At 45.2% G+C, this 71,647-nt stretch overlaps 4 protein-coding genes across 9 annotated transcripts; 2 read left to right on the top strand and 2 right to left on the bottom strand.

Moving 5' to 3' along the window:
- Positions 1 to 2,748: 2,748 nt before the first annotated feature.
- KCNE2 (potassium voltage-gated channel subfamily E regulatory subunit 2) lies at positions 2,749 to 3,126 on the top strand (the record flags this gene model as incomplete). Its single annotated transcript, XM_082839455.1, has 1 exon — positions 2,749 to 3,126. The coding sequence occupies exon 1, from the start codon at positions 2,755 to 2,757 to the stop codon at positions 3,124 to 3,126; it is 372 nt and encodes a 123-aa protein (XP_082695581.1). The 5' UTR covers positions 2,749 to 2,754.
- A 4,611-nt stretch (positions 3,127 to 7,737) lies between these two features.
- On the top strand, positions 7,738 to 18,272 carry SMIM11 (small integral membrane protein 11). Of its 6 annotated transcripts, XM_082839642.1 has the most exons (6): positions 7,738 to 7,793; positions 10,332 to 10,434; positions 10,612 to 10,694; positions 11,324 to 11,426; positions 15,627 to 15,804; positions 18,114 to 18,272. In XM_082839642.1, exons 4-5 carry the CDS (start codon positions 11,415 to 11,417, stop codon positions 15,789 to 15,791), a joined length of 177 nt encoding a protein of 58 aa, XP_082695768.1. In that variant the 5' UTR covers positions 7,738 to 7,793; positions 10,332 to 10,434; positions 10,612 to 10,694; positions 11,324 to 11,414; the 3' UTR covers positions 15,792 to 15,804; positions 18,114 to 18,272. The 6 variants fall into 6 exon arrangements, with proteins under 6 accessions (XP_082695768.1, XP_082695771.1, XP_082695770.1 ...); XM_082839645.1 differs by lacking the exon at positions 10,612 to 10,694; XM_082839644.1 differs by lacking the exon at positions 10,332 to 10,434 and having other exon boundaries at positions 7,746 to 7,793.
- Positions 18,273 to 28,037: 9,765 nt separating this feature from the next.
- Positions 28,038 to 28,808, bottom strand: LOC309962431 (uncharacterized protein C21orf140 homolog; the record flags this gene model as incomplete). Its single annotated transcript, XM_082840285.1, has 1 exon — positions 28,038 to 28,808. The coding sequence occupies one exon, from the start codon at positions 28,806 to 28,808 to the stop codon at positions 28,038 to 28,040; it is 771 nt and encodes a 256-aa protein (XP_082696411.1).
- Positions 28,809 to 42,809: 14,001 nt separating this feature from the next.
- SMIM34 (small integral membrane protein 34) lies at positions 42,810 to 70,161 on the bottom strand (the record flags this gene model as incomplete). Its single annotated transcript, XM_082840370.1, has 2 exons — positions 42,810 to 43,279; positions 70,119 to 70,161. The coding sequence occupies 2 exons, from the start codon at positions 70,159 to 70,161 to the stop codon at positions 42,810 to 42,812; spliced, it is 513 nt and encodes a 170-aa protein (XP_082696496.1).
- Positions 70,162 to 71,647: the final 1,486 nt, after the last annotated feature.

The raw sequence follows: 71,647 nt of genomic DNA, 5'->3' as shown, positions 1-71,647 counted from the left end.
GGGCGCCCCTGGAATTCCAAGCACAGTGGCACAGCCACGAAGGAGATGCATGCGAGGCGGGCAGGCAGAGGAGCTCAGAGCACAGAGGAGCTCGCGATGCGCCCTCCTCTCTGGGGAAACCCAGATCCAAGGTGGCCTTGTGTAGCCCAGTACATGCTGGCCTTGCTTCAGAGAACCGCTGTCCAATGAGCAGAAATAAGTAGACCATTTCCCATCTGGGCAGGAAGAACACGAAGGGGACCCAATTCTCTGCCCTGAGGAGGCCCCCTTCTTCCCCTTCTCAGTTGCGTCGTACTCCACAGTCCCTTGGGGCCTTCCACCAGACCGAACTTCCCTCGTCACCCACCAGTCTTTGCTTCTGTACACTTAGCTCCTCTGGGATTCTTGTTTTCATTCTTTGTTTGGTTTTTTAGTTGTCTCTATGTTCTACCCATTCTTCAATTTGGCTTCACAGAAGGAAACTGAATTCTCTCCAGAGGGTGCAGCAGGGGGATATATAAGCTGGGAAAATCACAGTTTTCTTTATTGGATGAAGCTGTGGGAAAGGGTTGGCAGAAACAGAGGGTGAGAGCACTGGTAGGTGAAGTGATCCGGCCCCGTCACGTTTGTAAGGTGAGCCCTACAGACCACGGGAAGCGGGGGGGGCGGGGGTGGGATGGAATTTTTTGGATGGATGAAACAGGTGTGAGCTCCCCCCAGATGAGTAGACCTGGGCTCTTCAGGGGTTAAGGAGCCAGTGGTGAAGTCTTGACTCGGATTAAAGCCGGTTTAGCTATACTCTTTCACAGTGAACTGTGTTATTTTAAGGGGGAGAAAGCGTGCCTCTGTCACATTACCTGGAAAATATGCTTGGTGAGTACTTTGGGGCAATCTTACCTATTTGTTAAGTTACTTTTCAACCCGCTCTGTTCACACCTGTGACAACTCTCTGCACCTTGCATGGTCGTTTGTTTGCATCTCTCCCACTACACCTCAGGCAGAATTCTCGTACTGGTCATCGCTGCATTTCCGATGCCAGCGTGTTCCCAGCACATTCATTTACTCATCAGACATCCATTGTGTGCCTACTGTGTGCCAGTTTAGTTGGTTTAGTGCCAACATTCACTAAACCAAGGTAGACAGAGGCGATGTGAGCCCTGCCCTCACAGACATCATGGTCGAGTGGGAAAGGTGAGACCGTAAGCCAATCATCACACACACACAGCGACATATACACAGAAGCACCACATGTTGGGAAGAGTGCTTTGAAGAAAAGTAATAAGATGTTATTGGAGAAAAGTGATGATGGGGGTGGGGTTTGAGAGCAGGGCCGGGGGACTTTTCTCAGAAGTGACAGTTAAGCTGGGCCCCAAAGGGTGAGGAGGTAGCAGAGGGAAGAGAAGGGGAAAAGTATTCCAGGTTGAGGGAACAGAATGTGCAAATGTCCTGAAGCAGGAGAAGGTTTACTGATGTGGAGGAACGCAGGCCAGGAAGACCAGTTGCCACGAGCGGAGAGTAAACTGGGGAGGTGGTCAGGGGCCAGCCAGTCCAGGCCAGGTAAACCCGTTAAAGAATGAGGATTTTATTTTGTGAACAGGAAGGTATTGCATCATTTTAAAAACAGGGGAATGATGTGCTCCCATTTCCCTCTTAAAAAGAGCACACCGACTGCTGTACAGGGCAGAGAGGGGCAGATGTGACCCTGGGGAAGTAGTTTTGGGGAGGATTGTATTGCATTGCATTGTATCAGCCAGGTGAGAGATGCTGGTGGCTGGGCAGTGAAAGTGAGGATGGAGAAGAGAGTGGGAGTTGAGAAATACCAATGATCTCTCAGGTTGTTCCTTTGTATCACTTGCCTAAAGTACTTCTTTCAAATATGGATGCACAGACTCACCTCTTTGGTATAACTGGAAAAAGCACTGCCTAGACATAGGAGGTGGAGCAGACTGCAAAGTCTCTCAATGCCCCTTGCAAGCTTCTGACCCATAAGTCTCTGAAAACACAGAACATACATCAGTCATTGCTTCATTCGGCTGATGTCTGTTGAGTATCTGTTATGAACAAGGCATTGTGCTAGCCATTGTGAGGTGACCGACCTATTTAGAAACAAAGTAATGAATGCAAGATTACTGATGAAAATTTTGAACAGAAGAAAAATATAAAGAAAAAAAAATCTGTGAGTATACCATCCACTATTTTTTTTTTTTTTTTTTTTTTTTGCGGTACGTGGGCCTCTCACTGTTGTGCCCTCTCCCGTTGCGGAGCACAGGCTCCGGACGCGCAGGCTCAGCGGCCATGGCTCATGGGCCCAGCCGCTCCGCGGCATGTGTGATCTTCCCGGACTGGGGCACGAACCCGTGTCCCCTGCTTCCCTACCATCCACTATTAACACTTTGAATTATTTATTTATCCAGTCTGTTTTCCATTTTCATCTGCATGTATATTTATTCACATATTTAAACTGGGATCATAATACATATAGTTTTATGTACTCCATTAAACTTTTACCGTAAGAGATCATGAATGCAAACAATGCATCAAGTTAAGCTGGGCCCCAAAGGGTGAGGAGGTAGCAGAGGGAAAAATTTAAAGAAAATTTAAAGAATAACAAAGTATGCACTCACTCAGTCACCAGCCAGGTAAAGAAGAAATAATATTACTTCCCCCCCTTGCATGCCCCTCGCACCATCCCTTAAGGTAGCCAAATGCAGAAAGAATTCATTTTCTTAAGCTTGTTCATATATTTTATTCTTTAAATTGCAGCAGGAGGGAAATATGCCTACTCCATCCAACCTGACACAGACACTGGAATATGTCTTCAAAAGGATTTTTGTGACTTATATGGACAACTGGCGCAGGAACACAACAGCTGCCCAACAGGCCCTGCAAGCCAAGGTCGATGCTGAGAACTTCTACTATGTCATCTTGTACCTTATGGTTATGATCGGAATGTTCTCTTTCATCATTGTAGCCATCCTGGTGAGCACCGTGAAATCCAAGAGACGAGAACACTCCAATGACCCGTACCACCAGTACATTGTGGAGGACTGGCAAGACAAGTACAAAAGTCAAATTGTGAACCTGGGAGAATCAAGGGCCACCATCCACGAGAACACTGGTGCAGCGGGGCTCAGAATGTCTCCCTGATTAGCGAGAGAGGCATACAGCCAACGTCTGATATGCAAATATGAAGAGACGCCAGTGTCATGGAGCCAATCCAAGTTGCCATGCTTAGAAGACACTAAGTTCCTCGCTCTCCGTTGAGAATTTCCATGGAGATCAGGTGGCTGGTCAACTAAGACAGGGGACACTGCAATCTCAGTGATTTATGCTTACTCATTGGAGAAGTAATTTATGCTGAAGACCTCTCTTCCTTTCCGTGCAATGTCAATGTCATTTTAATCAATGTCAATAGTGAAAATAAAGCCAAATTGGAAGTAACATGCTTGGGCAGTGGCAGTGGGGCTAGAAAAGAGAGATTAACAAATCATTGAATCTTCTTCCTCATGAAACATTTTGTTTGTGACTAAATCAATTTATAAATAACCCAGGTGTATTACCCAGAAGCTGAGGTTCAAAAATCTGTCACTTGCTCACTGGATTGATGTAGGAGCATTTATTTATTAACTCATGAATGTAGAGTCTGAAGTGATGAATGAATAGAACCACGGGGTTCCTTTATGTGTCTTGTTTCCCTAGCATTGAGCTTATTTGGAAGTCTGAAGACAGAACAAACATTTCACAAGGGCAAAGAGTCCACACCAGAGAAATAGAATCTTTAAGAACTACCTGGTGCAACAGAAACATACCTTTTAATTAACATTTAAAATTTCACGGAAAACTTTTAAAGGTCCTTGTTATTATAGAAAAAGTAATAAAACATTGTAACACGGCTTTATAAACAACTCTTTTCACTCAGTTTACTTTCCCTATTTACAGTTACTTATTTCCACTTAGTTTCAAGAAACTTGTTGTCACTTACATACTGAAAGTGGCTGAATTGTTGCTGTCTGTTGAAGAGCTAGACTGTTAACTGCTTAGTATTTTGAAGCTTGGGGTTCACAATATCACAGAATGTCAGGGCTGGAAGACACCTTGGAGATCATAGTATTCTTTTTTTTTTTTTCTTTCCAGATGTCTAGAGAGTCTGGGTGCTTTAATACCAGAAAATTAGGCACAGGAAAAAACAAGCAAGCAAACAAATAAATAAATAAGCCTAGTCAAGAGCTGGCCAAAGACTGTCAAAACATACTCCTTAAGAAAATAGCCTCTGTACTTCCTGTTTTGGAAGTTATTTGCTAATGGAAACAGTTGTGTCAACATTAGTCTTGAAGCAACCATGGCTGTAAGGGGTAATTTACAAGAAAGTGTATGTTCAAAGAGCAGGCACACCAAGGGTTCATGGGTTATCTCAGGATGGTTATGAGCAGGTCTGGAACCCAAGGTCGGCACCATGCTGGTTCATAATCCTGTATTAGATTCTTACTGCTGCTGTAACAAATTACCACCAATGTACCAGCTTAAAACAAAGAGATATATTCTCCTACACTTCTGGAGGTCAGAGGTCTGAACTGGGACTCACTGGGCTGTGTTCTTCTAGAGCTTCTAGGGGAGAATCCATTCATTTGTAGACAGGAATCTCCAGTCCACAGATTAGGCGACTTCACTCATCAATTCAATCAAGCGTCATTTAATATCTATCTACTTGGGTCACTGGCCTAGACCCCAGGAGTATAGAGATGAACGGGACTCCCAGAGCTGCAGGAACTCACTCAGTCGAGGCGGAGTCAGACACGTGAACATCAAAACGATATAATGTGACAACGTTATAATGGAGAGCAACACAAAGGGGGCAGAGCTAGAGCCGGGACAGAGGCCCCGCCCACGTCAGGTTAAGGTCTAGAGAGTAGATGAGAGGAGAAAGCCAATGGCAAGACGGACTTACGGGCTGTAACTTCAGGAAGCTTCACACCCCCTTACACTCTTCTCTTCCTCCAGCTTCCCCAGCCAAGCAGAGCAATTGTGAGCAGAGTCTCAAGTCTCAGGGCGCTAAGACAAAATTCAAACCGGAGTCCTTCTTCAACGTCTTATATAGATTACAAGCTTTGTGTCTTTAGAGCGAGATATATACAAGGTCTGTTTCCTAATAACAAAGATGCAATTATGCTAACAGAAGTGTTAAATACAGTTTTGGAGAAAGCCATTCACGTTCCAAGAGCAGATACGGCAAGAGTGGTTTCCCTCCTTAGATCAGAAACCCAGAAATGCTGTACCACACGGAACATTCTCACCAGTGTGCCCAGAGCAGCAACCCAGGCTACAAAATCTCAGCCTTGGGTCTGGATCCAGACAGGAATCCAGGGTCTCTACCATCTGACAATGACTATGTCTTTGACCAAACTCTGGTCAGGCTTCTCTGAGCCTTCTTCTTGACTAGACCTCTTGCCCTATAAACACTGCACATTCTTGGCAAAAAAGATATCATCCACCTCCCCACATCTGAACTAACACTACCATAGTTTCTAACAGCTCTAGGTTGCGTCCCTAAGGGGACCCCAGCCCCCTTTAAAGTGCTTGCCTAAGAAAACTCAATTTACTTTTTGTGCCAGCCAAACCCTGATGGTAGGCAAATCAGCCCCCTGAATCCCTCCTAGGGCAGCTATTTTAGAAATCTTACAATTATAAATCCTTTGTCTCCCCCTTTGAGGTGTAAATCCTTACCACTCAGAACCGTCTTGTCTCTTTAAGGTGCCAACATTCATGGAATAACTCTCCCCAACCTGTGGGCACGTTGCTCTAACATGCACCACTGCGGACAGTCATAAAGATCGAACTTTGTTTCTCCTCCAGATAAGCGTCTGTTAACAAACCCAGGTCAGGTTGACCAATCCCCTCTGCTTTTTGTAAATTTCCACTTCCCTGACTCTGCTCAAGTGCCTGCAGCCCCAATCCCTCCTTCCCCTTTTAAAAGGCCCAGTTACCTCCGGCAAGACAAAGCTGAGTTCAGTTCATGCTGGACTCTCTCCCCTATTGCAATAGTTGCTTAATAAAGTCTATCCTTAACACTTGAACTGGTGTCCAGCTTTGCTTATCTTTGACACAAGGAAACAAATTAAGGGGGGAAAACCTAGGTTTTCCTAATTATGTTTTATTATCATCACTAAAGTATATGGGGCCAACGTAGATGGTTATCAGTATCTACTTTTGGGGAATGGGAGAAATGCCCAATGTTTACGAGCATTCTGGGTATACAGTTGCTGCCACTTGCCCCCGTTTGTCACTCCAGCATCAATTTCCACCAAACCCAGGCTTGCCACTTTCAACCTGGCAACTGAAAATTCCAGTTCAAACAACTTGCTAGTTTTCTTTTCCACCCCGTTTGCTTTTAGAGTTCCTTCTGCTTGGTCTACTGGCTCCAAATGACCTGAGCCCCATTTACTTCTTACAGCATAGATCAGAAGCGATTTGAAAAGGAGCCTATGGACTATAGTGGCTGCCCTGAGAGAGTCTAGCTCCAGATTACCCAGAGTCAGACCCCAGCTCTGGCGCTTGCTGGTTTTAAAACCCTGGACAATTTTTTTTTTTTTTTCGGTACGCGGGCCTCTCACTGTTGTGGCCTCTCCCGCTGCGGAGCCCAGGCTCCGGACGCGCAGGATCAGCGGCCATGGCTCACGGGCCCAGCCGCTCCGCGGCATGTGGGATCTTCCCAGACCGGGGCACGAACCCGTATCCCCTGCATCGGCAGGCGGACTCTCAACCACTGCGCCACCAGGGAAGCCCGATCCCTGGCCAATTTAATCAGTTTGTGTCTCCATTTCCTCATCTGTGAAGTGGTTACAGTCATATTATGTCCTTTATAGGCCTGTTAGGAGACTTCAATTAGAAAATTGCCGCAAAGTGCTTAGAACAAAGCTACTTTAGTTACTTTCTCCAGGAAAACTTCACTTGTTGACAGAACTAACCCCCCTCTCCCCAATCCTCCAGTTTGTCCTTTCCTCTGCACTCCCTAACATTTCGTTCTTCACCACCACCAAGATGTCCCAATGGGATTCGGAGTTAGCCTGCCTGTGTTCAAATCTAGACTTTGCCACTCCAATTCACACGTTGTCTTGCGCCGGCCACATCATCTTCCCTTGCCTCAGTTTCCTCAACCAAAAAATGGCGAGCCAAGCACGTAGTAAGAAGTCTGTGAACCTCCCTCTCGTTATCCTTGAACGGGGGCGGGGAGGATGGCCAGTCTGCGCCCTCCCGTGCCGCAGGGACTGAGTGGACTCAAACTCCGCTCCGGTCTTCTAAACGCTTGTTGAATGAAGGAATCTGGGAACCTAGTACCGGGCACCCTACTGCTCCCAAGGGAAAACACACGCATTTTGGACAGAGAACATGAACGCTAAATTTGGAAACTTCTGGGGAGCCACGTGCCCTCAGTCGCACACAGCGAGGAGCGTCCAGGGATGTGAGACGGCTGAGCGGCAGGAGGCCCCGCGACGCCCGCCCTCCGACCGCCGTCCTCCAGCTCAGGTAAGTTCAGAACGAGAACCTGCCCGGGGCCAGGCCGATTCCGCCAGGTGACCCACGTCACGGCGCCACGAAGGCCGTCCGGCCCAAAACGCATGCGCGACGGGCGGTGCACCCACCCAGGCGGCCCGGGCCCACTGCGCCGGCGCGAGCAGCGGCGCACACTCCGAGGTGGCCGGAGCCCACTGCGCCGGCGCGCGGGGCGGTGCATTTTGGGACATGTAGTTTTCCCGCGGCATTGTGGGAGTCGTGGTTCGTGTGCCGGCGGCGAGCTGGATCTTCCGTGGCCTGGAGTTGTAAGTGGTTGGCGTCCGTGTCTGCCGAATCCTGACCCGAGACCCGGCAGCTCTTTGGGGACGCTGTGGAGTTCGGCGGCCCGCCCCGCTTTTGCACTTTCTCTGCAGGACGCTCTCCAGCGGGCCCCCGGGGACCGCGGGGTTGACAGCGGTCACGTTCCCCCCCTTCCCCCCGCAGAGCGTCCTGCCTGGCTAGGTTGTCCAGGCGCCGCGAGATCGGCGGATCCGGCGCCGGGGGCGGCGTGTTGAGGCTGGCACGCAGGCCGAGGGGGGGACCCAGAGGTGGTTCCCGCCAGAGAGATTTGGGGGCGAGCGAATGCCCTGGAATGTTCTGTAGAATGGAGGGGGGGCGGGGAAGCAGTGGTCGCCCTTGGTCCTCATCCTCGGTTCTGAGCGGGGCAGGCGTTGCTCCCAGGTATCGCGGCTGTAGCGGACCCTGGCCCGGCCCTCCGGCTACGGAGGAGCCGAGGCTCAGCCCGTCGCCCTGGGAACCCCGGCTGACCCGGGCGTGGGGCTCAGAGGTCGACCAAGTGATACCCAAGGTTCAACTGGAACCCTCTCCTCCCCGCACCTACCTCTACTTCAGATGACTGGGTGAAGGATTGGGGTGAAAACGGTAGAGACGGGGAATGAGAACAGCTTCGGACAATTCAAACTAAGGACACAGCCTAATGAGTGGCTGGAATGAGACACCCAGAGACAGACCGACCCTTGGGTGTGTTAGGTGTGCCAAGAAGAAAACTGTGGACTACACATTGTCCATATTGCTGTAATTGGCCTAATCAAAATAAGCCACTGGCTCTTCTGTTTTTTAGGAGAAATCTGGCAAAGGAGAAATCAGGATATTTTTGCAGTGAAGGAAAGAGAACTATTTCTTCCTAAGCCATTGTTATTTTTGGGTTTTAAGCTAAGATGGTGGATAGTTCCAGGGGAAGCTTAAAACTTCCTGGACTTCACAGATTTTATGCCTCTCAAAATTGTCCCGGTCTTGTTGGCTTTTGCAGTTCAGCCCTCAGATGCCAGCTGCCTCCTGGTTCTAATATTGCACCAGGTGTACATATGGCAGCAGAGCAAATAGCCTGATGATATTTATAGCTTTCTCAGTTGTTCTCATTTGCTGAAGTCCTGCAGGGTGCTACAAAAATGGCTGAGTTGGAGCCTGTAATTTAAGGGAGATGGAGAAAAGTTATCATTTGGAGGCAGTGGGTGGGGATGAGTTTGATTGATTTGCCCTCTCATCTCCCACCCTCAATGCACCCCTTCCACTGCTTTGCAGATGGACTTTAAATATGTTTCTTTCCTAAAGAGATTGAATTTTATCACTCTAGATATGATGTTGAGGCAGCTGCCAGTATATTTTTAGTCAGATTCTGTGATATCAAAGAGAGTGGTGACTTAGGCATTTCAGTGTTGCAGCGTTGTTCTTCGGGTTCTGGTTTTTAAAATGATAACACTTTGGTTTAGAGAGGCTAATGGCTTGCCCCAGGTCACATGCCTTGGCACTGGTGCCACCAAGAATAGAGTCCATTTCTCCTGCTTGCCTAGTGGTGGTGCTTTATACCCTGCTGTCACACGTTGCCCTGGATGCCACTTGCTTGTGTCCTGCAGCTTGACATGTCCATTAGTGGAAAGAGGTATTTATCAGAACAGTTATGGTTGATAATTTGTTCAGTGCTTTTCATGTGCGGAACATGGTGCTTAGTGTTCATGATCCAGTCTTTGAAGGAGAATTTACAGACAAGGGAGCTGAGGCTTAGAGGCCCAGTGACTCATCCAAGGTCACACCGCGAGTAAACATAGTACATGTTTACCAGAGGGCCAGACCCCTGGGCGTTCTTTTTATTTCCCCCATAACCTTTTTGGACCTACTCGTGGTCCTTGACCTTGGGAATTAATATCTTACCTACTTCAATTCACTGAGTATGTAATTTGGGCTCAGAAAATGTGTGGGGAACAGCCAAACGTGTCTACTTATATCTGCAGACAACTCAATAAAAGCAGGCGTTGTAAAGATAAAATTTGCACAACCTTAAACATTTTAATTTACAACATGGCTGATTCCTGAGATTATTAGACATTATTCAAAGTGAAAATTCCAGCAACAGGTTATAACCTGGTAGGAAATATTTCTCCAGTGCAGGGCAGAATCTGCTGCTACTTAAAGACAAACAGGCCATTTATAAGTGAAGGTAATGCACACCTTCAGTCATGGTCATCGCATGTAAACAGATTTATGGTGTAAATTCCTGTTGTTAGCTTATCTGACTTTGAAAAAGTCACAGGGAAAACTTGGCTATCTTGTGCCAACTGCTAGCTTGTTTTCAACATACTATGACCTTGAGTAAATGAGGTCTGAACTTTTTCTATTTAGATGTTTTTGTAAGTGAAAGTTTTAAAAACCATCTTCCCTGAAGTTTATCTCATCAGCCCCATTCTAAAGGCCTGTGAAATTTTCTGCTTTCTTGATTCTAATTGTAAGTACATTTAAAGAGAAGCATCCGCATGATTTTTTACCGCAAAGCTCTCTGTCTGCATTAGGATAAGACTCCGGAGCCGCACTGGATGTGTTCGAATCTCAGTCCCCACCGTGACTCTGGACGTGTCACAGAAACTTTGTTTCCTCATCTCCAAGGTGTAGACGGTAAACTGCACCTCATGGGGCTGGTGTGAAGACTAGCTGAGTTAACGCATGTAGTGCACTTCAGCACAGCCGGGCCCAGTAAAGCGAAGCTGTGATATTATGCTGAAAGTCGCCAAACTGCAAGAAAAGTAGGGGCCCCAGAGCCCATCTAGTTGACACCCCCATCTTCACTTGCAGATGGGACGGAGGCCCCCAGAGGGAAGTCACTTACCAGAGTGTGTAGGCTCTTCATCCAGAGCTCAAGTCTTCTGACTCTTGGGGTATGTGTCGTATTCTAAAAATAGTGACGCAGGAGGCCTCAGAGCAAATCCTGTGCTCCAGCCGTGTCCCTGCCTTGTCACCTCCTGCCTCACCTTCCCCTAGGTCTCCCTCACGTCTTAGAGGGAATTCTCGATTTGAATGGCTTTCTTAGGATATTGTATTCCCCATCACTGATTCCCTTCCCTCCAGATATTTTAAAAAGCCAAGATTACCTGAATTAACACTCAGAGGACCTGAGAAATAAAATGACACTCATCCACAGACCAGCTCTCGTTCAAGGCAGGGCGTGGGAGGAGGAACAGCTCCTGGACCTGGGCTCCTCCGTCTACAGATGAATGGAATGGGAGCCTGCGTCCCCTCAGGAGCAGCGTCGCCACCTCCGCTTGGCTGTGCTCCCTTCCCCAGTGAAGAGCTACCAAGGGCATCCTCCCGCTCAGCAAGAGCTCGACCCTCACCCAGGCCTTCTGCTTCCCAGCAGGCTCTGGTCCCCTTGCTGGGGACGCTTACCCTCCTCTCTGCAGAGCTTGCCGTCTTTGTTCATGGGCCTTCTCTCCGTGCAAGAGAAGTCTGCCTAAGGTGGTCTGCTCTAGAAAGCCCACGCTGACCTGCTTCTTCTCTGCCCCACCAGGACAGTGAGACCTGCCGCTCCGGCCCCCTCTCCAACTTGCCTGAGTGGAGTGGCCCGCACTGGCCAGGAGGGGGCTCCCAGTTGGCCCAGCATGAACTGGAGGGTAAGAATGCCATTAAACATTGGTGGCTTGGGGTTTTTCCTTCTGCTCGTAAAAATTCAGAATAGTAGTTCTGTAGGGATGGGTTGATTAGGAAGCAAGAAAAGAAGGAAGGAAAGTAGGTTAAAGCAGGAATCATAATAGTACATAATATTTTAAATGAAGACAGATAAACGTACATTTATGTGCCAGACTTCTGGAGGAAGGCTAGGCTTTTCTTTGAGAAAACATCAACTGCCCTCAGGTCTGCCTCACTTTTCTTGCAAAAAACATGCCTTTGAAGTTTCACCTATAATTTCACACTTTGGTTTCTTTAAAGTGGATGACTAAGATCTGATGAAGCAATCTGCATACACGATCTTTCCTGATTTTTATGCTCTGCTTCTCTAATCTTTTACATTTGTGTTGCCAACAGTGGCATTTTTTTCCAGTTCAAATTGAGTCTTTCAAAGCATGCAACTTAGTTTTCATGGAAACAGCCTTTCCTTTACACAGTCATAGTTCATGAGTCTCGTGTTTAAATAAATTATCTATTATAACATCAAGTGCTACTTAAGTAAACTGGCTGCAGAATAAACACAACTGACCCCTGTAAAACCTTAGATGCAGTTGGTGGGAGCAGAAGCTCAAGGGCAACCAGAGAGTTTCCTGTTAGCCGCAAGCATTCAGAGGGCTGTGGGCACAGTCAGCACGTCTTGGAGAGGGAAGGGGAGTATCACGTTACCTCCCGGAAGGAGATGGAATGGGGTAGGTTGGAGGTTGGCTAAGAGAGCAGTCACGAAAATAGATGCTTCGAAAAGGATCAAATCAAATCAAAATCATGTATTGTCTCACTATCCAGAGATGGCTCCTATGAACAATTTTGGTGTATTTTCTTCCCGTGCTTTTTCCACATATATGTGTAATGTGTGTATTTTCAAACTCATTGTATGTATTTTTTCAATTATCATAAGCATTTCCTTGTTCAGAACAGCCGCTGGCTTTCATCGCAAGAAGTGGAAAGGTCTGGAAGCAGGATCAGGGAGGCGGGAGAGTACAGACCCCCCTCCTTCCCCAGCTCCATGGGGCTTGGGGGGCCCTGCGGGAGGGCTCTGGGGACTGAGCCTGGTTGAGATTCAGCAGTCGGAGTGAGCATTCTGGGCAGGGCTTGGAGATGCGGGAGCGTTTGTTTCGCCTGTGTTGGGGTTCCAGCGCTGCCAGTAGAAAGGCTGGGAAGGAAAGACAAGGCAGTAAGAGGGTGTGGGGTAGGGGAAGCAGAGGCCAGTGTGGGGTGGGATGTAGGGAAGGCTTTTTAGCCTCTGCAGAGCCTGACGACAGGCGGTAGCTGGTACCAGAGGCCACGTCAGCCAGCGAGGGTCAGACCGTGTGCTCGGTGCTGCGAGGCCGCAGCGTGTAGCACGACCACCATGAGGACTGGTTAAAATACGGATGTGGCCCCATGCCCAGAGTTTCTGATTGCATAGGCCTGGGGTTAGTGAGTTCCCAGGGGATTCTGATGTGTGCCGGTGAGGCGCTACGCAGAGAAAGTTTTCTTTTTAATTGTGGAGTGACATCGACCCACTTGATCACCCAGGCCAATCCTGCTTGTCACAAAAGGAGTCCTTTCCTGTGTCAGGAACAAAATCTGCCCGTACCTTCCCAGCTTCGGGCAGACACACAGCTCCAGGGCTACCGGGAGCAGCTTCGTGTTTAAAGGGGGGCGCCCTTCCATGTAGTGTCAGAAAGGAATGGCCTCTCCTGCCCTGATTGCCGTGACCCCCCAGGAGGTTGAAGGATTATGGAGGCCCCGGTGAATCCTGTGCTTCCCTTTCTAGCTCGGTCGGCCTGTGGCCATCAGCGACAGTCAGCCCTACTTGTGTATTAGTACCTTAGCAACAGAGTGTGTTTAAAAAGTCAGTCATTCTCATGACACAGGTATTGGGATTTTGTTTAGAAAATTGTTACAGATCTAATCCACCCAGCTATATTTTACTCATTTACTTCCTTGAAGATTTGCAGGTTTGGGGAGTTAACGTGAGGGGTTTGTTAGAAGGAAATCAGAGGAGGAGATTTAACACGACTGAAGGTTTAGCAAAACTGTCCAAGAGTGTTGCAGGAGCAGGGGCCCTGAAACCTTTCGCTTTAGCCCTTGTGATATCCTTGACCTCCACTGCCACTGCCCTGCCCCTTCTCAGTCCCGAAACTTCTGCCTCTTGTCACCTTCTCTCCACAGCCTTTAAAAAGAAAGTAAATACTGAAACCACTTACCTGGGTCCATTTGTTGTTGTGTTTCCATTTCAGTGGGTTTCTAACTTCTGGTTGCAATGATGTACATTCCTGTAACTGCCACAGCTAAGTTTTGGGTTTAGGTCACGGGAACCATGGGCTGTGATGGGGGCTTGGTTATAACAGGACTCCAGAGGCTCTCCCATAGAGATTGAGAGAATTGGAAGAGGGTAGCTTTTGCCAGAGCAAGCCAGGGTTCGGTTAGCCCGGGAAGTCCTAGTGGACGTAAAAAGAAGTTTATCTCTCCAAACTGGTGGTCTTTGCCTCCAGGGAGGTACAATCTAGCAACCTTTCCTTTCTCAGCTGGCTTATAAACATGGAGCCAATCCTCGTCCTAAAATGTGAACCTTCAAGAAAGTAGATGAGTTAGAGGGTTGCTGGGGGGAGGTCGGGGAGATTAGCCATAGGTCTGAGGCAGGAAGGACCTGGACACCACATCGGTATTCTAAGCTGCTTCTGTTCGTCAGGATAAGAGCTCTCACTGTTGTAACATTTTTAGTCTTTTACACTGTGGCCAGAGCGAGCGTTCTGAAGTGCATATGCTTGTTGAAGTGCATATGCTTGTAAAGTGCGTGTTCTTTACCTTAAAATGATTTTGTGGTTGAAAACCATTATCTAGTTACTCAGGGTGTTCTTGGGACATAACTTGTTGATTTCATTAATTCCACCACATTAAAATCAAGAATCAGTGGAAGGACAACTGGCGTAGGGGTTGGAACGTTCTGTTCCAACTCTGGCCTCCTCGTGAATTAGCCGTGTAACGTGGACGGGCCTCTCAACTGCCCTGAGCTTTACTCTCCTCGTGTGTAGAACAAGGTGTAGACCAAGTCGTCTTTAAAATCCTTTCTAGCCCTCCACGTCTGCGAGCATACTGTTCTCAGCTAAAGGTTTCACTAACTAGTTTCAGATGAGCTTCAGTTAAACCATTGGAGGGAGGGACTAATGCACTGTCCGTCGCAGAGTCTCATTATACTGGTGCGGTATATAGGAAGTGACGTTTGGCATTTAACCTAATGGTTTCATTGGACTAAATCCTACCTCGTCCTCTAGAATAATGATCTCTCGACGAAGGCATACCTTTTCACTTTATTTGGGAAGGAATTTTTAATCACACAGAAAGCCCATAGTTATCACTCAGGTCATACTAATCATGTTTACAAAACTACTGTAGTATTTGCCTTGAGATACTTGTGATACACAGAATTTCATAATAAAGCCTGCTGGTGCAAAAAGTGAGTAATTCCAATCCCTAGTTATTCCCCAGACTTCATTCTAGCCAATGGGTTAAAACTTCCCTCCGACAGGAAATTATAGGAACCATAAACAAGTAGCTAAGTTTTAATGTTTTAAGTTTTATTGTATTTTATTTTTATATTTATTTTATCTTCAAATACCAGTGCTAATGAGTAGCTGGAACCAAGAGAAAATCACAGCATCCTATAAGGCTGGAGAATTCAGAAGGAAGGTTTGGTCCAGCCTCCCTTTGCAGGTGAAGAGGCAGAAGCTCAGGAAAGTCAAGTGACGGACCCAGGTCGCACGGTCTGTCAGTGGGTCAGTCAGTGGCAGAGCTGGGCTGGGACCCATCCCCTGGCTCCGGCTTCTCGCACTGGACCGAGCTGCTGCCTCAGACGCAGGGGGCCAGGTGATCGGCAGAGTGCAAGGTCAGGTTGTGAGGGAGCAGAGTTATGACGTCTGCAGGCCACTGGTGGTCCTCTCTGTGAAGCCAGCAACAAGGGATTGATGAAGGGCACCTAAAACTAGACTGTCAGTGACACGGGGACAGGGACCTCGTCTGTCCTGCATCAGTGAAGCTCTAGCATCTAATGTAGTGCCTGGTGCATGATAGGTGCACAGGAAATGTGTGTTGAATGAAGGAACATGAGAGAAACCTTCCTTATCAATTATAGATCATCTAGGATAGTTTCTTTCCTCTTTAAGGTTCTTGAACACGTGCCCCTGCTGCTGTATATCTTGGCAGCGAAAACATTAATTCTCTGCCTGGCGTTTGCTGGAGCCAAAGTATACCAAAGGAAAAAATTGGAAGCAAAACGGCAAAAACTGGAAGCTGAAAAGAAGAAGCAGTCAGAGAAGAAGGATAACTAAAGGGAAATCAAAGGTACTGGGACTTTGCAAATGCAGACTGCACAGTGGGTCAGGGCGGGCCTGTCCTTGCATGTGATAGTTCAGAGAATTCCGGATCCCTCGGTCTGAAGGCTGTGGGCGAGCGCGGAGCCCCACCTGTCACAGGAGGTAGAACAGCTGTGTATAAGGTGCGGGCTGCAGGTCCTGACCCTCGAGCCCCGTCTGCTGGTGAGCCGCAGGGCACACCTCTGCTCTCAGCCTGCGCAGGTTCCCCCTCGTTGGGAGCAATGGTGCTTAACAGGATTTGGGTCACAGGACTCTTGAGAATTTCATGACAGTTGTGGACCTTCTCCCTGCAGAAGCTCACATACTAGAAACACCTAAATTGTACATAAAATTGCAGACAGGGGTGGGGAGGAAGTGGGGTCACAGGTCATTTAAGACCCCTGTGTGTACCTAAGATTAAGAAGCCCTGCTAACCTCAGGGTAATGACTCCTAGGTATGGCATATAAATCCCTTCCTGGTGTATCCTCACCCCGGTCACGTTTGCCCCCTTTGCTGCCCCTCTCTACGCTCCTGCAGGCCATTCCTTGACCACGATAGACGTTCGTGCCCATTGGCCTTTGCTGGTCGGTCCCCTGGCCAGAGGGCCTTCCCGATGACCGCCTCACTGGGCACAAAGTCTTCCTCATTGTTGTAGCCCAGTGCCTGTCCCAGAGCGCAGGGGGTGCCCAGTATGTGTTTGTTGAGTTAAGGCACCAGGAAGTTATTAAACACCCACTTACAGATCGAACTTAGGACAATTAGCAGTTTCCTAAATCCTGTTGTGCTCACCCAGTTTCATCACTTCTCAGGTTGAGTTCTATGCTTTTCTCTAAAAATTAGAGGATTCAAATATGGTAGCAGGGAGTTCTAGATCAGTGGTTTCCAAACCTGGCTAATGATCAGGATTTGCCTGGGGTGCTTGTTAAAATGCAGATTCCCAAGGTCCAGCCTCAGAGAGATTCCGTTCTGCCTCTGGTTGGGTCTGGCATCTGTTCTTTTGAAAACTTTTTAGGTGATTCTTGTGATGTCTTCTCAGCAACAGGTCACTGTAGGAACCACTGGGTTGGTGACCTCTAAAACCTCTGTCCACTCTGAGACAGACTTCTGTAGACGTGAATTCCCTTACAATACTTGTAGACTTGTTGACGCTAAAAAGCATACTTATGAGTAATAATTGTCATAACGTATTGAGTGATTGTTCTGGGCTAGCATTTTGCTGAGCGTTTCACCTACAGCGATGTTACTGACCATTCCTGACGGCCCTGTGTGGTCCATTCAGATTGAAAAGTGGCCCCCGCTGTACATGGTGAAGAGCAGAACCAGAACTGAACCCAGGTCGAACGTTCAACCCCAGTGTGTCCCTCCCGGTCGCACCGTGTCCTGGTCCTGAATGCCGAGTTCAGGGAGGGAGTTGCGGGAAGCGCTCAGCTCCTGTTTCTCACCCCAGGGGAGGAGACCGTCCTCTCACTGGTCCTTAGTGAGCTGGATGCCCTGCCAGGCCAAAGAAGTTATTGTTATGAAATCTTGCCCTTTTTTAAAAAAAAAAATATGTTTTGGGGGCTCCCCTGGTGGCGCAGTGGTTGAGAGTCCACCTGCCGATGCAGGGGACGCAGGTTCGTGCCCCGGTCCGGGAAGATCCCACATGCTGCGGAGCGGCTGGGCCCCTGAGCCATGGCCGCTGAGCCTGCGCGTCCGGAGCCTGTGCTCCGCAACGGGAGAGGCCACAGCAGTGAGAGGCCCGCGTACCGCAAAAAAAAAAAAAAAAAAAAAAAAAAAGATGTTTTATTGACTGAAATTCATGAGTCGGCACTAGAGGGGGAAGAGGGAGCGCTTCAGAATTGAAGAAGGTGAGGGAAGGCAGTTTCCCTTGAAACGCTGATTGGATTTCTAATCCACAGAGTCATCATTTTGTGTGTTAACCGCAAAGAGAAAGAAAAGACGAGGTGCGAGGCCCTAAACGCTTCTTCCTTCCCGCAGATGTCAGTAGAGGCCTATCAGTGAAGTAGGGAGGGATGGCTTGTCCAGCTGAACCTAGAACTGACCAGGGCAGCCCGTTTCCCCGTCCTAGGCTGGCAGCTTATCAAAGCTTGGCCTGGAGCCTTGTTTTAAACAAAAGGGATTTTTTTTTTAGATGAAAGGAAATTGTGATGCTAAAACTTCATTCCTTAATAGATACGCTTCAGTGGTTTCTGCTTAAGTGTAAATGGCTGAACATAAAGGTTGATGCTGAGCGAGTAAAACAGTCCCTCTTACTCTGTGAGACATTTCATACTTCTCCCTTTGGTCTTCCTTTCTAGATTTTGTAATTTAAATGTCAGCTTGAGTGGACTCCGGCTGAGATGAAAGATTTAATTATTGAATGGTATGTCAGAAGATAAACTCCCAGCCTATAGTCTAACTTAAAACGATGTGAATGTTTCTGTGCTTTTAAAAGAACCAGGATTTTGTTTACTAAAATAAAATACCTTTGTAAAAAGGGTGTCTCTGGTCTTTGGAATAAGCCAAAGTAGGTGTATGTCTCTCTCTCCTTCTCCCTCCCTCCCTCTCCCTCTCCCTCTCCCTCTCCCTCTCCCTCTCGCTCTCTCTCTCTATCTCTCTCTCTCTCTCTCTCTCTCTCACACACACACACACACACACACACACACACACCTCTGTGTAGTGAGAGGAGGGAATTTTGCATTTCTAGCATCTCCTAGCCGTGGGTACCAGATCACAGGTGCACCTCCACAGACGACGGGGCCATAGCTGTCGCATCAGCCTGCTGTCCCTCACCCACCCCTCCAGCCCTCTAACCTGCTGCCCTAGTGCCTACGCTCCTTTCCTCCTCTTTCTCTCCTCCGAGCACTTTGGCTCTTTCTTGTGTTTTCATTGTTGGGGGGAGGGGCTGTTCGCTGCTCCAGGAGCATCGTGCCTCTGCTGACCCGTGAGGTCCTTGCAGGGAGGGGTGCGGGATGAGACCCTCCTGTCCCGGAGGAATTGCCTGTTTGTGAGGAGGAAAGAGGATCCCAGGTGTGCTTTGTCCTCTCCCCACCAGTCTGCTTGTTCCGATTTGCTGATATGAGATGAAGGGCGGGACATGCTCAGCAGACTGTAATATTTGAGAGGAGTGGGGTCCATAAGTCTTTTGACTCAGCCCCGAACCGACTGAGGTCTCTATTAAAAGGTTCCTGTTTTTTCACTTCTCTCCAGATACCACAGAGGATGGGGAATGAGGCAACAGTAACCAAAGCCACAAATATGGTGGAATGTTTGGTCTTGTTGCAGGCAGCCACGTGGAAAATCTGCGCGAGGGCATGTTAGTAGATACTCCCCCTACCTCCCCCCTGCCCCACGCCATCCTGGCCCAGGTTGGCAGAACTTGGAATTTTAAGCATGAGGAATAAAGGGAATTATATTTTTCTTAAGTTTTACTGTGATTGCTGGCTGCTCCTAATCACAATTTAGAAAACAGAATTTACACATAATCAAAGTTTTAAATATAGGAGACACTGACTCTACAAGCTACAAATCCCAGAATAGAAGGGGACTTGCCCTCATGCTCGCACCTCAGCCTCCCTGCAGGATGCTGCTCTGGCCTTTGCCTGGGAGCCTCGCGGTGGCCTGGGTCCCATGCGGCAGGAGCAGATGACCAGAGCAGAGGTGAGATGCAGCCTGGCACCCTCGCTTCCCTGACCTGCTCAGGTAGGTCCAGAACTGACCCTGGGCCATGGCCTAGCCTCCTGCCTTTGTCAGGGCGGACTCTGCCGCCTGGCGGGTAACCCCCCCACCCTGCTCTAGGCTCCTGCGCTAGGGCCTCGGCCTCTGCTTCCTCACCTCTCTGCAGGATGAGGGCATCATGGGCTCCCAGCATGCCTGGTATCACACCCACTACCTCTGGGCACCCTTTCCTCATATGTACTTACACCTATATGCCTCGTAAATCCCAGGGCAGGGGATGAAGAGTGGCCTTGGCTTTTCACGGACACCCTATGCCCATCTAGTAGAGGTTCAGGTTTATTTTAAACACAGGTGTGTTTCTAGGCTTTGGGATTTAGAACTCAGTTTTGGAATTGGTGGAACATCTGGCCGTCTTCTTGGAAAATTCGGTAGCAGATCATCTAAGGATAGGAATAAACCATTGACCACACCCACAGGTTTTCTGTAAACGGTGTTTTGGGGTTTAAGTTAACCTTTCTGATACTCTCTTCTTCCACTAGGGGGAGATAATCACTATAGTAAGTCCCCTACATACGATCGAGTTCTGTTCTGAGAGTGCGTTCGGAAGTTCAATTTTGTGTGTACGTCCAACAAAGTTAGCCTAGGTACCCAACTAACACAATCGGCTCTATAGTACTGTACTATAATAGGTTTATAATACTTTTCGTGCAAATAATACATAAAAAACAAACACGAAAACATTTTTAATCTTACAGTACAGTACCTTGAAGAGTACAGCAGTACAGTACAACAGCTGGCATATAGGGGCTGGCATCGAGTGAACAGGCAAGAAGAGTTACGACTGGAGGAGGGAGAGGAGGTGGGAGGTGGTAGAGCTGAAGGGTCGTCAGCAACAGGAGACGGAGGGCAAGCTGCAATTTCACTCACGCCTGACGCTGATGGCTCAGGTTCCTTGCTGGAACCAGATGCACGTTTGCATCTTTGAAAGTTTGAAACTTGAAGGTTTGTATGTAGGGGACTTACTGTATTTGGAGTTATTGATACTTTTCCAACCCTGTGTACATGAAGTCAGTAGATTTGTAGCTTGACTTTAAATAAGTGGTTGGATGCATGAACACGTGGGTGGATGGAGTGATTGGTAAAGCCCACACCCAGGACCCCGTCTGACTGCACCTACCCAGCCTCTCTCGGGACCATAACTGAGAACGATTCCATAAGACCACCATCCCTGGGCAGCTGAAAGATGTTTCAAAGAACGTAAACTGGAATCTACGTCCTCCATGCACAAGAGAGCCCCAGGATCCCTCACACAGATCATATGTCATCTTGTTAGATGGGCTCCTAACACGTTTTTGGTTTTTGAGCTTACAACATACTGAATCAGATATGAAGAAAGGCTGTTGGCGGCAGAAATACCTCAGAGCAAGAGAGACGGTCTTTGAGCAGCAGACCAGGCCTGAGAACTCGTCTGTACGATCGCCAAGCCCACACCAGGAACGACACCCATCATGACATTAAGGAAAGGTGAAACTGTCTATATACTTTGCTTAATGAGGCAGAGACGTACATAATATATTTCAGGAACTGAATATTTCGAACAAAAAATCTGGGGCGTTTGAAAAAAGGTCATCTCCTGCCCGTCTGTCACCACATTCTCATCTCAGGGAAGCACACCTGCCTGGATGCGACCTTCCCAGCCTCCTGCAGGGGCCGGGCCTGCGCATGCACGGTACTGCCGACTTGAGATCCCCGGCTGTGCTGAGATGCCACAGGTCTCGTCCTTGTTGGAGGGAAGCCAGGGGTGATGGAGAGTCTGGAGGGAAAAGAGGATTGAGGCTGGGTTCTTAAACGTGAGCACACACGAGAGGCTGTTTAAAGTGCAGATTCCTGGGCTGGGCCCCAGACCCACGGCATCAGAAGCCATGCAGGAGAGACCAGGAATCTGTGAACAAATTTGAAAACCCCAAGGGGATGCCGCTGAGGTGGTCCTTGAATCTCCTTTGGAGGCTTCAACGATGGGCAGAGGGAGATGAGCCAGAAGCCGGGCTGGGAAGGAACATCTGGAGCCAGTAGGCTGGGGAGCAGGGGAGAGAACGTAGCTGCGAATCCTTGTTTAGCCCTTAACTATTCCTCCTGCTTTACATCTATTACCCCGAACATGTGTCACCGTCCCCGTCTCACAATAAGGAAGCCGAGGCACAGAGAGGTTAACCTCTCTGTCTAAGGTTCCCCAGCTGGCAAGAGGCAGAGACAGGATGTGGACCTCGCAGTTCAGCTCTGGACCTGTACTTTTCACTCCTGTGCAAGGACAGGGCAGGTGGGCAGGCGTTCTTGTTCTTCCAAGTCGTGGGTCATCAAGTCTTCAAGACGACACGATGAGGACAGAGGCCAGGCTGTGGGAAGTGGGGAGGGTATGAGGAAATAGAAACGGTGCCGTTTGCATCCTAATTTCAAGTGTGTGTGTGTGTGTGTGTGTGTGTGGTCTGCAAAGTCAGGAAACAAATTTTTGTCTGAGCAATATGTTAATTACAAATAACTGGTTAGTTTTCAAATAATTGGCTCAGTATCTCCCTTGAGTTTCCAGATGTTTTGGCCACTCTCTAATGTACTGATTGTACTTCTCAAAGATTCACAATTGGCCCCATTGAATTAAATTTGGAGGGACTTCACGGCGAGCTGATTATTTAAAAATTGTAAAAGAAGTTCTCCCAACTTTGCTGCCTGCTGTGCACCTCAAAGGTGGGGACAGAGACATTGGTAGCCTTAGGGGAAGGCAGGGTTGAGGGAAAGGTTTTTCTAGAAGGAGTAAGCTTGAGCATGATCACAGGCTGAAGGAGATGCGACAGGAAAAGGGAAGGGAACCTGGCTGGGCTGGAGGTGGATGGCATCTGGGGGCTGGGCACTGAAGGCCCCGGTACATGCAGGGCGAGGGGATACCCAGGGAAGTTGTGCTGGGTAAAGGCCTCGGTTTCCCCTTTAGCTTGAGGCAAGTCCTTCTACTCTGAGCGTGGGAGGGATGCTGGGTGCAGTGGGCAGAGCCCAAGGACCCGGGGCCTGCAGTCCCCTCTCCCCTCTCCCTCCAGGTCAGGGGCCTGAGCCGTGGACTACAGCTCCCTTCAGAGACGGCAGGGCCCTGGCTGTCACCAAGTCTGCTGTGGGGAGGGTGGCTTTTGCCCCCATGAGCCCTGCTGGGTGACACCTTTGTAACTGCCTGCGGTCAGACCTGGAAAACCTCACATGGGTTTTGAACCAGGAGCTGGACTCCTTGGTGGGAAAACTTATGCTTCCCCACCCTAACCCATCGTCCTGCACCACACCCTTCAGGGTCTTTCCTTTCCTTCTAGAATAGCCCAAACTCCTCATACAACACGTTGTTTTCTTTTTCCATCCTGTCCCTTCCACACTTGCATTCTTCCTTTCATTCCACTCACACTGCTCCCTGCCCACCACGCGCACACTTGCACGCACACGTGCGTGCGCACACTCACATACCCCGTGCCCTGGGAAGTGGGTAAGCTGGGCACACTTGACCTCTTCTTCTACCCACTGTGATGAAGTCCCTGCTCTTCCTCTGGCCTCGGCTCCAGTTTCACCTCTTCCTGCCGCTCTGCCCCTGACTCCCCAGCCAGGCCCTGGACTCTGAGCCCTCACTCCCCACACCTCCAAAATCTCACTGACCGAGAGGTACTCCACACCACCAACCTGACTGCCTCCAGGGCCTGAGCTTACTTTCTTTGGGCCCCTGTCTGGGCCACACGTTACAGGCACATAGAAGGTGCTCGAATAGTTGGTGAGTGGTTGAGTGTTAACACCCAAAGGAAGGGGAGCAGGGATTTTCAGCTGGCCACATCACCACCCAGAATAAAGACTACTCTTCCCAGCTTCCCTTGCAACTAAGTCTGGCCAATGAGATTTAAGTGGAAGGTTTAAGTGTGAGACTTCCTGGAAAGCCCCTTAAAAGAAAAGAGATGAGCCCTTCTTCCTCCTTTTCTCCTTCTCTGCTACCTGGAATGCTAATGCAGTGGCTTTTTCAGCAGCCATTTTGGACTATGAGGTGACATTGAGGATGGAACCAAGTCTAGGACAGTAGAGGAAAAAGATAAGACCCTGAGTTCTTTATGATCGTGGATCCATCATATTAGCCCTGAACTGCCACCTTAGCATTTTTTGTTTTGGTGGGGGATGGGAGGGTACCTTCTATTTTGTTTAAATCTCTGTGGTTAGGTCTCCACTACTGATAGCCTGACCTAATCCTAACTGACCCATAGAACCAGCTAGAGAGGGCTGTGAGGACTTCCTGATAGGAAGACGTGGATTCTAGTCCTGACCCTCCTGCCACTACAGGTGGGCATCCCTCCAGGTGAGTCAGTTACCACTTTGTCTTCATTTGTAAAACAAGCTTAACGATCACTGCCCTGCCTATGTACAGGGTGGTTGTCTAAACTGAATGAGGTCGAGTATATAAAAATGTTCTGTACATGTAAAACAATCACAAATGGAAGGAGTGTGTACCACCTGCGGGGCAACTCGGTCCCCTGATTGGCCAGGTGCAGCTTGATCAACTCAGTTGAGCCTGGACCTTCCTTGAGTGGTCAAGGCCTGAGCCAGTGGGCATTCAGCTCCATTAACCTATTTCCCTCTGGGCTTTTTCCAGGGCAGCACATTTTCCAACGCGCCACCTCCTCAGGGGGAGTCTGGCCCACAGGAAGGGAGTGGGCGTGTGGTTGTTGGTCCTGATGAGGACCAAAGTGGATGAGATGTGCCCTCAGCCAACCTCTCCGAAGGAGTCAGCGCCACCAACATCACAAAGGGTCTTCCAGAAGATGTGTCCACACCTGCAGGGCTGCTGGGCCTTATCACCCACTGGTTTTTTTTTTTTTTTTTCTTTTTTGCGGTACGCGGGCCTCTCACCGTTGTGGCCTCTCCCGCTGCGGAGCACAGGCTCCGGATGCGCAGGCTCAGCGGCCACGGCTCACGGGCCCAGCCGCTCCGCAGCACGTGGGATCCTCCCGGACCGGGGCACGAACCCGCGTCCCCTGCATCGGCAGGTGGACTCTCAACCACTGCGCCACGAGGGAAGCCCTCACCTACTGTTTATTTCATACAAGTGCTGCTCCCAAAAGGTTCCAGGCTGTACTCTCCATCCTCGCTGTCCACACCACCAGAAGAGACCTCTTATCCTTAATTCCCTAACCTATCGCAGACGGTCTTAAAAGAAATGCCAGAGAAAAGAATTTCCTTTGATCAAAAGACACATCTTAAGATGTGTCTACTCTGATTACAACCCAGTGATAAAAAGCAAGAATTTGCCACAAAGAGTGAAAAGGAAATGAGAAGCAGCTCTAACTGTGCATGCGCTTGCTGGAAGCCCAGCCTGCACTGCAGTAACAGGAGCTCCAGTTTATTGAGCACTGAGTTGGGGCTGGTCATGATGTAGTGGCTTGGTGTGTGCTAAGTGTTTAAGCCCTCAACTCTAGTTTACGAATGAGTTCGTTGAGCCTCAGGGAAGTAACTTGTCCAAAGTCTCATAGTTAACAGGCTGGAAACTTGCGATTCTAACGAGATCCATCCGATTCCTAGAAGCCCGTGTACTTTCCACTGTGTTCTCCTGGAAGTTTCCATGCTTGGCATAAAGCAGAATTTCTTAATTATGAGTACAATATTATGTAACTCAATTGCACATTACCCGTGGCCCTTTGATCTCTGGTTATACCGATGTTCTCTTTTTCCCTACTTGCTTTCTAATGATTGAACAAGGCCTCGAAGGAATACAATCCTAAACTCATTTTATTAGATCGTCTCGGTTTTCCCAGAAAAATAGCTCCTGTTGGTCTATCTTGTTCATCTGGTAACCCAAAAACCTCCCATTTTTTTTTCTCACTGCAAAATAGTGTGTCTTTAAAAAGTACCTGCCTCTAGCTCAATATTGTGCTGAAGTATGTTTTGTTGTGTCCAGTTGGAGGCAGCCACTTTGCCAGCTGATTGTCTGATGTCAGAGGCAAGCCTTACACCGTGTTTCAGTAACCAAGCCAAGCATGGCGGCTGGGCACACGGGCTTAGGCTCTGACTGGCCTGAGTGTCGCAGTCTCCTCATCTGTAAAATGGGAAAGTGATAGGACCTACCTGAGAGGTTGTTTTGAGGGTGAACTGAGCTGCTCGTTAGTAGAGAGGCTGTGTGAATAACAGTTCTACCTGGGAACTCTGGATTTGAACCTCAGCTCTTCCGCACTGGAGCAAGTTACATATCTCTCTGTGCCTCAGTTTACCCTTCTGAGAAATGGAGACAATGGTAGTTCCTACATCGCAGACTGTTGTGAGGATTAAGTGAGTTAAGCGTGTATAGCTGTTAGTGGTTGTCACTACAGAACTCTGGACAGGTGTGAGATAAATGCGACATAGGGGCAAAACGCACTCACATCCCAAACGCAGGCCACCGACCCTGAAGTCACCAAGGAGGTCTGAGTCCTGTTACTTACCCTTAAGGAACATAAATTCTGAAACATACATGAAACAGGTAGCGAAAAAAACCACACAAAAGTACCATGCAGTGGACTTCCCTGGCGGTCCAGTGGTTAAGACTCCCCGCTTTCATGGCAGGGGGTGCAGGTTCGATCCCTGGTTGGGGAACTAAGGTCCCTCATGCCGCGAAGCATGGCCAAAAAATAAAAAAAATATTTTAATAAAATAAATAAAAGGTTTAAAAATAAAAGTACCACACAGGGAGAGCCGTTTCACCAGGGGTAACTGTGTTACCCCCGGGAAATGCGCTGGGAAGTGAAGTATTTCAGTGGGAAATGCAGTATTTCAGCTGGCAGAAGAAAACCTTCTTTAGAACCTGTGCTCAGCTGAATAATGGTCCCTAAATGTATCCAGGTCTGAATCTCTGTAACCTGTGAATGTTACCCTATATGGAAAAAGAATCTTTGCATGTGTGATTAAATTAAGGATTTTGAGATGGTGAGACGATTCTGGATTATCTGGATGGGACCTAAATGCAGTCACACGTGTCCTTATAAGAGGGAGGCAGAGGGAGATTGGACACAGAAGAGGAGAAAGTAATGTGGCCACAGAAGCAGAAATTGGAGTGATGTGGCCACAAGCCAAGGAAGGCGGGCAGCCACCCAGAAGCCACAAGAGGCCAGGAATGGATTCTCCCTTAGCGCCTGTGGAGGGAGCGTGGCCCTGCTGACACCTTGATTTTGGCTCCGCGGAACTGATTTCAGACTTCAGGCCTCCAGGACTGGGAGAGGATAAGTTTTTGTTGGTTTAGTGCACCACGTGTGTGGTAGTTGTCACAGCAGCCGCAAGAAACTCATACTGCACGGTCGGCTGTAAAGTGGGAGGTGCAGCTGAGAGTGTCTGGTTCCCAGTGGTTGGAGGTGGTAAGTGTGATTCATCTGCAGATAAAATGCATAAAAACAGGATGCTGCAGAAGTCCACCGCTTAGTTGCTGAAAAGCACTGAACATCTGTTTTCTGACAAAGTGTTTCTAAATAATCCAGGGAGTTTCAGGAAGGAATTAGGGCAGAAGACAAGCAAAGAATCTGATTTTTCTGTGCTTGGCTAGCGGGAACCTGGCCTCACCATCTGATATATAGGCAGGTCTGTTGGGAGTTGGTAGCAATTTTCAGACATTGTTTTTGACATACCCCAGAATAATTACTTCTGCTATAAAATTACTGCCTGAACATACATAAACAAGAGTGAATTTTGTGATATGTTTAATAGGAGGCAGGGATTTTTTTTTTTATAAAAGTGAAAAATACCACCACAAATCCTTACAGCCACCATTAGCAGCAGCCCCAGACTTTAGGGTGCTGTTAGCCACAGGTGGCTCAGCAAGCAGGGCCCCGAGGTGCAACTGCATGACAGGCTAGTGACCTCCCATTGGGATTCTTGGAGTTGGAATGGGAGACGGATTGGATAAGTGGGTTCTGTAGACCCTCCTGTTTACGTCACCTGTTCACTCACCAAGTCCCACTTGAACCAATCACTGTCATAGCTTTCCAGGTTCCTTATGGGGACCACCAACTTGCCTGGAGGATCTGGTTGGGGTTTAACTTCCTTGGATGTCTCTTGCTCACCCTCTGCCTCCTTGCTTTCAAGCAATGCAAGGGAAAGAGCCTGTTCAGCCACCATCTGGACCACATCTGTTGATGGCAAGCCGGCTCCCTGTGGATTATTTTGGTGGACTGAAACCGGTAGGCACACTAGTTAATTTCAATTTTTTGTGAGCACACTCTTGGTTCTCTTTTTGTCCTCACACAACCTTTAGCTCTGTTCATCTCTCTCACTTCCCAGCTCCTTTGGGCTCGTTAACTCTCATCCTCTCACTGACATAATAGCCTTCAGAGTGGCCTTAACCAGATGAAAGTCAAGATCACTAATTTACCAACAAGATTTAATGAAACCTTCAGCAAACCATAAGCACTTTGCCAATGCCCTTAGGAAGCAGTCCTCACAGCATCCCTGTGAGGTCATTGTTGGAGTATCTTTGGCTGCAGTGGTCCAGAATCAAACCCAACAGAATTGGTAAAGATCATGCCCACAGCACGGCCCTGCTGTTAGAGGAATCGCACTTCAGAAAATTTACCAAGATAGTAGTTTTCCCATCTTTGTACTTTGTTAGTTAGTGTTCTCCATTTGCTTGGGTTCATCCTTTCAATCCCTTTGCTAATTAAATCACTGAAGAGTATATACTTGTAAGAATAGACACCATCAGTGGACTGCAAACAAAACTCCTTTCTGTAATTGATGATAAACCATTTCAGAGAAGACCAGGCTGAGTCTAGAGGGTTCAGATAACTGTAAGCGGAAGGCAGAGAGAGTAGTTCATGGCCATAGGACTTGGCCACCTGTGGACAACATGTGATGTTCGTTAAGTTAAGGACTGATGGGACATGGACCTGGGCCTCGGATTCTATGTCTTCCTTTGGCTTCATCTCATCCTGCTGCCTTCTGTCTTTGACCACAATGGTGCACTTCCCGTAGGTCTTCTTTGCCACATCACAGAACTCAGAGAAGAGGCTGTCTTCTTGTTTGATGCATAACTCATCCCTTAGGAACATCCGATATTTCCAAGGCATCCATCCTTGACTACCACCAGCATGCACAATACACCAAGTTGGAGTTGGCGTGAAATAGCCATCACTAAAATCTTCCCCTGTTACAAGACTCTCAGGGATATAAGTTTCCCCCAAATATACAGTTGTAAACCCATCATATTGCAGTGTTCTCAGGGTTTTCAAATACTGGAGACATTGCTTCCTCTTCATGCTGTTGAATAGATTTCTGATAATAATGTTTCTTAAAAGAGGTTTTGCAAAGTGAGGCATGGTAGCTCTTCAAGTGTTTTTCAAAGCTTGAGTGTCTCCATCTGCAGTGATCTGGCAAGAGTGGGATGATGACCTCATAAAGGGCTTTCTTACAGCTGAGCTGGTCCCATAGATACACTTGAGATTTCAAAGCATCATGAAACACACACTCAGAACAATTAATTCCTTTCTGGCTTGTATGACGTGGGAATGGGAATGGCAAGCCATCCAAGATGTTACTTTGACATTGCATCTGTAGTAGGTCTGGAGAGAGATTGGCAATTGTATTAGTTTGCTAAGGCTGCCGTAACAAAAGAGCAGAAATTTATTTTTTCACAGTTCTGGAGGCTAGAAGCCCAAGATCAAGGTGTCAGCAGGTCTGGTTTCACCTGAGACCTTTCTCCTTGGCTTGCAGATGGCCACCTTCCCCCTATGTCCTTATTTGGCCTTTCCTCTGTGTGCCCACGTGTCTCTGTCCTAATCTCTCCTTATAAGGACACCAGTCCTGTGGGATTAAGGCCCACCCATATGACCTCATTTTACCTTAATCACCTCTTTAGAGACCCCGTCTCCAAATATAGTCACATTCTGAGGTCCTGGGGGTCAGGGCTTCAACATGAGATTTGGGGGAGACACAATTCAGCCCCTAAAGCAACCTTTTAACAGTGATGAGCCAAGTTCCTCACTCATTTCCATTTAGGTCATGAGGATGAAGTGTAATATATTTGTTCATTCAACCATTCTGAGCACCTACTATATACCAGGCATTGTGCCAGGCCCCAAGGGTACCAGTCATGATGTGTCCGGTGAGGCCTAGACACATATATGGTTTATGTCTGTGTACACATGGACTTTTTGCCTGCTGCCTGTCCACTTTCACAATCAAGAGTGGTTTTTCCAGGTGGCAGAAAGGGTATGGCGAACAGTGAAAGAAAGTCAGCCTGCATACCTGTCTTTCACTGGGGCTGCCAATTCTTGAGCTAATTCAATACCCCATCTACAAAGGACTTTAGTTTTATATACTCAAGTTTTATATACTTTAGTTTTATATACAGTTTACTTCAAACTCTAGCAGCCTCTTTAATTTCCTTTGTATTTTCTTGTCTCCTTAAAGATTTTATAAATGTGAATAATGGGTTCCCTCAAATGAAGATGTGGACAAACTGATTTATTGGTTTCTTTTCTCTACTGTTGAATGGATGAAGATTTTCTTGCCACAAAGTTTTCTTGGGACTCAAGTTTAGGCAATGCCAGACAGTAAGACTAACCTAGCATAGTAAAGTTAACATGAAGCCTGTGCTCTCCAAGCAACTTTCTCAGAGGCTAGAATCAGTGGGTCTGGGTTGATAACTGTGGCCATTTTCTCTTAGAATTTTTCTTCTGGTGGCAGGAACCATTTTCAGACCAAATTTGATATGGATGCTAAATATGTAGAAGTGTGGCTGCTTGGTTGAAGTGGTAATGGTGGTCCTAGAGCCCCCCCCATTCAGACACCCCTTTCTGCCTCCTCTCCCACAGGCCCCTGTGGCCTGGAGCGATGTGAAAACATTATATAATACAATGAAGTCAATTCCAAGACACAATTCTTTGCTTCTCTCTCATCCAATCTTCAGTTATGTATGGATATGAGAAACATGCTCAGAAGTGTAGAAGAAAATGTATAATGTTACCTTTGTGTAAATATATGTGTGTGTATAAATGATAAAGGATATACATACTTGCTTGCATTTTCAAATATAAACAACAGAAGAATAAACCTAACACTAATTAAAAATGCTTGCCTATAGGGGAAGGGATAGAACAGGAGGGAGGAAAAAAAGTGAGAAATCTTTTCTGAATGTATCTTGTTTTATAGTTTTGACTAGAAAATGTAAACATTTCACATTTTTTATAAAAAACAAGAGTAAAAAAAGAAAACTAAAACACAATGATCTCTAAAATATGCAAGAAAATGGAAACTAATGAACCTCACTGCTTATCGTGTCAGAAACCAAAACAAACAAACAAACTCAGTAGCAATGTATACTCTACCCTCCAGATTATGGTCTCTCAATATTATTTCCTACTGAAGGAATCAGGGGTCCTTTGATTGTAGGTCTGGGGAAGGAAATGTGCAAGATGAGCTTGGGACATCTTGTCCAGCCTGACAGAAAGGAAGCCAACAAAGACCACAAGCATCCACCCTCACTGGCCCAGGGAGAGGCCAAGCCTGCCTCCGGGCAGGACCAAGAAGTAGCCTGCCAGGCAGTAAAGTGGGTGGGGTCTGGACTCAAGCAAAGCATTGCACCATGGGCGGCCAGAGGAACTCAGAGAACCCTTCCCTTCACTCCTTACCCTGATGCTATGCCTTGTGGCTTTCCCCTTCTTGACTTCAGGTTCTGTTGGGAGATACAAAGGGCTTGGGAGAAAGAACAAAGCTTCACCTGGGTCACGTCCCACTGTGGAGAATGTGCAGGGTGGCAGAAGGACCACCAGGAGGCAGTACGTATATGTCTCCTTGATGATTTATAAGGCAACACCTTTTAAGTACCTCCCAGGACTCAAGATAGAACCTTGCTTTCCCAGAAGCCTCACACCCCACACCCCTTCCCAGTCACAACCTTCTCCCTTGGCCCTAAGAGTCACTACTATCTGCTTTTCTAGAAAACACTTGTGTACTTCTTTCTTCTCCACTGCTTGGGTAACGGATATTCGAAGGTAGAATGCTGTCACATGCTTAATTCATTGAAATTAATTTTGTATAATTGGGAGATCAAGTTTGTTCGGTTCAAAGACGGAGAGTAACAGAAATCTTAACTCAGTGTGTAAGTATTAGTGTGGTTCTGTTGGCACACCTGCCACAAATTGTGCTTGTCACCAAAAAGGGGGAACGTTTGGAAACTGGTTTCACCAACCGTAACCTCCCCCCACCAAATCCCATAAACTAAAAGAGTTGCTGCACATATACACAGATGTGTGTTTACATGTGCTACTTCGAGTCTTATTGCACAAACTTGGTTGTGCAGGAAACATTATGCTAATTTTATTTTTGAATTTAATTTTATTTTTTTTATACAGCAGGTTCTTATTAGTTATCTATTTTATACATATTAGTGTATATATGTCAATCCCAATCTCCCAATTCATCCCACCACCACCCCCTGCCACTTTCCCCCCTTGGTGTCCGTACGTTTGCGCTCTACATCTGTGTCTCTATTTCTGCCCTGCAAACTGGTTCATCTGTACCATTTTTCTAGGTTCCATATATATGCGTTAATATACGATATCTGTTTTTCTTTCTGACTTTCATCACTCTGTAAGACAGTCTCTTACTGATATAAATCAATCACACTGGACTTGGGCATTGTAGAGGCTCCTTACCCCACCCTCAAGGCCAGAGCGTTGCCAGGATGCTGAGGCCACCCCTCCCCGCTGCTCACTGTGGGCACATGCAGATGTGCCTGCGTCCAACCCTGTGGTCCCGGCACCTAGGCACTGCAGTCCTGTTGGGGCTAACAACCTCAAGGCTAGGATCCGGCCCACTGAGGTGTGTGCCCAAGGCCACTGCCCCAGGAGACCCAGCCAACTCCAGGGGGACCAAGAGTGAATAGGCTGAGGACCCCGCAGTTCCCCCAACCCAAGAGGCTCTGTCTGGCCCCAGGCTTGGGTACAGCTCTGCCCCCATTCTCTCCTCTAGGCAGCCCTGTCCTCCCCTACCTTCTGCAGGACAAGTAGCACCATCTCAGCTACAGGGGAAGAGGGCCTGCCCTCAGGCTTTTGCCCTGGCATCCTGAATCTCCAGGGCAACGAGCACAGAGCCCAGCACCCCCTACAAAGGGCAGGGCAGGAAGGAAAAACTGCTGGGAAGAAACCCAAATTCACTGCTCAGCAGACGATCCACCACTGAGTGTGCGTGTGTGTGTGTGTGTGTACACGTGGGTATTGGACTTTTCATTGTCCCACAACCCACTGTTGGAGTGTCACCCCCAATGAGACATGTCTGTCCAGTGAGGTCACAAAGCCCCTGCTCTGTCGGTGAGTGGGGGAGATGATATTGTTCTAGAGCACTTAGTGCCGGAAACAGCCCTGGTCCCTCAACATGAAGCATCTTGGTTAATCCTCGTGGCGACCCATGGAGCTGGAATGATTATCACCCTGCTTGGGAGACAAGTCGCTTGGGAAGAGAGGACAAAAGTGCCCCTTCTCCTCTCTTTGCCAACCAGGAGAAGAACCCCTAGTCACCTTTTTTCCACACACACAAAAAAAAATTCTTAAAAAAAAAATCCTTCTAATATACTTTCTAGAGCTAAGGATAGTTGACCAGAACTAAGGGGGGGACTTCTCACACGCCTTGACCCTCCTCACAGCTGCTTTTCGTCACACGTAGGATGAGAGAATTGGACCAGACAAGGGAGGAGTTTCATTCACCCCAAAATGTGATCTTTCTCTTTCTTGTGAAACAAAAAAGATGTGAGTATGGATGTAAGAGTGTGTGTGTGCAGAGTGTGTATACATGTGTGGAAGTATGTGTGTGTGTGTGAGGTGTATATATGGGGTAGATTTACACATGTGAGTGTGTATGTGCACATTCGTGAGTGTGTGTATATGTGTGTGGGATGCTGTGCATGTGTGTTGTGTGCAGATGTGTGTGTCTGCGTGTGAGTGTGTGTGGATGGTGTCGTGTGTGTGAATTTTGAACCCGTGGGCCACATCATCCCCAGCTCCCTGCCGCTGGGAAGGAGCTGGAACCATCAGGGTAATCACCAAATTCTCTTCAACCTTCCTCAGCTCGCTTCTTGCCTCGTTTAATGGAGGCAATTCTCCCACCCCCAGCTTCTCCTCCCGCCTTCACCTGGAAGACAATAACCAGCCCTCAGGGCTTCAGCTGCTTCCTGACACTGCTTGGAACAGCACTGAGGAACTGTCAGAGGAGCTTTGCTTATACCTGGGCCCCGAGCTCAGGGGTTCTGATGGAATCCGTCTGGGGTGAGGCCCAGGCATCATCAAGTTTTTTACAGACTTCTATGTGATTCTAAGGTGAGGCCAAGTTGAAACCCCCTTTTGAGAGCAAGTCCTGATCAGAGCCTGGTGGGGACCTATGGGTGTAAAGCTGGCAGGGACCCCAGAGTTAGTTTGAAAGGGAACAGAACAATTTTTTTTTCCTCACATAAAATTTATAGACTTCTTTTTAATGTAGAAAAGTTTGAGTTTTATATGAATGAAAAGGATAGAATGTAGGGAATGGGACTGACCTTTCCTCAGTCCTGCGGAGACCTGAGGAACCTCTGTGGAACAAGGAGTCTTAGTCCCTTTGTGCTGCTGTAACAAGTTACCACAGATGGGGCTTAAAAATAACAGACATTTATCTCTCACAGCTCTGGGGACTGGGAAGTCCAAGATCAAGGTGCCTGTAGACCCAGTAGATACAGTGTCTGGTGAGGGCCCACTCCCTGGGCCCTCAGACAGTCATTTACGCAGGGTTTCCTCACATGAAGAGGGCAGAAATTGGAGGAGGCAAGCCCTCAGGTCACTTCTCCTAAGGGCACTAACCCCATCATGGGGCCCCACCCTTATGATCTCATTACCTCCCAATACATCACATTGGAGGTTAGGATTTCAACATATGAACTTTGCAGAGGACACAAACATTCAGTCCTTAGCACATGGTTTGAGAACCTGGGATCTGGTTCAATTCTGTAGTAGCCATTGGTACTCTTCCTGGATTGTTTGGCTCTGGCCTTCCAGGCACAGGGTAGGATGGCACTTCTCCACCCCCTTGTGGTTGAGAGGACCATGGGCTACTTAAGCCCGTGAGTGGTAGGCAGGTGTGATGTGCGTCTCTTCCAGGCTGGAGCATTTAACCATCCAGGTGAGACTCTCTGTATTTCTTCCCTTCAACACCAAGACCAGAGATGTTTCAAACAGTGGCTGCTCCAGAAACTGAGTCTCAGAGCAAGGACAGTAATGACACAGAGCAGAGCCCCAGCCAACCCACCGTGTGCAGGGGGCATGAGAGAGAAATGAACTTAGCCCAAACCAGTAGCCTTCTCATTCCTCACCTTGGATGAAAATAAAGGTATATTTTGGACAAATAATTCACAGAAATATCACATGGACCTAGCTTTGAACTTCTTGCCCACTGTTTGACAATATACAGGTTTCTTAGCCTCTCTGCACCTCAATTCCCAGATAGCACACACCTCGTGGTGTTTATAAAGGGATCACCCAGCTAGTGTACATCAAGGCACCCAGCGTTTGGTAGTGTTCATTAAATGTTAGTTTTCTTCTCTTCCTACGGCACCTTTAATGGACACATGTTTGCCTCCCTGCTTCCATTTTCCCGACCACCCCCCCACCCCGCTCCCCAACAGTGCCCTGAGTTCAGTTCCAGTGTTCACCTGTCTCCCATGAAGCTTAGGTTCTTTTGGAGGAAGCCATGTCAACTCGTGCTCCAAGCTTAAGCCAATCAGCACATCCCACTCCCCCAGCCACTGCGTGGTTCAGGGAGTGCTCGTGACATAAGCAGCCCCCAGTAAATCTTGGGGCTCTTGCCAGGACTTCTGGGCCTTCAGGACCTGAGAGGGGCCCAACCTTACTTCTCTCATCTCTCTTTCCCCAGGAGGAGATCTGTCCTCTGTCCTTCATGCAAAGAGCCTCGCTGACACTTGTTCAGACACATCTGACCCCAGCAGGGGACCTGATGTCCCCTGGGCTCCAGCTGGGACCCCCCCCACTTGTTTGTTTTCTGCTAATTAAACTTCCTAATATAACTTGTGCTAAGTGGGTTTACAAGGCAGGGGGTGTGGGGTAAACGGCCCTGCCAGGCCTAGAGAGGCTCCCCTCTGCACTTCCTGATGATAAAGAGACAAATGCATGAAAGTTCTTGTCTGGGATTGGTGGCAGCTAAGGGCAGAAGGCATGAGCCAATCAGGGTTTCAAACAACCCAGGAGGAATACGACTCGGGGGCAGACAGCTCAGCATCTCCCCAGCAAATAAAAATTACAATAATAATACTCTCCGAAGAACTTCAGGATTTGTGCACACATGAGAGCAACACAGAAATCCATGTCATGGAAATGATGTGGCTTAATTTGACATTTACGACTTTTATTGGAGGCTCATCAACTTGTTGGTTTCACTTCATTAAATTTTCCAGTGTGTTGAATTATATTGTAATGCTGATGGTGGATGACATAAATTTCTTTTTCTGCTCTGATCTGAGGTTTATTGATCAATTTTGCAGTTCTGTTGTAACACATTGTCCCCAATCACCCACACTTTATACATGCTTCTTTTACGAAGAATGCATGACCTGTGTCTTTCTTCCTATAAGGACGCTAATCCCATGGTAGGGGCCCCACCCTCATGACCTCATCTAAACCTAATCACCTTCCAAAGGCCCTATTTCCTAATACCATCACATTGGGGATTAGGGCTGCAACATATGAATTTGGGGGTGGGAGCACAAACTTTCAGTCCATAGCACACTACCAATGGCCTAACTCCCCCACTGGCTGTCCACTAGCCTGTGCTGGCCTCTGTCCTGGGCAGTTGTTTTCTGCAGCCTTCCCATCGTGGTGCAGTGCACAACAGACTATGTGCTACCCTGCCTGTGAGTGGGCTCCCTATACCCCAATTCTCTTTATGCACCCATTCATCAGCCTTGGTTCTGCTGGGCCAGGGAAATTGTTAACTGCTGCCCAGAGACTGTGGCCCAGGCAACCATGTGAACCTCTCCACCACCCAGTGGCTGCAGCCATACCTTCTCCAACGAGGTCTGCACCTCAGCCTTAGGGAGGGGACCCCCTTCCAAGTTTGTCCTTCCCTGGGCACTCTCCCTCAGACCCTGGATATGCTTTAGAGTTCTCTTTACATCTTCATGGTTTCTTCCCTATTGTCATTTAATAATTCTTTATATGAAACGTCCTCTGTTCAAATGACTGCATGGTTTTTCTCTAGCTTCATTGGTGGGTGTTAGCATAGAGGCAGCATAGGACCTGGGGATGCAGAGAATGGGTAACAGGCACATGAGATAATACATGTAGAACATTTAGCAACTGGTACACACCAAGTCCTTTTATTTCAGCTGTTATTATTTTTAAATGAATATTGCTATTTTTTTGGGCACACCTGTAGGAGACTGGGCAAGGGGAGAAGGCTTTCTGGAGGAGAGGATATCTGAGCTGGCTTGAAGACAGACTAGTGAGTCAGACCTATGGGTGGAAAGGGAGCCATCAGGGCCAATACCAGGAACTGCCCCACCTCCCATGGTTGTTATAAGGACTGAAATGAGATAGACAGATAAGTGTACTTTGTAAACATAGAGAGAGAATATAAACAGTAATAATCCAATTCCCTTTGCTTGCTGGAAGCAGACCTTAAGGACAACCAGTCCCCTGTGCAAATTCCATGCTCATTATATTTTGTCTGAGGACTGGACATTTCCACCAGGAGAAAGTGCCTAGAGAAAATTGTTAGTACCTACTGTCCCAAATGGAATAGCACCCATTGTAAATAACTAAGCTGACACATTTGCAACATTCACTCATTCAGCAAATACTTATTGTGTGTTTGCAAGGAGTGGGTGATGTCAAAATTAATAAGATGTTGTCCTTATTTTTAAAATCATATTCTCATGCGTCGGTGGGGGACACAGCCGGCAGACCAGTATTTGTAGTCTTATGTGATAAGTGCTCTAATAGATGGACCAAGTTTTCAGGTGCCCCCCTCAAGCACTCACCCCACCCTCCCTCTTCCCCATACCCACTCTACAGGGATTTGGTTAAATTTGGTACCAGCTTCTCTATGACATTTGTTACTTCTTGATAGTTTAGCTAAAACTAAACTGGAACTAAAGCGTTCCTGTCCCCAGCATCCCATGTCCACCTGCTGCTTCAACTCTACCTGCCACAGACTTGACACATCACCCCGTCCCTTCACGGTCTCCCAGACCACTCACTTCAAGCGTTTGTTTCATGAGTTTCCTAACATTGTAGATCAGAGCTGGTGGGACTGGTGGTGGGCGAGTCATTGGAGACATTTCTCAGTGTGTTCTGCCATCAAGCTAGATCCTTTAATCACCCCTCCGTCTTTTCCTCCCTCCACCTCTCTTGAGAAGCAAATTCTTCTCCTGGTCTCCTGTAGAGTAGTTTCACCCATATTCAGCAGCCTCTGGGGTCTCACTTCCTGTACCAAATACTTGGTAAACAAATGCAGTTCTCATCCTTGGAGAAATTCTGTTAAATGAAATTTTCTCTTTGACCCATCCAAGTGTTTACCAAGTGCTGTGGCAGCCCTGGAGGAGCAAACAGGTCTGCCTTAGGAGTCAAGAAAGTTCCACAGAGGGTGATATCTGAGCAACGGTTCTTTTTTTTTTTTTAACGGTTCTTTTTATTGGCATTTTCTTCCTAGACTTATTGCCCTCAGGTCACATAAGGGAGCTCATGACCCAGCCTCAGCCAGTCAGAGCTCTCCACTCCCTGGGCCCAACCTCAGTGATTGGTCCAAGGGGTGGGCACCTGCTATACCTGATCCAATGCAATGCTGTCCTCTGACATCTGAAACGTGAGCAGAGGCACAAAGAGACAGCATGGGAGCTGAGCCATCTTCTGGGAGGACCCTAGAGAGAAGGTTCTCCAGCTGAGGGCACTGAGTGAGGGGCTTGAGCAAACTGACCTCTCTCCTTCCTGAGGCCTGGATAAGCTGCTGCCCTTCAGATTCTGTGAGCTAGCTCAGTTGCCTTCTCCCAGATCCTCCCCCCGCCGCCCCCATTTTTTTTTCATGAGTTAGCTAGAGTTGGTTTCAATTTTGCCAGGAGAAGAAAGTCTAACTTTAATTGAAGGGTGAGTTGACATTCTGCTCTCGTGGAAGTCTAGACAATCACAATCAGTTCTGAGAATCAGAGCCACCTGCCACTCTACGAAAAGCTGGGTAAATACCAACAAATGTTTACCCTCTAAATTCTTTTTTAAAATCCTCTTTTAAAATCTTGTGGTAATTATATCACACCAGACAAATCATAGTGCAGCAGAGCTGATTAGACTTATTTAGAAGAGATGTGTTCTGATCACCCAGGAAAGCTGTGGTAACCTTGATTTGATTTGGTATAAACCCTGGTACCATCAGCCACAAATCCCAGAGGAAGCCATTCTTGGAGAGAGTGAACCAAACCCATTCTACATTGATTTTAATTTTAATTTTTTAAATTTTTGGCTGGGTTAGGTCTTTGTTGGTGCACACAGGCTTTCTCTAGCTGCAGCGAGTGGGAGCTACTCTTCATTGCAGTGTGTGGGCTTCTCATTGCAGTGGCTTCTCTTGTTGTGGAGCATGGGATCTAGCCATGCGGGCTTCAGTAGTTGTGGCACGTGGGCTCAATAGTTGTGGCTCGCAGGCTCTGAAGCACAGGTTCAGTAGTTGTGGCGCACGGGCTTTGTTGCTCCACAGCATGTGGGATCTTCCAGGACCAGGGATCGAACCCGTGTCCCCCTGCATTGGCAGGCGGATTCTTAACCACTGCGCCACCAGGGAATTTCCTCTACGCTGATTTTAACTAATTTCCATTTAAGAGGAAGGCCTTCATCTGACTTGATCTGCTAATCTTGGAGAAAACTTACTATAGGACAAAGAAAGAAAACGTGTCTGAATCTGGGACTCAGTTTGCTCTGTTCCTGTCTCCACCAGGGTTGATGAAACATGCAAATCTCTTCTGCAGTCACTGACTTGAACACACACTGTGGTGCTGGAACCTCTCCCTCCTAGTCCAGCTACATAGGTTTTGCCCAGACAGTGATTAATTGCTGTGAGCCTAAACATTTTAGATTTAAGGGATTTTGCACAAAATATTCTTAATACCTGAAGTTCTTTCCCACCAGTCTAGCTTATAGTGGAGCCTACACGGATCTAATTCCCACCCAAGAACACATCTCCCTGGCAAACTCTCGGCCCAGCTCCCCAGAAAGTGGGTAAAGTTGGATCAAGCAGGGAAAATGTCCTCGGATCCCATGTAACTAACTGTGTCTGAGTGTCAGTGGGAAGACAGTGGCTTTTGCTCCTTAGGAAATACCCTTGGAGCCAGTCCTGACCTCATATCTAACATGGCAAGCCCTCTAAGGAGTTTCCACAATCAGAGTCAGGGGTTAGGGATTAAATGGAACAAAATCTCACTGAATGGTCTTTGAGAGGTCAAGTTACGAGAAATCTTGCAAGTGACTGTTGAGCTGACATAAGCTTACCAAATCTGTGTTTTTCCTATAAACACAAAATCCTATAAATATAAAAATCTTTGTGAAAGAAATGATCCCACCTTACCACATCACATTGCTTTTTTTTTAATCAAATTCCACTCCAAGGCCCACTTCCTCCAGGAAATTATTTCTCCAGTGGTATCATTGAGGATATTTTCGGTTGAGGGGGACAGAAAGCCTACCTCCAAAGGACTTACTAAATAGAATTTACTGACCCATAAACTAAAACATTCCAGTGGGAAATTAAGGCTTTGGGCACAGTCTGATCAGGACTCTAGCCTCTGTAATTTTCTCAGTTCTCCTCTTTATGTTGGCTTTTGCCCTAAAATTGGCTTTTCTCATGGTGAAAAAATGGCTCCAGCAATTCCAGACTCAGATCTGTGTTTAACACCATCCAGCACAAGAGAGGGCATCTGTGTTCCAGAAGTCCCCATGGAAGTCCTTCCTGTCACTCTAAGGCTTACTTAGGTCATGGGTCCAGCTTGGCCCCAGTCAGTGAAGCTGGAGATAGGATGCACTGATTAGATTAACCTAGGTCTCTTTTTTCAGCCTTGCACTGGGAGTAGTTTCAGCTTTCTTAGAGCCATATGGAGTCCCAAATGCAAATTAGGGGGTGTTGGATTAAGGAAGAGAAAAATGCATAATGAGGAAGCAACCAACAAGAAAGTGTGTATTTTGTCTTCAAATTCATTTAAGTTCTGACGTTTTGCTCCCATTTTAGTGCATTCTGCATTCCCATTCATTGTGGATTACATTTTTATCTATCTTTGTGTCTGCTGTTTTATCCTGCCCTGTAAGCATCTCAAATATATGGATGAAGCCCAGCCCTAACTGTATAAACACTTCTGCTGGAGAGCCTGTGAGATGATGATGTGGAAAATATGAAAAAAAGAAAAATAGTTGGAAGTCTATCTCATCCTCTCAAAAAAAAACAAGTTTGGCATTTAATTCTAACCTTTATTAAATCATTGGGGCTAGTTGCTGACCACTGTCTGAAGACAGGGAAATACATTTTATTTGTAGTCCAGGGGACCCCTCCAAAAGCGAAACTAGATAAACTTCAAAGAAGTTGGTATAAAATATATTTTTCTCTTTGCCTACTGAAAGCCACTTGTAGAAATTCAGTTAATCACAATCTCTCTAAATTAATCAGTCTGGTAGGCAAGATCCTATTTCTCTCTCTTTTTTTTTTACACACACACAAACACACCACATCCTTTTTTTTTTTTTGGCTGCGTTGTGTCTTCATTGCTGCACGCAGGCTTTTTCTAGTTGGGGAGAGCCGGGGCTACTCTTAGTTGCTGTGTGCGGGCTTCTCTTGTTGTGGAGCGTGGTCTCTAGGTGTGCGGGCTTCAGTAGTCATGGCACATGGGCTCTAGGGCACAGGCTCAGTAGTTGTGGCGCACGGTCTTAGTTGCTCTGCGGCATGTGGGATCTTCCCAGACCAGGGCTCGAACCCATGTCCCCTGAATTGGCAGGCGGATTCTTAACCACTGCACCACCAGGGAAGCCCAAGATCTTATTTCTTTTTGAAGCAGAGACAAGAATATAAGTAACAGATATTTGTAAAACATTTGAATAAATCGTTTGATGTCTAAGGTAACAAAATCTAAAAGTGACTGTTTTGCCTACATATACAACTTGAATTTCATGGACTTGATTCAGAGCACAGGACATCAACTGTTATGCAGATGGGTTCTCCTGTAGAATAAGGTAATACAACCATTACTTATAGCTATTACCAGTAGACTAGTCATTTCCTGATCCACAATAGCATCACCACCACCACCATTAACATCAACCACCACCACCACCATCAACATCAACCACCACCACCACCATCAACATCCACACCAACAACAACATCAACATCAACCACCACCAACATCAACCACCACCACCACCACCATCAACATCAACCACCACCGACACCATCAACATCAACCACCAACACCACCATCATCAACACCAACCATCAACCACCACCAATACTACCATCACCATCAACATCAATCACCACCACCACCACCACCACCATCAACCATTATCACCACCACCACAACAGGGCTTATATTTACATATTTATTTTACTTTCCAAAATACATTCATATGCATGATCTCATTAGCTCTTATCTACTTTGTAAGATTGGCAGAAAACTGGCATCACTATCCTCACTTTATCTGTAAGGAAACTAAGGTCCAAAGGGGTGAAGTGATGTGTGCAAGGACAACAAAGTGGTCAATAGTCAAACTCAGACCAGAGTCTGGTTCTTCTGACTCCAAAATTAACGTTTTTTTCAATGGTCCCCACCCTCTCAATGAAAATGAAGAACTTCTGAAAATGAAGATGTTGATACTGACAACTTTGGTTCGATAGTCCAGTCAGAGTTTTTAGAATGAATGGCCCTCTGGGACCATATATCCCAACCCTCACATGTTCCAGATGAGCCACTAGCCACTCAAAGTTCATGTGACCCTGTAGAAGTTGAATTTTCATCCAAGGGATTTGACTCCAAATTCAGCCTTCTTTCCATGACAAGAGGCCACCTTCACATATACACCAAGAGTTTCCCAGATTACTCTAAGAACACTGGATGTCCCATGCCCTTTCCTGGAGCACAAGCTTTTCCAGTGAAGGTTGAGTTGGGCTGGAAGCCACTACCCCTGCTCATCTCAAAGCACCAGAAAGCCTGAGAAGGAAACAGGATGCTGGCTTTTGGTCACACCCCCATCCACCAGTGGCTCAGTGATGCTCTTCCAGCCCGACTCAAGGGCTCGACTCCTCTCTCAAGGTTCCAGTTAAATCCAAAGGTGCTCCCCAAAGCAAGAAGTTTGGGCCTTTTCTACAGAGGCCTGCTTGCCTAGACTTTCAAGGGATTCCTTGGATTTCGGTGTGGGGCTGTTGTTTCCACACATTATCCCCAGGCTGGCCTGGTTAGGCTGCAGGACAGCTCCGTTGCTAACGGGCAGTGAAGAGCATTTGGCTGCCTTGCTCTGGAGCCCTTTCTTCTTGAGTTCAGAGGTCAAATTTGAGTAATAAATATCTTCCAAGGATTTATCGTTCTTTCTGAGGATGTTGCTGGCCAGTCGGCAGAGGAAAATCACTCCGTAGATGCCAATGATGGTGAGGATATACCAGGCGGCACTGGTCCCATCTGGAAGCTTCAGGGCCCTGGTGGAGTTGGTGCTGTTCCTTCCCTCCAAGTGGTCCCTCAGCAGGTGCCCCAGGACAGGGCTGGTCTGGGTCTGGTTGAGGGCTCCCTGATCCCCTGAGAAACAGAGAGGTCCAGATGAGACCCAGCATTCTGGGCTAAAGTTTGCCTGGCCAAGCCAATAGCAGTGTCTTTACATCAGTGGGAAAATGGGACTGCTGAAAGAGGCTTTCTCTGTTCAATGGGCAGAAGCCTAACAACATACGTGTCAATATATTCCTTTTAGACAAGAGAAAATCACACAAAAGTTTAATAACATGTATACATGGGGGAGACCCAGGAAAACTGAGTAACTCCCATGTCAATATATTTTTAACAATCAAGAGAGTTCAAAACACCAAATTCTTGAATAGGAAATGCAACATCATAAAGATGTCAATTGTCCCTAAGATCATCTACAAAACTAACATAATTGCACTTAAAAGATCAGTAGGATTTCTTTGTGAAATAGACAAACTCTGCATACTGAAAAAGTTTTCCTAATTAGGAAAACACTGAAAGAGTGATGAGTGGAAATTAGTTTAGCCAGAAATTTAAACCTAGCCAGCCAGAAAAATGTTTACTATTTTTTGAATGAATGAGTGCTTTATTTGCCCACAGCCCAGGTGGGGCTTACTGGGCTTTGCAAAGGGCATGAGGGGCTCTTCAGAACCAAGTACAGCTTTCCCTAAAATGTCTCCCTATAAAACTACAATAGCTAAAACAGTGTGACATAATACATAGACAGAAGACCAATGGAACAGAGTAACAACATCAGTAGAGTTGGAATTGGAATTTGGTAGATAACAAAGGGGTATTTCTGATCAGGAAGAAAAAGATGGATTATTCAATAAGTAGCATTAAAACAAGATAGCAGTGAGTTCACATCTCTCACCTCATGCCCCAAAACTGTCCAGATAAATCAAAGATTTTAACATTAAAAAAAGAAATAATTTAAAGTACTAGAAAATAACATGGTAGATTTTTTTCTCCCCTTATCATGTCAGAGTGGGATATCCCTTTCTAAGTGAAACACAAAAATTCAGAGGTGGAAAAAAGGAAGAAAGAAAGAAAATGCTAAATTCAACTACATAGAAAATTTTACAGTGATTGCATACTATAAAACCAGAAGACAAATGACAAACCAGAGAAAAATGGAAATTTATGCCACTAAACTTCTTAATAAGCTTCAGTTCTATAAGAAAAAGTCCAAAACCCCAGTAGAAAATATGCAAAGGATATGGGCAATTAGGTCGGAAAAAGAAATGGACCTTAAACATAAGAAAAGCTTCTCAGTAACACTCATAATAGGAGAAATGCAAATTAAAACTGCAGCAAGATAACATTTTGTTATCTATCAGGTTTGCAAACTCATGATGTCTCAGAATACACTGGATATGTCTGCAGGGTTGTCAGGACCTTGCTTAATTGCTGGTGAGAGTGTAAATTTATACAACCAATATGGAAGGCAGATTGACAAGGTCTATTGACATTACAAATGCATGTACCTTTGACATAGTGATTCTACCTGTAGGAATTTATCCTAAAAATATGCTGGAACATGTCCAAAACAATGCATGTTTAAGATTAGTCATTGCAGCATTGCTTGTGATGACTAATGCTTAAGAACAGCCTGAATAGCATCAATTAGAAGATGGTTTAATCCATTTTGGAACATCCATGCAGTGGAATACTATGCAGCCATAAAAAGTAACAAAGAATTTTCTTGGTACTAAATCTTAACAAATAAAAAAGTGTATAGTGATATAACTGATACGATCCTATGTATAAAGGAGGGTATGTTATTTGCTTGAAGCTTATATACATGTAAATATCTCTGGGAATGTGTATTTATTTTCAAAAAGAAATTAATTTAAAAATGGAAGAGTACAAGTGGGCACTTTCCTGATCTCCTTGGTGAAGTGCCCCTGGGTAAAGACACTGTGTGCCCTTCCAAGACCAGAAGATTAAGATCTTAATTGCTGTTTAACTCAAAACTGTTTTCTGTACTAGGAGAGCCAGTGAAAATGAAATGATAAAAATCAGAGAAGTAGTACTGTGAGACATTTTCCAGCTGTTTTATAGGTTCAAATTCTCATTTCTTGCTCTATGTAAACACAGATGTATCCAGACATGTCATAGGCTAAATCCCATCACCTGCTGGGTAGACCAAAGGTGCTCCATAAGTGCTTTCTATTTGATATTCACTTGTTGTTAATTCATTTTGCTAGTGCAAGGCTCAGAGACACCAGTAGTTTTATTATAGTTAATTGTCGAATGAATAATCTATTACTTTGAGATTAAGGGAGAAACCATTTAAAAATAACTGTACAAACCACATGTGACACAGCCCAAATGAACAGATTTCATTATATAAAATTTGTCACTCATAAGAAACAGTACAGTGATCTGGGATTTTTTACCGCTGTTGATAGAATCGTTTGAGAACTTAAATAAGGAAAGGGAAAATGTTCCCATAATTATTGAAAAACAAATCAACCCAACAAGAACCTCACAAACTTTAATTAGGGCAGGAGAACTTGTTTAAACCTGGAACGCATGTATAAACTTATAGACCTTTCTGTGGATTGTTATAGAATGATGTAATATGTTCAAATACATATAAAATATACCCAACTAAGAACTACAGAACATTAAATTATTTGAAAGCCAGTCCATTTTCCACATGAAAGAAACTCAGTATTTTAATTATTGCAGTACATTGTTCTTTACCTTTCTTTTTAGATGTATAAGTTAGATGGTATCTTCTATGTCCTATAGAAGAGACAAAGCTTTTTTCATCTGTGCTGTTTTGCACTTATAAATTAATAATGTGACATATATAAGAAATTCCAGAACTGCTCATCCTTGCGTCAGAGCAGAATACTCACGTTCCATGAGGTGGTCTTTTCCTTGACTCTTAAGAAGGCAAGTATAAGCCGCTGCCATTGAAAGAGAATAACTTCTTTCTGCAAATGACCACAGTCCTACTGAAGTCAGGCTGCACTGAGGTTCAAGAGCAGATAGCAACGAGACACCCAAAGAATCTTAGGGCGGCACCAAGTAGAAACTGAGCAGAGAGAAACTGGACTCATTTTCTCTCCTTCAATTAATCAGAGGATCGAAGTCGATCTGTCATCTGTTGGCTCAGAATAGAAAGCACTTCCTGGCTTTGGCTTGCTGAGAAGATCCAAAGCACAAGAGTTGTTTAAAAACATGCTGGTACCAAGGAGCCTCCAGCTCTTGCAGGTCCCATCCAGGACAGTGGTGGCAGGAAGCTCTCCGAGGCTGGCTTACAGCCTGGAGGGTTCCTGAAATTCTCTGTTCTGAACCTGTTGCAGGTGTGGCTGACTGTCAGGTGTGGCAGAGACCCGTTGTCACAGGGCCAGGAAACCCCATGGTCAAGAGTCAGTCACCAGCTTCCTCTAGGACTGTCCCGGAAGAGGAAACCCAGACAGGAAGGAGCCTGTGCAGGAGGACACAGCTGAGGGAGCTGGGTCCCCCTCAGAGGTAAGTGGGCGATGGGCTCATGGGTCAGGCTGTGAGGAACGGGGCTTCTCTTTCCCACACCCCTGAATCCCAGGCCACATTGGAATCAAAGCAGATTTAACTAGAACGGGTGAGAAGAAGAGTCCGGGAGAAAAGGGAATGCCGGGAGAAAAGGTCGGAAGACTTGGGCCGGTTCTGTGATGCAGCCATTGTTCTCTGAATCCTCACTAATGTGGCCCTGACCTGCCTAACTCATGAGGCTCGCTGGCTTTTAAGATGTAATTTGATCAAGTTTCCATCAATGAGGGACTAGGAAAGTAAATTTTAAAATAGGCCATATGATTCAGGAATTCCACTCCTAGGTATATACCCAGGAGAAACGCAGTCGAATATCTAGACAAAGACTTGTATATGAATGTTCGTAGCAACATGATTCATAATAGCAAAAAAGTGGAAACTATCCAAATGTCCATCAACTGATGAACAGATAAGTAAAATGTGGTCTATCCATATAATGGAATGTTATTTGGGAATGAAAAGGAATAAAGTACTGATACATGCTACAACATAGATGAACCTTGGAAGCATTATGCTAAGTGAAAGAAGCCAGTTACAAAGGACAACATGTACAATTCCATTCATATGAAAAGTCAAGAATAGACAAGTCTATAAAGGCAGAAAGTAGATTAGTGGTTGCCTAAGGTTGGGGTAGGGGACTAGGGGGTGATAACTAAGGGATACAGGGCTTATTTGGGGCATGATTAAAGTATTCTGCAATTGATTTGGTGATATTTGTGAACATACTAAAATCCATTGAATCATAGACTTTTAGTGGGTGAATTTTTTTGTAAGAAATCTGATTATTCAAATTTATTACCATCAAGAATTATGCAATGATGCTGTGATTTTCTTAATAAATAGAAAACAGACTGTGTACAACAGTGAACTCTATAGCACTAGCATCCACGAGGTAAAAATGAATGTCTCATTCATGGGATGTGGATTGTATTTCAATAATATAATATAGGTACACAATGGAATACTACCCGGCTATGAAACAATGAGGAAGCTATTTGTGTACTGACGTGTAAAGATCTCCAAGATGTTTTGTTAAATGGAAACAGCAAAGAAGAGAGTATGTTACCATCTATGTAATCATCCAGATCTGATTTTGCTCGTATAGGCATTGAAGAGTCCCTTAAAAGGATGCCCGAGAAAGTAAGAGCAAGAGGAACATGCGGGGGGCGAGAACTGGGTAGATGGAGGGCAGATGTGCGAGGGAGAATGCTCACTGTGTATTCTTTATGAATATAAAGAAATTTAACAGTGTTAAACACACCCATTCATTAAATGTAAATCTTTGTCAAAGCTCTATCTAGGCTCTTGCTGTCTCTTGCTGTGGGATGGCTGGACCCTGGTACCTCTGGCTCTGCCACAGAGACAGGGATGCCCAACAACCACCATGAGAGGTGAGAAGGGGCAGATTGGAGATCCTTCATGATAAAGGGCAAATGGGAACTTCCTTGGTGGCGCAGTGGTTAAGAATCCGCCTGCCGATGCAGGGGACACGGATTCGAGCTCTGGTCCGGGAAGATCCCACATGCCGCGGAGCAACTAAGCCCGTGCGCCACAACTACTGAGCCTGCGCACCTAGAGCCCATGCTCTGCAACAGGAGAGGCCACCACAACGAGAAGCCCGCGCACTGCAACGAAGTCCCAACGCAGCCAATAAATAAAAAAAAATTTTAAAGGGGGGCAAATGGCAGTGAGGAGGGCTGGGAGTCAGGGCTCTAGTCCCCAATTTGCCCTTGTTGCGTGACCCTGGGCAAGTCCCCACCCTTCCTGCAGTTTCCTCCCCTGCAACTTGGAGGAGCAGCAGGGTCAGTATCCTCTGGTCCCAGGGAGACAGGGAGGAAGCCTGCGGTGTAGGGAAGAGCTGCTCCTTGTCAGGGTGTCTGAACAGGAAGGCTACCAGCACTGGCCACCTTGGGAGAGGGAGAACACGCCTGGGCAGCTGGCACCCAAGAGGTGCAGGCTTTGGAGCGTGTGTCATCTGTGAAGTCAGAAGTTTTCGGCATTCAGTTCCACAGGATGTCAGTGTGGGTTGTTGGGAGGGATAAGCTCCAGAAAAATAGGGGAGATGTAAGGAAAGGGGGCCTTTGGTCTCATCTGTACCACCACGGGAGCACTGACATTAGGAAATAGCTCTGTGCCAGGTGTTTTCCTCCTGGATTCCGCCTCTTAGAATTCCTACAAGGCGGGAGTATCATTCCCAGTTAAAGAGGGGAACGCTCTTTCAGGCTCAGAGAAGAGACTTACCCAATGTCATACAGCTTGTAGGTGCCAAAGGCCTTCTCCTTCCACACTGCGAATGTCACCTTCAGGCTGGACCCAGAGTCCCATGAATTCTCCAGACTGCTTGTCCTACAGGTTGACTTGTAGACTGTCATTGCTGAGACATATCCATGACCTTGAAACCCTCCGTTGGCCGAAATTAAACTATTATGATACAAGTCAAGGTAATAGGTACGTTACAGCTGAGGGAGACTAGAGGAGGCAGGAGGGGGGCTCTAGGGTGCTGGTCATGTCCTGTTTCAGGGCTTTGTTCAACTTGGGGCACATCCTAGAATTGTGTTCACTTTTCTGCATGTATGTTCTACTTTATTGCAAACCTCACCTTGCTGTTTAACATGGAAAGCCCCGATAGGGGATGGGAAAATAAAGTTGAAGGCTTATCTAGAAAAATACAAATGCTGTTTTTAAAAAGGGTTCTATATTCTGTCATGGCTGTGGCCACATGATACCATCTAAGGAAAAGTGCCCTGGGGTAGGGATGGTCAAGATTATGGTCACAGGGGCTGGGCAGCTGCCTGCCTTCTTATGCAGTGTGGGTGATGCCAACTATTTGTCATTCCTGAATGCTTACATAACAGCAAAATGTGCCACCACGTGGGCCAAGAATTTCCTTCCCACTTATGTATGTCTCCTCTGGCCTTCTGGTTCAGTCTAGACAAATACCAACCTCAAGGCAGTCAAGGAAAGCCACTCACCCAGTAAATAGTTGACTGAGCTGGGGCAAATATTCTCCTTCCTCTGGGAGGAAGGGCCCCAATACCCTCTGGCTCCTTTGACTTTAGAACCTGAACTCTCCCAGGGGGCCATGGCTTTTTTTTGTTACTGAAGAGCCAGTCAGCTTAGAGAATGGCTAAATTGGGAACCAAGGTGGCAATGATATGGATTTGACATTCCAAAACAGAGAAAAAAAGAAAAGAAACAAGTGCTTTTGCATTTCATGGGGCCAGAAATGGTATTTTTAAAATGTCAATAAATAAATGCCTATATCCACACTTGACCTTCTTTCTAAGAAGTATTTTCTGGGTGTGGGAGGAAGACCCCACCAACCAAGTCTGACACCCTGCCCTGTGAAAGGACATTAAAGCTGATGTCCAGGAGTCGTACGGCCAAGAACACAGATTCCAGGTGTTTCTGCCTTTGCAGGGGGTACAACCTCCCAGAGGACTTTTAAAAGATGTTTTGCATATTTAAAAAGTCTCTAACTTATATGTCACTCCTGCCCTTCCTTTCACCTTCATCATCATCTTCTCGCCCTTAGGGACATTACTCTTCTCTGCTGTCTCCAGGGAGTTACAGAGGAAAGCTCAGAGCCTTTGCAATAGGAGGACCCAGGTTCTAGTAGGGGCTTTCTCACTTATTAATTGAGGGACTGTGGTCAAGTCACTTCCCTGACCTGAACTTCTGCTGTAAACAAAGGATAATAAATTGTGATGACATGAAGGACTCCAAGGGGCAAATACAGTCACACCTCATTTCTTCTCCCAATTAATTACTTGAGCCCTTGGTTGTCTGATTCATAGGAAATCTTATATTTATTTCCCTCTTAAGGCCTCCCAGGTTGACCAGGACTCCCAGGAACTTTGTCCAGAGTAGGGACGGAGGGCAGCCTGGCTTCCTCAGCCAAGCCCAGAGGACTAGAGTCTGAATAATCCTCGGCTGCTGTTGCCTCCAGCTGCCACATGGGGCCGCTGTTGAACACTGGCCTTGCACAGTCTGTCAGATGAGGATGAGCAAGTCTTCAAAGACTGAAAAAATGAACCCACAAGAGAAGGCATTAGCTCTAAACACCTGCCTGTTGCTAGTTCACACCACAGAACTGACAAATAAGACTGTTCTGCTCCCTCTCTGGTTCCCTTGCTTCAGCCCTGGGGAGGTCAGACACCACAGTAACAAGGTGGGAGTAAAGCAGAAGAGCAGTGGCTGGAGGAAGGAAGAAGGAAGGAAGGAAGAAGGAGGAAGGCTGCCCCCACTGTCCCCCTGCAGTTCTCCTGCCCCTGCAGCCTGGGCTGGAGACGGGGTAGCTTCAACCTGAGATCGAGCTCAGAATTTTGATTATGACATGAGACTGCATGATCTTAATTACCGAATTCAGATTCCCCAACCTGACTGTAGGGCAGGGGAGCTTAAACCCCACACTGTGTAGAGCCCACAGAGCAGAATTAAAGAAGTGGGAGCACAAAGGTGTGTTACTATTATGTCCCATGAGTCTTGTCTGTAATGATGGATCCCTTGCTCTGGGATGCAGAGCCAAATTTAAACAAGAGTTAGAAGAAAGGTAGATTTTAGGGGTTCAAGCAAACAAGAGAGAGGGTGGGATAGAGCTGGCTTACAGGGCTAATTCAGGGAGGAAGGTCCATTTCTGTCTTCCTTCTCAGCCTCTCTCCATGTATTGTGGCATGTGGTGCTCAGACTTACACACAAGTAGTTTCACCACCAGATGGGAAAGGGGGTACTTTTCTCCCTGTTTAGCCAGGGATATCCCAGGGAATGGTTCTGATTGGCCAGACTGAGACTGAGTCAGGCATCTACTGTGGGCAGTCAGAATTGGGATAGGGAACAGTAATTAGACCAGTCTATAGCACATGCTCAGAAAAAGACAAAAGTCACCTGTCCTAGATCACACAGACTGCATTGTAGAGCATGGGTTGAAGAGGGACAGGACTGGAGGCAGAGAAACCAGTCAGGCAGCTGTGGGCTTAATCCAAGTAAGAGGTTAGTGGGAGTAATGCTGGAGAGAAGTCATGGATTCAAGAGACATTCAGAAAGAACAGAGATTGATTAGCTCATGTAGTAGGTTGAACGATGTCTGCTATGAACTGAATTGTGTCTGCTCAAAATTCATTTGTTGAAGCCCTTAACCCCCAGTGTGATAGTTTTTGGAGGTCGGGCTTTGGGAGGTAATTTGGTCTAGATGAGGTCATGAGGGTGGGGCCCTCATGATAGGATGAGTGCCCTTATAAGAAAAGACACCAGAGAACTTGCTTCCTCCTTTTCTCTCCACCATGTGAGGACACATCAGGAATGCAGACACCTGCAAACCAGGAAGAGAGCTCTTACCAGACACTGAATCTGCTGGCACCTTGATCTTAGACTTACCAGCCCCCAACTTTGACAAATATGTTTCTGTTGTTTAAACCACCCAGACTATGGTATTTTGTTATGGCAGCCCAAACAGACTAAGACAGTGTTCCCTCAAAAGATAGGTTCACCTGGAATTTCAGCATGTGACCTTATTTGGAATAATGGCCTTTGTGGATGAAATTAAGGTAAGGATCTCAATCATCCTGGATTAAAATAGATTGCAAATCCAATTAGTAGTATCCTGATAAGAGACAAGAAAGGAGAAGACGCACAAAGACACAGGGAAGAAGGCTGTGTGAGGGCAGAGCAGATTGGAGTGATGCTGCCACAAGCCAAGGAATGCTTGTAGCAGCTAGAAGCTGGAAGCAAGGAGAAAGAATTCCTCTCTTGAGCCTCCAAAGCATGTGTGGCCCTGCTGATACCTTGATTTTGGATTTCTGGCGCCAAGAATTGTGAGAGATTAATTTCTGCCACAAAGTCGGTGGCAATTTATTGACATGGTGCTTGGACACGAATATAGTTGGATATAAATATAAGTACTTGTATCTATCATTATCATGATTATCATATAGGGAATCATTGTTTATAAAATTTGACTAATTTTGTTCCATTCATTCAAACATATATTCAAAAAATATTTATTAAAGACCTACTATATGCCAGTCAGACACTGTACTAGGTAAATGCTGGTGGTACAATGATGACAAGACAGATTCCCGGCCCTCAAGGAGCTTATATCTAGTGGGAAGAGAGAAAAAAACATATAAGCAAACAATATACTAATAAAAACTGGACTTCAAGCCATAAAGGAAAGAAATAAGATGCTGAAATAGGGAACAAAGAGGTAGAGGAGGAGAAACTTCTTTAGAAAAAATCATCAGAAAAGGTGGTCAGGATAGGCAGGACAATTAGTAGTATTCTAATTTTATTTTTATCCATATTAATGGATAATATGGTAATTAATGGATATTGTTCAAGAAACAGGATTAACCACATTATAAAAAGTATGTTTAAAAATAACCAGTGGAACAAATGGCCAACAGGCACATGAAAAGATGCTCAACAGCATTAGTAATTATAGAAATGCAAATCAAAGCCACAATGAGATATAACTTCACAAGAAAAAAAAAAAGGAAATGATCATGTGTTGGTGAGAATATGGAGAAATTGGAACCCTTAAACACTGCTAGTAAGAATGTAAAATGCTGCATCCACATCCACTGTAGAAAAGAGTGTGTTGGTTCCTCAAAAAGTTAATCATAAAATTACCATGCTATCCACCAACTCCACTTCTAGGTATATAACAAACAGTCATACATGAATGTGTACAGCAGCAATACTCAAATAGCCAAAAGGTGGAAACAACCCATATGTCCACCAGTGGATGAATGGATAAACAAAGTGTGGTCTCTATATACAATGTAATATTATTCAGCCTTAAAGAGGAATAAAGCACTGATAGACTATACTGCAAAGCTACAGTAATCAAGACAGTATGGTACTGGCACAAAAACAGAAATATGGATCAATGGGACAGGATAGAAAGCCCAGAGATAAACCCACACACATATGGTCACCTTATCTTTGATAAAGGAAGCAAGAGTACATAATGGAGAAAAGACAACCTCTTCAATAAGTGGTGCTGGGAAAACTGTACAGCTGCATGTAAAATAATGAAATTAGAACACTTCATGACACCATACACAAAAATAAACTCAAAATGGATTAAAGACCTAAATGTAAGTCCAGACACTATAAAACTCTTAGAGGAAAACATAAGCAGAACACCCTATGACATAAATCACAGCAAGATCCTTTTTGACCCACCTCCTAGAGAAAAGGAAATAAAAACAAAAATAAACAAATGGGACCTAATGAAACTTAAAAGATTTTGCACAACAAAGGAAACCATAAAGAAGATAAAAAGGCAACCTTCAGAATGGGAGAAAATATTTGCAAGCGAAACAACTGACAAAGGATTAATCTCCAAAGTATACAAACAGCTCATGCAGCTCAATATCAAAGAAACAAACAAAGAGGGGTGGGATAGGGAGGGTGGGAGGGAGACGCAAGAGGGGGGAGATATGGGGATATATGTATATGTATTGCTGATTCACTTTGTTATAAAGCAGAAACTAACACACCATTGTAAAGCAATTATACCCCAATAAAGATGTTAAACAAAAATCCAAAAATGGGCAGAAGAACTAAAAAGACATTTCTCCAAAGAAGATATACAGATTGCCAACAAACACATGAAAAGATGCTCAGCATCACTAATCATTAGAGAAATGCAAATCAAAACTACTATGAGGTATCACCCACACCGATCACAATGGCCATCATCAAAAAATCTACAAACAAGAAATGTTGGAGAGGGGGTGGAGAAAAGGGAACCCACTTGCACTGTTTGTGGGAATGTAAATTGATACAGCCACTATGGAGAACAGTATGGAGGTTCCTTAAAAAACTAAAAATAGAGCTACCATACGACCCAGCAATCCCACTACTGGGCATATACCCTGAGAAAACCATAATTCGAAAAGAGTCATGTACCACAATGTTCATTGCAGCACTGTTTACAATAGCCAGGACATGGAAGCAACCTAAGTGTCCGTCAACAGATGAATGGATAAAGAAGGTGTGGCACATATATTGTTGTTGTGTGGCACAACGGAATATTACTCAGCCATAGAAAGAAATGAAGCTCAGTTTTTTGTAGTGAGGTGGATGGACCTAGAGTCTGTCATACAGAGTGAAGTAAGTCAGAAAGACAAATACTGTATGCTAACACATATATATGGAATCTAAAAAAAAAATGGTTCTGATGAACCTAGGGGCAGGACAGGAATAAAGACACAGACGTAGAGAATGGACTTGAGGACATGGGGAGGGGAAAGGGTAAGCTGGGATGAAGTGAGAGAGTAACATTGACATATATACACTACCAAATGTAAAATAGATAGCTAGTGGGAAGCAGCCGCTTAGCACAGATCACCTGGGTGCTTTGCAACCACCTAGAGGGGTGGGATAGGGACGGTGGGAGGGAGATGCAAGAGGGAGGAGATATGGGGATATATGTATGCATGTAACTGATTCACTTTGTTATACAGCAGAAACTAACACAACATTGTAAAGCAATTATACTCCAATAAAGATGTTAAAAAAATAATAAAGTACTGGTACATGTTAGATCATGGAAAAATCTTGAAAACATTATGCTAAGGGAAATAAGTCATATTATAAGACATATAAAAGGTCACATATTGTATGATTCCATGTCCAGAAAAGGTAAATTCATAAATATAGAAAGCAGATTAGTGGTTGCCAGGGGCTAAGAGAAGGAGGAATGGGTAATAATGTTTAACGGGTATGAAATTTTCTTTGGGATGATGAAAATGCCTTGATACTAGATAGAGGTGATGGTTGCACAATATTGTGAATGTACTAGATGCCACTGAATTGTACACTTTAGAAGGTTAATTTTATGTTATGTGAATTTCACATTAATTAAAAAATGCCTACTGGAAGAAGCAGATTATAAAGATTTCACATTGTCAGAAGGTGCACACATGCAAAGCAAAGAAAATACAACAAATAAGAAAAATGAAAAATAAAAAAGCATTGAAAACAAAAAGCAGGCTTTCCTGGTAGCACAGTGGTTAAGAATCTGCCTGCCAATGCAGGGGACATGGGTTCGAGCCCTGGTCAGGGAAGATCCTGCATGCCATGGAGCAACTAAGCCCATGTGCCCCAGTTACTGAGGCTGTGCTCTAGAGCCTGTAAGCCAGAACTACTGAGCCCACGTGGTACAACTACTGAAGCCCGTGTGCCTAGAGCCCTTGCTCTGCAACAAGAGAAGCCACCGTGATGAGAAGCCCACACAACGCAACAAAGAGTAACCCCCACTCGCTGCAACTAGAGAAAGCCCGCATGCAGCAATGAAGACCCAGTGCAGCAAAAAATAAATAAATAAAATTTATAAAAAAGAAAAAACAAAAAGCATGATCTAAAACCAGGTAATAAACCAAGACTAAATAAATTTGTCCTATCTATATATTGCAGATGAAAAAAACAACACAAACAATAGCCAATTATACTTTTCATTCAGGAAATGCAGAAGGGCTTTGTTTGTTTTTATTTTCAGCAAACTCTTAATTAGCACTTACTATGTGCCAGGCATGTTCTAAGTCAGATTACAATTATTAATTAATCTAAATCACTTAATTATATCAAAAGAAAAAGAATGGGCACAGACACACAAAGTAAATACAAACATAAAGAAAGCAGAAATATCCATGTTAATATCATGTACATTGAACTCAATACATAAAGCATTAAATAAAGTAAAAGGAGGCACTTAATAATCTACTCTGATCATATAACATCATGAGTATCTATGCACCAGATAATACAGCATCAAAATTCATAAAGCAAAACTTACTGAAAATAAAAGATGACAGAAAAAATATAGAAGCAGGCAATTTAAATTTACCTCTTGGCCCATAATAGAAAAAATAAACAAGATATTTTAAGTAAAGTTATAGAAATCAAAATACATAATTGATATATTTAATAAGACAGAACTAATTTGATATATATATATATATATATATACATATTGAACTCTATGTCCTGAAAATACAGAATACAGTTTTTTTTCCAAGAACCATTAAATTTTCACATACACAAAAATCATATATTTGGCTGTAAAGAACACTTAAGGACATTTTTTTTAAAGTAGAAATATTCTCTACTAACAATTATTAAGAACAGAAATTAATTTAAAAAATTGAAAAATATAAGTCTTGCTACTGGAAATTAAGGCTCAGAAAATTCTTAGTTAAAATGAAAATCAAGACTGAAAGTAAAATGTTATCTAGAAAATTAATTAAAAACAGTGCATATCTGCTATACAATATGGCTAACATTAGTAAAGAAGAAAAACTAAAAATAGATTTACCAAAAAAATGGGGAAAGTCCAGTCTTTTCAACAAATTGCAGTGGAAAAATCAGATATTCATATTTTAAAAGTGAACTAAGACCCTTACCTTACACTATACACAAACATTAACTCAGGATGGATCATTTAGCTTAACCTTAATGTAAGAGCTAAAACTATAAAATTTCTAGACAAATACATAGAAGAAAATCATTGTGATGTTGAATTAAGCAAAGATTTCTTAGATATAACTTTAAAAGCACTATTCATGAAAGAAAAAAACTGATAAAATGGACTTCACCAAAATGCAAAACTTTTGATCTTCATAAAACACTATTAAGAAAATGAAAAGACAACAGACTGGTAGGCAATATTTGCAAGTCAAGTGTCTGATAGAGGACTTGCATCCAGAATACATGACAAAGTCTTATGATTTAATGATAAGAGGACAAACAACTCAATAAAATGTCAGAAAGAGATTTGAACAGACATTTCACCAAAGAAGGTACACAAATGGATGATAAGCACATGAAAAGATGCTCAACGCCATTAGTCATTAGGGAAATGAAAATCAAAACCACAATGCTGTATCACTATACACCCACTAAAATGTCTGTAATTTAAAAAGTGGACCATACTGAATGTTGGCAAGGATGTGGAGAAACAGGAACTCTCATACATTGCTGGTGAGAATGATGATGGTACAACTACTCTAGAAAAGTTTGACAATTTCTTAAAAAACTAACTATATACCTACTACATGACGTTGCAGTTTCACTCCTAGGCATCTACACAAGGCAAACAAAAGTATATGTCCACACAAAGACTAAATATTCATAAATATTTATACATAAACATAATATACATAAATATTCATATCAGTACCTTTCATAATAGCTCCAAATTGGAAATAGTTCAAACGTCCATCATCAGGTGAATGGAAAACCAAAATGTGGTATATCCTTATGAAGGAACACTGTTCAGCAATAAACATGCATGAACCTCAAAAGTATTATTCTGAGTGAAAGAAACAAGACTGATAGGACCACACATTGTTATGTTCCATCTATATGAAATTTCTAGAAAAGGCAAAATTACAGAGACAGAAAGCAGATCAGTGGTTACCTGGGGCCAGAGGGGGGAATAGGAACTGATTCAAACAGGAACAAGGGGACTTCTTAGGCTGATGGAAATGTTCTGAAACTGGATTGTGGTAATGGTTCACAATTGTATACATTTACTAAACATCATCAAACTGTACCCTTACAATGGGTAGGTTTTATGGTATGTAAACTATATCTCAATAAGGCTGTTTTAAAATTGTAAATTAAGCACCTAATTCCAGATCTTAGAAAAAGGAAAACAAAATAATCCTAAGGAAAGTGGGAGTGGAGAGTGGTTTATTAAAAAAGGGTAAGAGCAGAATTTAGAAGCCAGAAAATTGATAACGCTAATAATACATCTAAGACCTTCTTCCTTGAAGAAAGAAAGAAAGAAAGAAAGAAAGAAAGAAAGAAAGAAAGAAAGAAAGAAAGAAAGAAAGAAAGAAAGAAAGAAAGAAAGAAAGAGAGGGAGAGAGGGAGGGAGGGAAGGGAGGAAGGAAATGGATAAACCATTAGCTACCCTAATAAAGAAATAAAGGACAAAGATCAAATATACAAAATAAGAATTGTGAATGGAATAGCAATAGATATAGAGAAAATCAAAGAAATGATTCCTCAATTCACCTGCTCAATTCTGTGCAAATAAATTTGAAAACTTTGACCAAACTAATGATTTTCTAGGAAAATGTAGATAACCAAAACTGATCCCAAAAGAGATTTTAAAAATCAGAAAATATCGGTTACCATAGAAGATGCTGAAAAACTTGTGAGTCATCCACCCAGAGAAGAATCTGGTTATGCTGATTTCACAGGTGAATCCTACTAAACCTTTACTGATAAAGAAGGCTGCTTTTAATCAGCTCTAGAGCATGGAGAAGGGAAAAATCTTCCGAATTTTTCTGGAGAAGCCACTACATCGGTGATAACCTAGCCCTGTAAAACCACCATGATAAAAGGTAACCACAGACCAGCTTCACTTCTGGATAAAGATGTAAGTATTCTAAGTACAATATTAGTCAATAGACCCCAATAGTACACTAAAAGAATAATACACCACAAACAAATGCAGACATACCAATTATGAAAGAATTGTTTAATATTAGGAATCCATTAACGTGATTTACCACAACAATAGTCAAATAAAATGTGTTCATCTTTATAGATGATAGATAGGTATTTGTTCAATTTCAATTCCATCCTGATTTTTGAAATCTTGATAAATAAGATGAGAGATATTTCTCTAATATGCTAAATTAAATATATCTGAAGTCAGAAACTGGACTTATGCTTAATGGCGAGACACTAGAAGGACATCAATACAGTCAGGAATAAGACACAATCACCCCACACCTGTCAGAATGGCTGTTAACAAAAAGACAACAGATAATTGTTGGCAAGGGCGTAGAGAAAAGGAAACCCTTGTACCCTGCTGATGGGAAGGAAATTGGTGCAGCCACTGTGGAAAACAGTATGGAGGTTCCTCAAAAACTTAAAAATAGAACTACCATACAATCCGGCAATTCCACTCCTGGATATTTATCCAAAGAAAACAAAAACATTAATTTGAAAAGATATATGCACTTCTGTGTTCATTGTAGCATTGTTTACAATAGCCAAGATATGGAAGCAACCTAAGTGCCCATTAATAGATGAATGGATAAAGAAGATGTGATACACACACACACACACAAACAAACACAGGGGAATATTACTGTGCCATAAAAAAGGACAAAATCTTGCTATTTGTGACAACATGGATGGACCTAGAGGCTATTATGCTAAGTAAAATAAGTTGGAGAAAGTAAAATACTGTATGATTTATGTAGAAAACAAATCAAATAGTAAATCAAATATTAATATTAAAATATTACTAATGATATATGTGGAATCTAAAAAACAAAAAAAAGAGCAAACATAACAAAACAGAATCAGAGTCATAGATACAGAGAATAAACAAGTGGTTGCCAGAGGGGAGGAAGGTGAGGGGATGAGAGAAATAGGTGAGGGAGATTAAGAGGTCCAAATTTACTGTTAAAAAATAAATGAATCATGGGTATGAAATACACAGTGTGGGGAATACAGTCCATAATAAGTAATATCTTTGTATATTGATAGATTGTAACTAGATTTATCCTGGTGATCATTTTGAAATATGTAGAGATATTGAATCACAATGTTGTAGACCAAGAACTAACGTAGTTATAGGTCAATTATACTTCAACAACAAACAGACTCATAGAAAAGGAGATCAGATTTGTGATTACCAGAGGTGGGGGACAGGCAAATTGGATGAAGGCAGTCAAAAGGTACAAAACTCCAGGTATAAGAAAAATAAGTACTAGGAAGGTAATGTACAACATGATAAATGTAATTAACACTGATAAATGTTACATATAAAAGTTAAGAGAGTGAATCCTAAGAGTTCTCATCAGGAGGAAAAAATATTTTTTTCTTTTATTTTGTATCTATGTAAGATGATGGATGTTCCATAACCTTATGTGGTAATCATTTCATGACGTAAGTAAGGCAAATCATTGATTATTCTGTACACCTTAAACTTGTATGGAGCTGTATGTCAATTATAGCTAAATAAAACTGGAAGGAAACTAAAGAAAGAAAAGACACATTCACCCATTATCACCACTGTCATTTAATATTATACAGGAGGAATTATTCGATTCAATTAGACAAGAGGTACTAAAACTGGAAAAGAGAAGGCAAAAATTATCGTTGACTGTATGATTAGAAAAATAAAGAGAATCAACTGCAAAACTATTAGCAACTATTAGCAAACTATTAGTAGGATAATTGGAAAAATAAAGAGAATCAACTGCAAAACTATTAGCAAACTATTAGTAGGATAATTCAGTAAGCTGAGTGGGTACAACATAAATACTAAAAAAAATCAATATCCAAGAATCTATATTAACAGCAATAACTTTGTAAGTATAATTGAAGACAAGATTCTACTTACAATTGGAACCAAAAAAGATAAGACACCTATGAGTACAATAAATGCATAAGATTCATACAGAGAAAATCTTTAAAAAGAGGGACAAAAAGGAAGATTTGACTAAATGCAAATATTTCATAGTCTTAGAAAGACTCACTTGTGTAAAGATGATAATTCTTTCCAAATTCATCTATAGAGTTAGTACAATCCCAACAAAAGATCAACAGAGGTTTTTTTGGTTTTTGTTGTTCTCATTTTGTTTTGTTTTCCAAACTACACTGAATGAATGCCAAGTTTTCAGAGCCCTTACTCCATTTGTTAATGATACTATTCTTGCCTTTTCCTTTCCAATGATATATTTCGTGTTTTCAGGCCCATATTTCTTTCAGTTTCAACGAATAGAATTCCAACTTTTAGGCTTGAAAAATCACAGCAAAATCAAAAGGAGAAAATGGTTCTTCTTCCCCTGCAGCTACAGAGGGCAGCAGACAGCATCCTTCATCATAAACACCCATCTTTGCAGGTATTACTCCAACAAATGAATAGGCGAACCCCCAGGATTTCAAGGTTGCCTCTGAGAAAAGTAAACTTGACTTCCCCCAAAGCTATCATTCAAACTGGTCGTTTTACTTAATTATGTTGACTCTGGCAGAGATATAAACTGATAACTGTTTCCTCAAAGGAAATATCTTTGTTAACTTTCTTTGTTTGGCTTCCCTCCTCTTTCGCCAGAAGCGTGAGGTAAATAAATTTGCTAAATTTCTTATTTAGACAAAGATTTTGAGAGCCGTGCTCCATTCAAATTCACACAGACAAGTTGAGTCTAAAATTTATATGTAAAATTGAACATGCAAGAATAGCCAAGAAAATTATAGGAAAAAAGAAGTAATGAAATATCCCTCCAAGGTGTTAAAACATATTGTAAAGCCACAGAAATTAAAAGGGCTTGATTCCAGCATATAAACAGGCAGACAGACCAGTAGAACAGAATAAATTCCAGAAATAGATTCAAAAACATTCAGGAAAATAGGATAAAATAAAGAGAATGTTTCAAATCAGTGTAGAAAAGATTGGTTATCTAATAAATGCATGGGACAACTGGGTAAACATCTGGGGAGGAGTTAAATTGGATCTCTACTTTGCTATGCCAAAATAAATTCCAGATGGAGCTAAATTATAATTTTTAAAAAATAAAGCTATAAAAGAACTAGAACAAACATGGGAGAGTTATTTTTATAATCTCAGATTGTGGCAGTCTTTCCAAGCACGACACAAAAGTCAGAAGTCACAAAAGACAAGACTGATCAATCCAACTACATAAGCATTAAAAATGCCTTCGTGGGGACTTCCCTGGTGGCACAGTGGTTAAGAATCTGCCTACCAATGCAGGGGACACGGGTTCGAGCCCTAGTCCGGGAAGACCCCACAAGCCGCGGAGCAACTAAGCCCGTGTGCCACAACTACTGAGCCTGCTCTCTAGAGCCCGCGTGCCACAACTACTGAGCCCACGTGCCTAGAGCCTGTGCTCCGCAACAAAGAGAAGCCACCGCAATGAGAAGCCCGCGCACCACAACAAAGAGTAGTCCCTGCTCGCCGCAACTAGAGAAAGCGTGCGCACAGCAACGAAGAATAAATAAATAAATTTATTAAAAAAAAAAGCCTTCATGGCAAAAGCAAAATACTATCAATCGAGACAAGAGATAAATAAATGATAAACTTGGGGGAAGCATTAGCAACACATATGGTAAAGTGTCAAATTCGTTAATATTTAAAAGTTTTTCAACGTTAAATAAAACAGGTCAGCTTTCAACAGAAACATGGTCAAAGCACATGGACAGCTAGTCACAGAAAAAGAAGTCCAAGAAAAAAAAAAGATTTAAAAAAAGAAAAGAAAAAGAAGTAACAGTGTCTTTTAAACAGAAAAAAATTCTCACCCATAACAATATAGATGCAAATCAGAATTATAAAGAGATCTCATTTACTGCTGGTAGACAAGTAAAGATCATTTGCAAAGTGGGTCTATCCATCCACAGTGTGTTTGCCACGGTATACAAAACAGTCTGAACAGTGTCTGACACACAGTGACAGCTCATAGAAGTCAGCTTTTATTATTATTATTGAGGATAATTGGGATTATTAAAATTTTATAGCACACATACCTTCTGACCACTCAGTCATCTTCTGGGAATCTGGGGGACTTAGGTGTGATGTGAGCATATTTCCAGGACATGTGTACAGGTCTGGTCATTGCAAGCAAGAGATTGGAAACCATCTAAATGTCCATCAAGAGAGGACTGGTAAGGACAGTATGGAAATCCACGCGATGGGATCCTAGTCAAGCATTAAAAGGACTGAGGCAGATGTCTGTGTACTGAAGAAGAACAATCTTCAAAATCTTGATAAGTAGGAAAAAAATAAGCATGATGTAGATTGGTGTGTTGTCCACCGTTTGTATATAAAAGCTGTATATTCTTGTATATGCAAAGAATATTTCTAAAAAGAGACCTAAGAATCCTTTTATTGTCCTCTGGGCAGTTTCCTTTTAAATGATTTGTTTGTTTGTTTTTTACTATGTGTCTGTTACCTATCGAAAAGGCAAATCTATTTTTTTAAGAGTGAGGAGTTTGCAATGAACACATCAACTCTTTACATAGAATCAGCTGTTTCCATGCTAGTATGTGTGAAAGTCTTGCTTCCAAACATTTTAAATCCAATCCCCTAGACGTCCATCTCTGTCCCTGATTTGCATCTTCTTGTAGAAATGTTCCCTTGTGTAAGAGAAGTAGCCTGCCTCACAAGAGAGAATCACAAGAGGTGTGAAAACTATGTATGTGCAGCTTGCCCTGACTTCATTGCAAAAGCCCTTTGAAATTCAGTAATTCATTCTCCCTCTGATTCTGTGTCCCCGGTAATTACTGATTCAGTAGTTCAGTGTAGGCTGTCCTGATGCTACCACCACTAGACATTCTCTCTCCAAGGGGCTCCAAGAGGCCCCTGACGACTCTGGACTCCGGGATTCTTGCGGGGCAGGGCTCAGAGGTACCGATGGATGCACTGCCACCCTGTGGCGAGAGGCTGCTATAACAAGCAGGCCATCCCCAGGGAGCTGCCGCAGACGGATTCCCTGGGTGACCAGCTCAAGGGTTTTCAATAGAGGGCGCTGATGAGACAGCCACGCGGGAGCTGCTTGTGTTTTCTAGAACAATGGTTAGACACGTGGATTTCACACATAATGCACACAAAAGCATTAAAAAAAATTGTAAAGTACATAACTCAATAGTCATTGATTTTTTTAAAAAAATCCAATTCTGGTATTCCATGCTTAACAGACAAAACTTGGAAGAACCGGGCCTGCCTCAGTTTGACCCCAGAGAGTGCCTACGTGTCTCTCACCTGTGGCTCCTGTACTTGCATGCTCCAGAATGTGCATCCCCTGAGCCCTACGGTGCCAACATTACCAAGTATGGCCAAGTCATCAAAAAATTCAGGATCATTCTAGAACAGGGGTCAGCCTCCTTTATTTCCATAAAGGGCTAAATAGTCAATATTTTTGGATTTGTGATTCAATATGACCTCTGTCACAAGAATACAACTCTGCCTCTGTAGCAGGAATGCAACCTTACACAATATGTAAATAAATGTGTGGGTGTGTTACAGTAAAACTTTATTTACAAAAACAGGGGAATTCCCTGATAGTCCAGTGGTTAGGACTCAGCGCTCTCACTGCTGTGGCCCGGCTTCAATCCCTGGTTGAGGAACTAAGACCCAGCAAGCCCTGCGGCATGGCCAAAAAAACAAACAAACAAAAAAACCCACCCCAAAACAAAAACAAAAACAAAAACAAAAAAATAGGTGGTTGGCCAGGTTTGGTCTGTGGGCCATAGTTGGCCAAACCCTAGTCTAGAACGTTCCTCCTGTCTCCAAACCCAATGATTCTGTACCTTACTGGTGATGTGAGTTTTGTGGTCTGCTGTCCGACGGAGTTGAGCGCTGTCCAGCAGTGGGACATGCATGGGGTCAATGGCTGTGGTTTGCCCTGTTAGTACATCCACTTTGAGTCTTTCCCAAGTTCAGTGTGTCCTGACATCTTGTGACCTTTATGAGCTGGAGGGAGTGACACCTTGAATGCCTCAGTGCTCTATAAGGCCCCAAAGTCTTTGATCCAAGAAATCAGCTTGAAAAATGCAGTCATCAAATGTTCTCATCCTCCTCTGGCTGCATCAAAAAACAAAGTTTCCACACCTGTTTCAATTTCTCCCAACGGTCCTGTGAACACGTGGGCACAGGGAAAATGCACCTTCTCCCTCGTGTCCTCCTTGGCACTGCGTGGGCCTCCCTCCCTCCCTTTGACTTGACCATGTGGTGATGCTTTTCTTTCTCTCTTTCTTTTCCTCCTTTGATGGCGCATTAGCCCGCACGTGCGGGCCCTCAGCTGCTCCCTGAATTCACACATCCCTGACCAGGAGGGATTCAGTCTTGCCAGCTCTCGAGGACTTGCTTAATAGCTGAAACTTTGGAGTTTTTCTTTTCTTTTCTTTTTGCCACAAATATCAGAAAGGCCACTCTTTAAAGTGAAACAGGCGAGAAGCTTTGACCTAGCATGTGTCCAGCCTGGAACCTTGGAAGGCAGCTTCTGACATCCAAGGAGTAGCCCCCATGGGTTAGTTTACATTTTAGCCCCAAATAAACAACCTTCCCTCCAGTTCCCTGCTTCAGGCAGCCTGTGGGAGGATTTGCAGGGCAATCGGCTTCAAAGAAGAGACAACAAGACCCTCAACATTTTCCTGTCTTTCTGTTTGCTGGCGGCTGTCTGCCGTTAGTTAGGACCTCCTAGTTTTCTCTGCCTGTTTTCCCATTTTCGCCTTTTCAGTTCTTTAACACCTGCTTAAGCGATTCTTCCTATTAATTTCTCCGCCAAAACAGTGAGGTTTCTCTTTTCCCGACTGGACCCTGACTGATCAGCCACAAAATAAGTGATAAAGTCCGTGGTTGAAGGATGAGAAGATGCGGTGAAAACATCACTTGAGAAAAATCACAACTGGGTTTACGGCAGCAACTGGGGTGGCGTCCTAAATCTGATGGCTGATGTCCTTATAAGAAGAGGAGAAGACACACACACAGAGCAGAAGACCGGGTGAGACAGAGACAGCGGTTGGAGTGACATGACCACAAGCCAGGAAGCCACCATAAGCTGCAAGAGGTGGGAAGGGTCCTCCCCCAGAGCCCCAGACGGAGCAAGGCCCTGCTGACACCCAGACTCTGGCCTCTGGCCTCTAGAACCATGAGAGGATACCTTTCTGTTGTTTCAGGCCACCAATTTTGTGGTCATCGTTTATGGCAGCCACAGGAAATTCATATGATCGCCCACTGAATTCTCACAGAAAAGCTATGTTTAAAAAGCAGTTAGGGGGCTTCCCTGGTGGCGCAGTGGTTGAGAGTCCGCCTGCCATTGCAGGGGACACGGGTTCGTGCCCCGGTCCGGGAAGATCCCACATGCCGCGGAGCGGCTGGGCCCGTGAGTCATGGCCGCTGAGCCTGCGCGTCCGGAGCCTGTGCTCTGCAACGGGAGAGGCCACAACAGCGAGAGGCCGGTGTACCGCAAAAAAAAAAAAAAAGCAGTTTGGAAAGCTGGGTTCTTTTCTATGGATTTCCCGGGTTTTCTGCAAAGAAGCCACATTCTCCATTCCTCATGCTACCTTAAGGTCACTCACTGCCAAGTTAGCACAAAGGCCCCTCCTCGTCCTGGGGGAAGACTTCCCGCCCCGGAGGCTGAGTCCAGCCCCCATCCTCCCACCTCCCACTCCCTCCCACTGCACTGGGTCATTGTAGTCTGAGAGGAGCCTGCTTCTGGGGCCTGTCTGGTGTGAGAGGGACAACACCCAGTGGAGAGTGGGGGCTTCCCTGGTGGCACAGTGGTTAAGAATCCGCCTGCCGATGCAGGGGACACGGGTTCGAGCCCTGGTCCAGGAAGAAGAGCCCACAGGCCGCGGAGCAACTAAGCCCGTGCGTCACAACTACTGAGCCTGCGCTCTACAGCCCGTGAGCCACAACTACTGAGCCCGTGAGCCACAACTACTGAGCCCGTGCACCACAACTACTGAGCCTGCGCTCTAGAACTTGCGAGCCACAACTACTGAAGCCCACGTGCCTAAAGCCCGTGCTCCACAACAAGAGAAGCCACTGCAATGAGAAGCCCGCGCAACCGCAAGGAAGAGTAGCCCCTGCTCACTGCAACTAGAGAAAGCCCGCACGCAGCAACAAACACCCAACGCTGCCAAAAATAAATAAATGAAATAAATAAATTAAAAAAAAAACACCCATGGGGGGGGCCCTAGACAAGCAACCACTTTCCCCATTCCTCCTCCCTGTGACAATACCTGAACGGGGTCACTTAGGTTACTGTCACCCCAAATTTGCTGAGCCTCTTCCGTGAGAGCATGAATGGTCACAGGCCTGGAATGGAAAGGGGCTGAGGTCTGGGTGAGAGATGGCTTCCCAACGGCTGGAAAGGATGATGAAGAGATTCCTAGAAAGGGGGTGGGCAGGTTCCAGCACAGAGGAAGGGAGAAGGGGTCCTAGCAACTTCCTGAGAACTCTGAGCCCCCAGGGCCCTGCTCAGAGAAGGTGCCTCCCAAGGCACCTCCAGAGGCCTGCTTCTCTCTCTCCCTCCTGTTTCGTAATGATGACCATGGTGGGCTCTGTCCTGCTGAACTTGATGAGTGAGTAGAAGTTTAGCCTCCAGAGAATGTCTGAAGCCCACGCGGAGAACCTCGCCGGCCCCAAGCAGGCACCCACCCGGCTCCAGGTGCTCAGGGCTCCATGTGCATTGGAGATTCTCAACCTGACCACCAGGGGGCAGCCACACCCAGGGCGCCTTCCTCTGCCCGTGCAGACTGGCAGACAAAACCCTCTATTTCTGGAAACGTCTAAGACACCTGGCTTTATTGACCTTAAGCAGACACACCGAGGAAACTGAGGGGCCGATTGCTCTAAGTCCCTGACTCCTTTCTGTATTTGTATTTAGATTTGTTTGGGTACCCAATGAATCAGTTAAAGAATTTACCACCCCTTCTCAATCCATCCTTAGCTTTCTGTACATTTCTTTTGTCCTCAAGCTCTCATAGCCTTTGGCTATCTCCCTTAATCTGATTTAGTATTTGCTTCTCATTTTTTTTCTTAGTATTTATGTGCCCATAGAGAAGCCATCTACTGATGTGGATTTAAGATCCGGCATCCTCTGGAGAGAGTCACACGCATGAACACACAAGTCACACACGGGCTTGTCTGGAGAGTCAGAGATTGTGGAATCCCTAAAAGTTTTCTCTGCCTGTCAGCTTATTTCTAATTCTTGTTATGGCTACTATCGAATTACCATAGTGTCCTGAGGGGAAACTGAAATTCAGAGCCAGGGCAAAGAGAATATTTCAAGCCATATTATCAGAATTTGCAATTGGCTTCTTTTTGGCTCAGTTTGCCTTATTTTTTTAAATGGCCCAGCTCAGATGCTGGACTACCTTCTGTCTCTTTAAGCAGACCTCTAGGTATACAGTGCAGACGGTATTAGGATACTTTTTTTTTCAGGCAAGGCTTTATGGGGCCCCCGCTGCAGCAAGGGGGAGCGAGAACAAACAATAGGTTCCCTTGCTGGCTTGCTCGCTGAGGTGAGGCGAGCTTGTTCCTTATATGCGGTGAGAATAAGGGTGTGTCGAGGGGTCAGGGCGGAGTGGAGGCTTAGGTGCTTTGCCCACCCCTGAGATGGTGTTGCAGGCAGGAGGCATGCACAGTGCCCTGGACCCCCTGCTTGTGGGCTCTTCAAAACTGACAGTTGAGTTTTTTGGTCTCTTTGTATCTTTTGTCCAGAATTTGCCCTAACTGTGCATGCATGCAGTTATACTTAGCTCATACAGTTTTTTGTATTTTGTTGCCTGAGGAGAGGTGTGTCCAGGTGCAAGTACTGCGGCACTGCAGCAAAGGGTCAGCCTGTCTCATTCCCCCCCGAGGGACCCTACACCCTTATTCTTAAGGGGTAAGAGGCCGAAGGTCTCTTCTTCTGAAACTTCTTCCTGCTGGATGGGGGCCACAGACCCTAGCCTATCCTAGAGGTATGGAAGTCCCTCACTGACTGTTCCAAGGACCTGTAGGGACTTGGGCCACTCTCCTCTGGAATTGGCTGAATACCTTGAGCCATCATGAGTCTTACTTCAAACTGTTGAAACCTAAAAGACACAAACTAAACCAAACGGTTAAACAAACAAGGGCTAAAAAGGAGAACAAGAATAGCCATTAAAGGGCCTAGAAAGGGAGGGAACGAGGAGGACCCTTTTGGAGAGTAAATTGTCTGATATTCCTAAATGATATCCCGTAAAGAATGACCAAGTCGGGTTAGTGTGCATAAAAGAATAAAATCAGAGCCCCGTCATTCCTTCCCCACCTCACAGACCCCCAGGAACCCCTGGCTTGTCAGCGAGGGCAGAAGTTAGGGAAGCACACCTCCTGCTGGCTTCCTCCTTCAGGCAAGCGATGACCTTGGGTGTGTCCTTGAACCTCGCGGAGCCTCAGTTTCCTCAGCAGTTAAGTGACAGCCATGGTCTAGTTAAGCCTCAGGGAGCTTGCTCTCCAAGGCCAACTGTCTGGTGAATTGCACGTGGGGCATATCTAACCTGGAGCCATTCGCCTCGCCAGGCTGCGCGCCTCCAGGAGAGGTGAGGTGTGTGCCATCCTTCGTATTGGCTGGTGTACCCGAGTCCACGGTCAGCCCTCAGCCTTGTAGACAAGCCTGGTTTGTCTGCTCGTAGAGTGGGTCCATCTCTCCAGGGCGGACTCCACAACTGGTTCCAAGAATCTGCAGAGCAAACTTGGAGCCGTAATGCTCTCTTCTATACTGACAGAGGGTGAGGGGCCTGGCATCTGAATGGGACGTGCCGGGTAAAGACAGCCCGATGCAGCATCCTTTCAGAGGGCTGGGATCTGAGGGTCCACTGGCCAGGCCCACACCTCGGGGGTTGCTGCCACTGATTCCAGCTGCCTCTGCCACCATGGCGGGCAGTCCTTCAGATGCAGGTTCCCCTCCCTGACTCTGGTTTCTATCAAGTGTGGCCTGGGGCTGGCCCGAAGCTATTCTTTCTGCTTAAAGCAGAGGTTGTAAAGCAGTGGTCTTTGAGCAGAATTCAGTTCAAGGTCATAGCCTGTTTGGCCCACACATTAAAAAAAATAAAATTGAATTAGTTGCCCACATTCAAAAATCAGGAGATTTCAAATAAATATCCAGACTTCCCCAGTGGTCCAGTGGTTAAGACTTTGCCTTCCAATGCAGGAGGCGTGGGTTCGAACCCTGGTTGGGGAACTAAGATCCCACATGCCGTGGGGTGCGGCCAAAAACTTTAAAAAAAAATCAAATAAGTATCACAAGTCCATCAAGAGTCTGCCCAAGCTGCTGGCTGGCTGAGGACGTCTGGGATTCAGCAGCAGTGGCAGCCTCCCACTCCCTTAGCAGGAGGCTTGGGTAATAGGGGAAGGGGCGCTCGGCAGTCTGCCTGCAGCTCCACCTGGGGCTTTGCTCCCTTGTTTGCTACTTGTAGGGTCAGGGGTGTCTACGGCAGAGTTGAACCACGGGCAATCATACTTCCTTATTCCGGAGCCCCCCAAGAACCCGCATCCACTTTCTAAAAGGATCATAGTGATATTAACAAAACACACACTACACATCATGATAAAAGACTCTAATTTTTTAAAAAGATGTTTTTAATACCTCCAAAGGCATGTTGTCCTATTCAATGAACACATAAAATATTGCTCACAAAGCACTGAGATTCTAGTTTGAAAGGGCTTAGAACAGTGCCTGGCTCCCAGCAGGCATTCTATGAGTGCTCGCCCAAAATTTTAAATATGGTAACAAGCATTCGAACATGTGTGGCTTCTAAGAGGTTTGAGGGGTGTGGGGAAGTGAGCTGAATGCCTGGTGCTTCAAGGACGGGGAGGACTAAAGCTCGTGGGATCTCCCTCTGCCTTAAAGGGGCAGAACCTCAGGGGGGAAGTGAACCGGTGATAAAGAACTAGTCTGTGTGCCTGGAATACCCAAGTCTGCCTGCCGCTGTAAATCACATTGTGGACCACGTGCGCTCTGAGTCCCTCTCCAAACTCTCGGGTCCAGCCTGCTTTCCTTCACTAGGGACCAACTGTGTCTGTCACAGCAGGGAAGTCACATGTGGCCAGGAGATGCCAGCAGTCATAGGTGGGCTTCCAGGGGCCCAAGAACCCCCGAGACTGTGGGTAAAATGTGTCTGTGCAATTTGGCGGGATCATAGCTTTCATTAGATTTTCAAAGGACTCTGACGCAAATAACCACTGGTCTCGAGGACTGTAGTAACTCTGCCAGGCTTCTGTCCAAGGGATGTCCCATTGGGAGCCCTGCCCCCAAACCCACAAAGGAATCGCTGTCTATTACATGAAGCAAGGACTGTGCCCCCATTCGTCTATTGGAGGATGGCCAGCGATGCTTACGTGTTGCTTCTAATTTATATTAT

Source organism: Leucopleurus acutus, assembly GCF_964270905.1.
Source record: "Leucopleurus acutus genome assembly, chromosome: 5".
In the NCBI taxonomy this organism is placed as follows: domain Eukaryota; kingdom Metazoa; phylum Chordata; class Mammalia; order Artiodactyla; family Delphinidae; genus Leucopleurus; species Leucopleurus acutus.
Note: the sequence above shows the minus strand (reverse complement) of the source record. Positions and strands in the feature narration are given on the sequence as shown.